Genomic DNA, 72,089 nt, shown 5'->3' on the forward strand with positions numbered 1-72,089 from the left:
TGCGAGCCGATTTGAGTTGCAGCTGCAGCGGGGCCGATCCCGGGCGCCGAAAATGTGCCTCAGAGACCTCTTCTCCCTCCTCCTCTCCTCCCTGGTGGCGATCTCCTGCAGTGTTACGGAGCTTTGCGCTGAATTGCCCAGGACTCCAGGAGGCCGCTTTATTAAAGCCCTGCCTCCTAGACCGGCAGCTCCTATGATAGATGTCACACTAATCCAATTTCCTGGCATTGGATAAGTGTGACATCTATCATAGGAGCGGCCGGTCTAGTAGGCGGGACTTTAATACAGCGGGAGTCCTGGGCAATTCATAGAAAAGTTCTCTGACACAGCAGGGGATCGCTGCTGTGTGTGATCCATGTGGGCAAAGGTAGGCTGCATTGGTGGGCACTGATAGGCTGCATTGGGGGCCCTGACAGGCTACACTAATGGGCACTGATGAGGCGGCACTTAATGGGCACTGGTATGCTGCATTGATGAGTACTGGTGGGCCGCATTGATGGGCACTGATGGGGCTGCATTTGATGGGCACTGGTGAGGCTGCATTGATCTTTTGTACTATGTCTGCAGGGTCTGACCGTCTACTGTATCATGTATGCAGGCTCTGACCGTCTCCTGTATCATGTCTGCAGTCTCTGATCATCTCTTGTACCATAGCCGCTGATCAGGCTGCATTGATGGGGACACTGGTGAGGCTGCATTGCTGGGCACTGGTAAAGCTGCATTTAATGAGCACTGAGGAGTTAGCAGCCCGGTGCCTGGGCTCCACTTTGCACAATCAACACAGGCGGCCTGATGACATATTTATTTTTATATATATTCATTTTATTATTATTATTATACATGATTTATATAGTGCCAACAGTTTACACAGCGCTTTACAATGTAGAGGGGGACAGCACAATTACAGAAGAGACAGGAGGGCCCTGCTCCTAGAGCTTACATTCTAAAGGGAGGGGGTGGTGGTACCAAAGGTAATAGATGTGGGGAATGATTTGATGGGAGTGGGTATAATATATATATACACACACACACACACACACACACACACACACACACACTTGTTTTTGAGGTGGGGCGTGAATCTTGGGTGAGTTCCCACACTTTTTTTCCCAGGACTCGACTCTTGAGGGAGCCCAATCCTTAAAGGCAAAGGGGCATGCTGGACACCCAGCACAAAGCACAAGGGCAGCAAAGGTGTCCAGTGTGTCCCCTCACCAATATTACATCAGTAACAAACAACTGGCCACTGCCCCCACCTATAACTGGCCTTCACAGCAAAGAACACATGGAAGTGCAACACATACAAGACAAAACCAGAGAAATTCCCAGCTCAACTCCTAACTAGTCTTCTTACCAACCAAATTAACCTGTCTAACAGTATGCGTTAAATAGCATACTGTTAGGTTAATTCCGTTGGTAAGCAGTCTGTATACTCAATGCATTTCATTTTTTTGTGCTCTTATTCTGTATGCATTTACTATGCACAATAGCATTTCTCTTTTTCTGCATGCTGAGATTGATTCTTAGCATTTCTTATATTGTGTACTTGTACTATGTACCAAACCATTTCTCATTTTCAATATCCTGGATGTAATTTTCAGCATTCATTCTTATACTATATGTATGTACTATGCCCAGTAACACGTCTTTTTTGTATGCTGTGTGCAGTGGCGGCTGGTGCTCATTATTTTGGGGGGGGGCTGCAGCAAACAAAACTCTCCCCCTCACACCGCACTGCTGCTGCCATCACCAACATCCCTCCGGGAGATGGGAGGCCGCTATACACTGCGCCCCGAGTCCACCCTTTTTTGAAGCCAATTAGAGCCTCCAGCTCTAATCACATGCTTCAAAAAAATAAAAGCCATTGAAATCCATGTGGCAGGCGCCCTGCATGTAGATTAGGAGCCGGATGCATGGATAGGGGGTGCAACGCCCATGCGACCCCCATGGATGGGCCGCCACTGGTTGTATGGAATTCTTAGTATTTGTTCTTATACTGTATGTATGTACAGTAGCATTTCTTTTGTTCTGTATGCAATTCTCAGCACTCTTTCCTTTACTGTATGTACTGTGCACAGTAGCACTTCTCTTTTTTTTATGCTGGGTGTAATTCTCAGTTCGTTCTTATACTGTATGATTAGACGATGCAGAGTCACACTTCTCTTATTAAAGCTGAATTCTGGATACAAAAACTTCAAATATTTTTGTCAATAATCACAAAGAATTTAAATCGATTATGTGTGCAGCAAATGTCTTTTCAAACCCAGATATAACCTTGTAAAAGCAGCAGTGACATCATCACCATGTTGAACATAGCACAGTATTTTAGATTTTTGTTATCTGTAGAACAAAAAATGATTTGAAACTCATATGAAAATAAATTGTAAACTCCGCTGCAACTTCATGTGAGACACACACAATACCATACAAAATTAAAATTCAAGTTGCGCTGATTGATAATTAATATTCGGCATACACCTTAGATTTATGACAGAATAAAAAATGTTAAGTGACATGAAAAAAATGGTAAATACTCCAAATGTTACAAAGTGATGCAATTGGTACAAGAGTCACTAATTATTCCTTGACGGATAAAGAACCAAAATAAAAAGACCATGTGTTGAGAGTAGTACATCAATGTGTTCCTCCACAGTGGCACATGAACAAAACACCACAGAAGTACCCCAGGACGACGTCAGGTATGACGAAACATATGTAGGGAGGAGCGACGTACTGACGTCACCGCGTGTACGCAGGTCCCGGAAGCAACGGGCTGCTATCGAGAGTCGGCCGGCTCGATCTATTCCAAATGCTGTTTTTACACAACTAAGTGCAATTTCGTTTTTTTTAATTGAATAAAATAAGGATTTACACTATGCAAGCCTTTATCTTTCCATGGGGACCTATTGAACACATTTGTGTATGAGGCTATCCAATGGTGAAGACACGGAAGTAATGGTGCACAGCACAGAGACCCGAGGCGGAGTAATAAGCCACAAGGACATCTGATCTCCCATAATAGGAGAGCATTTATAGCTGGTAAGCGGCAGTGCATGCAGAGGTGGAGGCACTATCACATTTTTCTTTTCACTTTTTCTGTGGCGTTTTGTCCGTGTGCCACTGTGGAAGAACACAATGATGTACTACTCTCAACACATGGACTTTTTATTTTGGTTCTTTATCCGTCAAGGAATATCAACCAGTGCAACCATGTTGAACATGCCTGTGCCAAGAGCAGAGCTGTGGGAGGTGCGATGTGGGTTTTCACTGGCAATTTGTTGGGGCAATTGCTGGTGTTGGTTCTTGAGTCATCACGGCACCATGGTTGTTATGGTGTCAGGAGGATTGAAGCGCATTATTTCTATTATTACATTGTAATATAGAATGAAATCGTTCAACTCACCATAATGTAGAATCAAAAGAAGCTCTGATCATGTTACAGCTTGTCACCTGCCACCAGATTCAGCTTGTCACATGCCACCACATTCAGCTTGTCACATGCCACGTCACCTGCCACCAGATGCAGCTTGTCACTGTTACCTGCCACCAAATGTGGATTGTCACTATCCTGCCACCAGATATGAATTGTCACTGTTACCTGCCACCAAATAGCAGCTTGTCACTAATTTATTTAAATGTAAAAATCACGTCATTGTCCCCCCAGGTGCTGACAGCCTCTCCTCAGCGCGGGTAAACTAGCTAGTGGTACTGTCCCAGACTGAGGGTGGGCAGTGAGAGATGATGGCATTCTCTGTGCTCGGCCGTGGCTACTCCTCTGTGTAGAGCAGCCTTCAGAGCCCTGTAAGTAAGGGCGGAACAGTGGTGCAGGCAATTAGAGATGTAATCATCTCTCTGCATGGCCACCGCACTGCTGAAAGATTCTCCTTTGCGGCGTAGCCTGGCAGCAGAGGCGCCATGGCCCGGTGTTGGGCTGCGGCCCAAGGGCTGGTGCTCTCTGCTGTACATTATGTGTACACAAGGAAAAGACAGGCGGAGTCTGCCAGTGGATCCACCTGCTCACTAAAGAATCTATCTGCTGATCCCCGCTGAGCAGGCGGATGACATGTCCATGTTCACTCGCTGATGCAGAGGTCTGACGAAGGAGCTCCAAAACGCATTACCTCCCCTTCTCCCCACCGACACCATCAGCCTTGTGTATCCCGCAGTGAACCCGGAACACAGGCTTCCCTGCTGCCTCCTCTCTCCAGCACGTAGGAGAACACTTTACAGCTTCTGGACGGCTCTACACTGCTCTCTACCACCGTGCCGAGGATGGACACATGCCACAGATGAGGACTCCTGATTTTATCAGGTTTTTTACCACTCAACGATCTTGTAAGTGCTTTTAACCCTTTGTGCACTCTATTAAATTTTGCATACTGCACTTAGAGGCGCCTTTTTTTCCCCGCTTTCCTCTATGGGTGGTCGGATGGAAACGGATCGCCTGTCTGACTGTCATCCGATCCACCAGATGGATGGGAAATCCCACCCGTCTGTTTTTAGTGAATGCGATCAGATCAGATATCGGCGGGTGTCAGCAGACACATGTTTGTCTACATCCACCGCTCCATAGAGGACAATGGATGGTCCGATCGATCCACCTGTGTAAAAGGGGCCTTAGGAGTTTTGTTTTGCTCCTGGCCGTGCTGACAGTGGATTTTGTTTTCTGCCTCTAAACTCCTATGTGTACATGGAGGAGTGTTTAGAGAAAGAAAAAATGCTTTTAAATTGTTGTATATGCATGAGCCCTTAGATATACGTAAATATCATCAATAAGGTTCTGGTTATAAGTCACATATCTATAATTAGGTGTGACTTTATGAATAAACTGCCTCCATAATTATGGAAGTTACAGGAAGACAATAAACCAGGAAGAGAAAAAACCGGTAAGACACAAGTTTTTCTGGGCAGAATTGGGCTGTGTGCATTCTTACATAACAAAATAATTTCCAGCATGAGCTGTCTCAACATATAAATGGGTGTGTGTACACCCAATAGTACAGGTGATTGTCTTCCCAGCAAAGGATCAGACGGTTCAGGACGCTCTCTAGTAAACAGGTAGGTGTCTGATTTAACATTGTTTTTGTTTGTACATTCAGCAGCAATGGTGATGATTTACTAAAGTGGTAAAGTGAATGTTGGCTTTGAAAACTGTATATTCAATGTGTAAAGTGTATTCCTATTCTTAAAGGGTAACGCTACTTTTGTGGGGAAAAAATAGCTAATAAAAAAAATTATATAATATAGCACATACATTTGCTACACAAGCCAAGTTGTAATTGAATGTTATTAAAAATGACCTTTCCTTTTCAATCTGCAGTGCTGCGATTTTCGATAAAATTCAATGAAATATGGCAACCTGCAGGCAGTCTATACAAAGTTGGTGTACAGAACTTCCTCAGATATTTAATTTCCTGCTTGTGACTTTTCCCAGAAGTCTGCACTTCAGCCTGTTTCACATGAGCTTCAGCTTCTACAAGAGCAGTGTGAACAGCAAGCTTTGATAATGTATTGGCAGAGCATTCAGCAAGGTTTATTGAAGCCATTCAGATATGGCTTGTAAATGTTGAACACAGATCTAATGGGAGTGCTGATTGCCACTTTAAGCAAGCTGCAAGGCTTCAGCAGGCTTTCAGCAAGCTTGAACAAATGCTAAAGCCTGCTAGCAGCTTGCATAAAGTGCCAATCAGCACTCCCATTAGGATCTGTTTTCAACGTTTACAAACTGCAGCTCTATGGAGCTTTAAATGCTTCAACAAAGCTTGCTGAAAGCTCTGCAAATGCTTTGTGAAAACTTGCTGTTCACACTGCTCTTATACAAGCTGAAGACTGTGTGAAACAGGCCAAAGATACAAGTCAGATTTTAGGCACCCCTGCAATAGAAATGCAAGTTTTGATGAGATGCTCCCCAAGGGTTAATCACTTCTAAAGGGATGCAGAAACTGTGGCTTTCCTCATTATAACACAGAAAAATCAACAGCTGATTAAAAATGAATCAGACCCTCTTAAAGAGGAATTCCGGCCTCCCTCCAAAAAAATTAAAAGTCAGCAGCTACAAATACTGTAGCTGCTGACTTTTACTATTAGGGCACTTACCTGTCCAGGCATCCAGCTGTGTCCTCATCCGCGTCTCCATCTTGACTAACGGAAGCCGGCAGTGAAGCCTTGTGTCTTCACTGCTGGTTTCCTACTGCGTATGCGCAAATCACGCTCCGCTTTGTGCATGGGCCGAACCTCTGGCTCACTTCGCGCGGCGGTCAAAAACAGGTACCCTCTTCCCCCCTCCCCCCCAAAAGGTGCTAAATGTGACAGCAGAGGGGGGAGGAGGCAGACAAGCGGAGCTTCCCCTTTTGGGTGGAGCTCCGCTTTAAGTGAACCAAAAAGCTATTTTTTCACAGCAACAAAAAGTATGACTCTTCTAAAAACCTTGTTAAAATCCTTGCAATGTACATTGATTACCCAGAGGGGTTTGTATGTTAACAACAAAAGCAATACAAACAAACACTATAAAATCATTTACCTTGAATAGGAGTGATTTCTAAAGCAGGCTAGGTTCTATGACAGATATTCCATGATTAATTTAAACCATATTATGTCACTATATTACATTCAATCCATATTTTTAACTAAATCTTTATTACTTATAAATTGCAAGCCAAGCTCCCACTGTTAGCTTAAAAGCTGAAGTTTAGTAAAAATGTTTTTCACATATTTAACCGCTTAACTCAAATCCTATGAGATTTCATAAGACAGTCATAACTGTGATCACACAATCATTTCTATGTATCCTTATTTCATATGCACATGATACATATTCTCAACTTGTGGTCAGAATGTATCTCCATATTCATAAACCTATACAGTGTTTTCCCCAAAGTTTGAATGCCTTTGTCTCGCCTTACAATCCCTATAGAACAGGGGTAGGCAATCTTTCAGAGGTTGAGGAGATCTACCTGGGCAACATGTGGGAAATCAAAGATCCCCAGTATTTCCCCAGTATTTAGAAGTCCGTAAAACATTGTTACGGACTTCTAAATACTGCATTTCAATATATAAGCTGAGTTCACTGTTAAAAATAACTGTGAAAAGCAAGACTCCGGTGGGTGTATAAAAATGTCCGTTTGCCGACTTCTAACTCTAGGCTTACTGCAGACAAGTGCGGGTGTACCAAGATGGCCACGAGGTAATGTCACTTCGGCTGTGCATGCGCAGTAGGCCAGGTAACAGCTGATAGAACAGGAGCAAGCAGACATCTTGTTACACCCACCAGAGTTTTTCATTTCACACTTATTTTTAACAGTAAATGGAGCTTATAAGGTGAAATACAATATTTAAAAATCCGACTGACTTTTTACATGTTCAATTTTAAAAGCAGCAGCAAATCTGTAGATCTCACAGATTTGCTAATCTGACAGAACACCTCTGATTTTATAATTCAACATGTAAACAGTCTGTCGGATTTTTAAATATTGTATTTCACCTTATAAGCTCAGTTTACTGTTAAAAATAAGTGTAAAATGCAAAACTCTGGCGGGTGTAACAAGATGTCCGCTTGCCCCCTTCTCAGTGTATCCTTACTGTGGAGGAGTGTGGGGTGTAGCAAGATGGCGGCGACGGAACGTCACTACCGTTACAAATTCTGACAGGTCGCCAAATCTGATGAAGCACAGGCGGAAACAGGGAGAAGCATTGGCACAGCCCTGATAGAGATCTACCCGTCAGCTTTCTGCGATCTGCTGGTTGCCGACCCCAGCTAGAAGGACCATCATTTAGGCTCCCAAAAGCCACCACTAACCAGTTGATCTTGGTTAGGGTTTTGTACGATATGTAATGTGAATGGTATTAAATAATGTAAACTTTATTCACTTTGAATAAATCATGCGCATGGGAAATTAAAAAAACAAACAATCATGTGTATGATTGGATTGACTGAAATTAATACAGCTTCGTCCAATTTACTAAGATCAGTGGGGACTCACTTTGCTAAGTGAGCATTCTCTATTCCTTTAAGAAATCAACCTTTTTATTCTTTAAGTTTCACTCACACAGGTGTGTCTGATCAGTATACCCATAATATGGCCAAGTTTACCAGCCCAGTCTGTCTGCGTTTGAGCCATGTTTCTGTCCGGCACAATGTTCACTCAGGGATGCATGTTAAGACCCACGAAGATCTGTGCGGTTGTCTGCTTGTCATTGATTTAAACAGGCTGACTACACGCATCACCTGTGCATCCTGGGTGGGTAAATGCGGCACTCTGCATCGGTGTACTGACCAATATGCCTATGTAAATGAGGCCTTACATAGGGTTTTTGGAAGACAAGTCTTATTTTAAAAAGCTAAAAACATTTTCATTTTTCCCTTTTCCCTTTAAAGCTTTTTTTAGCAATAGAAATATGTCTTCCGTTCAGCCACAGCTCGATTATTTGATGGCCTACTGGAATATGCCTCGTGTAATCACATACCCAACTCCTCCATACATAACACTTCGGATGAACATAGGTCTTCATCAGGATCCTCCGTTCCCAAGACCTAGATTGTTGTTGGATATGATCAGGAAGTTTTCGTCAGCAAACGGTAAAATAATGACTTATACCATATATACACACACACAATATTCTTGAAAATATTACCACAAAAAAAATGCTATGCTTTTTAGTGTTATTGTGGATTTTAAATTAAATTCCATCCAATGACATTCTTTTGTCCTACGGTGTAAAGTATGCGCCACATGAAAAACTTAAACTACCACTACTATTAACCTGCAGCTGCAGTCACTCAAAAACAATAGTGCTAAAATCTAACCAAAAATATGTGTGACGGTGCTATAATTTAAAAATACCCTAGTGAATTCATAAATAATACAAATAAAAATACTCAATGGGCAATGAAAAATGTAAAATAATAATAAAACTTATCAATGGTGTCCACTGTCATACAATCCATTTAGTGTAAGTCTCCAAGCACTTTTTGGAAAAACATGGGATAGATTGTACTAATCACAATTGGAGAGGAGGTGATAGAGTGAAAGAGATCTCAAAGAAAGACTAAGTGGATTTATGAATTAGAAACACTTCAACCTGGAGGTATGAACAGTGACATTGATCCTAATTGTTTTTTAAGTAATTTTTAGAGACCATTTAGCGTTTCAATATTTAATACTCAGTTTAGTAATATATTGGGGTAGATCAGAGCATACTTTTTTATAGTATTTAGGTTCATATTTACTCTTCAGACATTTTTTAGATAGGTAGAGTTCCCCTTAGGAGGGTATGTATCTTTAAAGGATCGTGATTTTTGCTAGCAAGAGATTTAGGTAGGATATGCTTTGTGTAGATAGGCTGTTGTTATATTGAATAATTATATTAAGCTGCAGTTGTAATATATGTAAAATGAATAAAAATATGAGACACAAGATGAGCCACCCCCATTCAGTCCCTGATGACGACATCACGTCAAAACGCGTAGGGTGAGGCTTGTCTGGAGTGATGTCATTCCATTTGTGCTTGTCTGCTCGCAGCCTGAAGTTTGTGGATACTGGAGAGGAATTTTTTTTTATATTAAGTAAAGCCTGATGCATTATTAATCTGGTGAGTGGTAAGTGTGACAATTAAAGAAGGCTGGGTGTGGTGAATAAGCAGTAAGGAGGATTTCCTTTATGGACACGTCATTTTGGACGCACTGTTGCACTTTATGTGTGTGTTTGACACAGGATATATTGCACAAATTTTGCATAGGACACTTGGTGCATTTGAATTATGAGATGTGGAAGGACGCTGATGGATGAACTTTATTGCACAATATGCATTTTATTGCACTAAATAGATTGCATGACAGTGGACACCTTGATTCACTTTTATTATTAGTTTACATTTTTCATTGCACATTGAGTATCTTTATTTGTATTATAGGTGCTCTGTATTTCCATCCTTGTCATTATGCGCCATAGTTTTTATCAACAAGTTTATTTAGAATGTCTTCTTCAATATATTTTTTACCTCTTAAATTTATTAAAAGGACTAGCGTCAAATGTTGAGCTTTAAAGACACCGCTACTCACTGTTTCTTCTTTTTTAAAGGGCTTTGTTTGCCCATTTTTATGAAAAGCAAGTTCAGCAAACAAACACAGGTTTCCCTCGTAGGTGTTTCAGCATTCCTTTTTCCATCAACAAAACGACATTCAGCCTAGTTGGCTCTCACTTGCAGCACTGCTGCTCTGGCCTTACACTCCAGGCCCTTGTCTGTCTCGTACAGATTGTTTCACCGGCCACCTTGGTGCATATAGCTATCAGCCTCTTGCTGCACTGGCTCCCCCGTGGAGCCCTCCTGACTCCTGGTACTCAGACTTCCTATCTGCCGGGGTGGTGCCCAGAACTATGGTCAGGTTACTACTAAAAGCTCAGCACACACCTGACCAATCAGTATGGCTGTTTTCAAAATCAGGACCAAAGACTGGGGATTTCATCCCACCCAGATCTCTCAGAAATCCCCGGGCTCCAGGTCCCAAAGTGGACCTTTCTAAGAAAAGGAGGAAACTGAAAAGCCAGTTTCCTCTTCATGTTACAAGCTCTCTGGAGCCCCTCAACCCGTTCAGTCGAGAATTCTGGGTCACAACCTCCTTCTAGACCTTGGCAGGAAAACGCTCTGCCACAATATATATATCCTTTTCCTACTGTATAAAACATTTTGGGGGGGCCCCACTCCTTTTTTTTGTGTAAATTTTGGCTTGAGGTTCCCCTTAACCACTTCAGCCCCGGAAGGATTTACCCCCTTCCTGACCAGAGCACTTTTTACAATTTGGCACTGCGTCGCTTTAACTGCTAATTGCGCGGTCATGCAATGCTGTACCCAAACGAAATTTGCATCCTTTTCTTCCCACATATAGAGCTTTCTTTTGATGGTATTTGATCACCTCTGCGGTTTTTATTTTTTGCGCTATAAACGGAAGAAGACCGAAAATGTTGAAAAAAAAATGATATTTTCAACTTTTTGTTATAAAAAAAATCCAATAAACTCAATTTTAGTCATACATTTAGGCCAAAATGTATTCGACCACATGTCCTTGGTAAAAAAAATGTCAATACGCGTATATTTATTGGTTTGCGCAAAAGTTATAGCGTTTACAAACTAGGGTACATTTTCTGGAATTTACACAGCTTTTAGTTTATGACTGCCTATCTCATTTCTTGAGGTGCTAAAATGGCAGGGCAGTACAAACCCCCCCCAAATTAACCCATTTTGGAAAGTAGACACCCCAGGAAAATTGCTGAGAGGCATGTTAAGCCCATTGAATATTACATTTTTTTGTCCCAAGTGATTGAATAATGATAAAAAAATAAAAATAAATTTTTTTTTCAAAAAGTTGTCACTAAATGATATATTGCTCACACATGCCATGGTTATATGTGGAATTGTGCCCCAAAATACATTTAGCTGCTTCTCCTGAGTATGGGGATACCACATGTGTGGGACTTTTTGGGAGCCTAGCCGCATACGAGGCCCCGAAAACCAAGCACCGCCTTCAGGATTTCGAAGGGTGTAAATTTTTTATTTCACTCCTCACTACCTATCACAGTTTTGAAGGCCATACAATGCCAAGATGGCACAAAACATCCCCAAATGACCCCATTTTGGAAAGTAGACACCCCAAGCTATTTGCTGAGAGGCATGTTGAGTCCATGGAATATTTTATATTTTAACATAAGTTGCGGGAAAATGACAAACTTTTTTTTTTCTTTTCTTGCACAAAATTGTCACTAAATGATATATTGCTCAAACATGCCATGAGCATATGTGGAATTACACCCCAAAATACATTCTGCTGCTTCTCCTGAGTATGGGGATACCACATGTGTGGGACTTTTTGGGGGCCTAGCTGCATACGGGGCCCCGAAAACCAATCACTGCCTGCAGGATTTTTAAGGGCGTAAATTTTTGAATTCACTCCTCACTACCTATCACAGTTTCGTAGGCCATAAAATGCCAAGATAGCACAAAACCCCCCCAAATGACCCCATTTTGGAAAGTAGACACCCCAAGCTATTTGCTGAGAGGCATGGTGAGTATTGTGCAGCTCTCATTTGTTTTCGAAAATTAAGAAAGACAAGAAAAATGTTTTTTTTTTTTTCTTTTTTCAATTTTCAAAACTTTGTGACAAAAAGTGAGGTCTGCAAAATACTCGCCATACCTCTCAGCAAATAGCTTGGGGTGTCTACTTTCCAAAATGGGGTCATTTGGGGGGGGGGGGGGGTTGTGCCATCTGGGCATTCCATGGCCTCCGAAACTGTGATAGGCAGTGAAGAGAGAAATCAAAAATTTACACCCTTAGAAAGCCTGAAGGCGGTGCTTGGTTTTCGGGGTCCCGTACGCGGCTAGGCTCCCAAAAAGTCTCACACATGTGGTATCCCCGAACTCAGGAGAAGCAACAGAATGTATTTTGGGGTGTAATTTCACATATTCCCATGGTATGTTTGAGCAATATATCATTTAGTGACAACTTTGTGCAAAAAAAAAAAAATTTTGTCTTTTTCCTGCAACTTGTGTCACATAATAAATATTCCATGGACTCGACATGCCTCTCAGCAAATAGCTTGGGGTGTCTACTTTCCAAAATGGGGGGGTTTTGAACTGTACTGGCATTTTATGCACAACATTTAGAAGCTTATGTCACACATCACCCACTCTTCTAACCACTTGAAGACAAAGCCCTTTCTGACACTTTTTGTTTACATGAAAAAATTTTTTTTTTTTTTTGCAAGAAAATTACTTTGAACCCCCAAACATTATATATTTTTTTTTAAAGCAAAGGCCCTACAGATTAAAATGGTGGGTGTTTCATTTTTTTTCACACAGTATTTGCGCAGCGGTTTTTCAAACGCATTTTTTTGGGAAAAAACACACTTTTTTAAATTTTAATGCACTAAAACACACTATATTTCCCAAATGTTTGATGAAATAAAAAAGATGATCTTAGGCCGAGTACATGGATACCAAACACGACATGCTTTAAAATTGCGCACAAACGTGCAGTGGCGACAAACTAAATACATTTTTAAAAGCCTTTAAAAGCCTTTACAGGTTACCACTTTAGATTTACAGAGGAGGTCTACTGCTAAAATTACTGCCCTCGATCTGACCTTCGCGGTGATGCCTCACACGCATGGTGCAATTGCTGTTTACATTTGACGCCAGACCGACGCTTGCTTTCGCCTTTGTGCGAGAGCGGGGGGGAAAGGGGTTTTGTTTTTTTTTCTTTCTTTTTTTTTTGCTTTTTTATGTTATTTTTAAACTGTTCCTTTCATTTTTATTTTTTTTTAAACATTTTTATTGTTATCTCAGGGAATGTAAATATCCCCTATGGTAGTAATAGGTATTGACAGGTACTCTTTTTTGAAAAAATTGGGGTCTATTAGACCCTAGATCTCTCCTCTTCCCTCAAAGCATCTGAACACACCAAGATTGGTGTGATAAAATGCTTTCCCAATTTCCCAATGGCGCTGTTTACATCCGGCGAAATCTAAGTCATAAAATGCTCGTAACTTCAGGTTTCTTAGGCCATAGAGATGATTGGAGCCATTCTGGTCTCTGATCAGTTCTATGGTCAGCTGGCCGAATCAACGGCTGCATTCTCAGGTTCCCTGTTGGGACAGGAGAGCCAGAGAAAAACATGGAAGACGGTGGGAGGGGGGGCATTCCCTCCTACTGCTTGTAAAAGCAGTCTAGAGGCTAATTAGCTGCTAGGATTGCTTTTACATGAAAACCGACCGCTGGCTGAAAAGAATGATACCAAGATGATACCTAAACCTGCAGGCATCATTCTGGTATAACCACTTAAAGTCCAGCAACATACCAGTACCTTGCTGGTCCTTGTTGGGCATATATTGTAAACTTTTTTTTCATGCAGCCTGTGAGCTGAACGAAAAAAAGAGATTGATCGGTGGGTATGCCCACCATTAGAATACCTCCCTTCATCCACCCACTTCTAATGATGGGCATATATGCACCGTTTATATATGCTGAAGCATGGGGGCATCCTCCCGCAAAAGGTAGGAGCAAATCGCTACTCTGCCCACTGCTGCCCCCACGCTTCGGCATATATGCTGAAGTATGTAACTGTGGTGGTGAAATCACCTCCGACAGCGCTGGAGTCACTGCTTTATGTATCGTGGGAGCAAACGCTGTTACTGTCAAGATAAATAAATCCGTGCTGCAACTGAATGGCGTACCTGCTAAGCAAATGATGGTTAACAATAAAACAAAATAACATTACAGTATAACAGTAAGACTTACCATACCTGCAAAGCAAATACAAAAAAAAATTGCAAAAAATAAAACATTTAACGCAACCTGTGCCTAAAATATATATATGCCGAAGCATGGGGGCATCCTCCCGCAAAAGGCAGGAGCAAATCGCTCCTCCACCCACTGCTGCCCCCACGCTTCGGCATATATGCTGAAGTATGTAACTGTGGTGGTGAAATCACCTCCGACAGCGCTGGAGTCACAGCTTTATGTATCGTGGGAGCAAACGCTGTTGCTGTCAAGATAAATAAATCCGCACTGCAGCTGAATGGCGTATCTGAAAACAAAAAAATGGTTAAAGTACAGTAAACTATAAAAAAATTACATACCTGAAAAGCAAACATGATAAAACATAACAACAATAAAACATTGCAGAATAGAATACAGTAAAAAAGAGCAGAACAATAGAGAGAGAATAGAGAGAAAGAGAACAATAAAACGACAACTATTTTTGTTTTTTTTATTTTATATTTTTTTGTGTATTTTTTTTTTTTTTACTTTTTTTTTATAACTGTAGCTTTTAAAACTGTAACGGTTCCAGGTTTGGGTCTCTCAAAATGCGATGGCATCTTGGGAGACCCTGTGAAAGTGTGTCCTAGTCTGTGCAATGCTGTACCCTATGCTAAAACTCAGCTAGTGAATGGTAGCGCTCAAAACATTCACCAATGCAAAGACCAGGATTGCCAGGACAGGAGGGACAATAATACCGGGTGTCACGCCTATATCCGCGCTTTCTGCAGACACAACATTTTCTTTGGGGGGCTCGTTGGGTAGGGGTACTCGGGAGGACATAAGGAAAATGCCTCCCATGCAGCCGGCTTACTGCATCTGGTTGGGGAAGGTGAGGTGGAGCACCGTCTGGATACAGAAGGGCTCTGACGATCTCTTCCTGGAATTTAAGGAAGGATCCAGTCTGTCCTGAAGCTCTGTATAGCACATGAGCGTTCAGCAAAGCCAATTGAAATAAGTATACAGACACTTTTTTGTACCAGCGTCTGGCCTTACAGGCAACTAGGTACGGCGCCAACAAATGGTCGTTGAGGTCCACCCCTCCCATATTTTGGTTATATTCGTGGACACAGAGGGGTTTCTCCACAACACCAGTCGCCGTAGTAATTTGGACCGTCGTGTCTGCATGAAGGGAGGTAAGAAGGAAAACATTCTTATTGTCCCTCCACTTCATAGCGAGCAAATTATTGCACCTCAAGCAGGCTCTCTCCCAGTGTTTTTGTCCTTCTTCAGGGATGTAGCAGAAAAGAGCATGAATTGCTCTTTTCTGCTACATCCCTAAAGAAGGACAAAAACACTGTTTATTCAGAAATGCGTTAGATGTGAAAAAGAGCCCTCGTATAATTTACTGTTTGGTAACAACACTAAACTTATTGATTCTGTAATATGTTCCATTGAATTTATGATACACTATGTTTTTAATCTATGTTATGTCTAAATAAAAAATCTTTTTACTCTTCATACTTTGCTACATATACTTATTATCTAAATATTCTTAGGGGAATTTCCTTTTTCTATATACAATAGATCTATAGAGATCTTCGGTGAAAAACAGTGAATACAAATCCAGTGGCGTAAAATCAACTGTTTCCACCTGAATTCCGGGTTGGCCAGTGAATGGGGGAAGTACGGGTGCTGCAGAAGTGGTGGGTTCCCAATTCGGATTGGCAAATGCAGCAGGAAGGGCACTATGGGCACGACGGGCCTGTGTTCGTCTTCTTGGTGGCAGCGGGACACTACTTGTGCTTGCAAACAAAGCCTGGGGAATGCCCAGGAAAAAACCAAAGCCTACTTACCACCAACTCGCAGACAACCAAATTGACCTGTCTAACAGTACGCGTTAAAAACAGGGGTTTAGTCCGCATGCATTTGCAAATGCATGCGTAAGCCACAGAGCCTCGTCACGGCACCCTGATATCTGTGGTCCTAACACTAAAATATGAGTGTCCCCACAGTGGAGGCACATGCATTCTGATGGATAAATGCTGGCAGGTGGACTGAAGGGCAGCCCATCCCTTCTTAAAGGTACAGAAGCACACCAGACACCCAGCAAATAGCACTACTTGTGCTTGCCACCTCGCCAGCTTGAACTGCACTTATGGGACTCGCCACGTCACCACGTGATACTGCAGTGCTGGATGTAAGACCAGGGTGTACTAGGCCGCTGGTGCTTGCCAGTTCACCAGAAGGAATAGCAGCGCTAGTACTTCTCTGCTCCATACGAGAGCCCTGCGGTTCTTGCACTTCAAGGACAGAAGAAGAAGTTCGGGGTCTGGTACGCCTGACCTTGGTAGGGACCACAACTCCATCGTCAGAGCTATCTGTCATGGAGCCGCTGTCGTCTACAGGATCGTATTCTAAGCCTGAATCTGACAGATGAGTGACTTCCTCTTCACTATCTGTCATTCTCAGAAACATGTAGGCCTCTTCACTAGCGTACCTTTGATTTGCCATTTTGGGCTCTAAATTTAGGGGTACACTAGTGAGACTCACAGGCAAAAAAGCTCCTGACTGTCAGCGACTGTATCAAAACGCTACCAAAAAACTGTTAGCGATCGCAGGGATCAGGCCTGATTCTGCGAACGCTGCAGTTATGTGTGCTTAGTGTTTTGTAAGTGTCAGTGATCGATCGATACTGCACTTGGGTGGGCTGGGCTGGGCTGGGCTGGGCCGGGGGGCAAAACATAGGTGCTAGCAGGTATCTGGGCTGATCCCGCTAACACTGCATTTTTGGGGACCCTAAACTGCTGGGGATGCTAGTGTAGATCTGATCAGATCAGATATTGATCCGTTCAGATACTATAGCACTAAGGGAGGTGTATGCTGCGTGCGTGGGTTTTAGCGGTACTGGGGCTAACCTGACGCTGCCTGGGGCGACGCAGACCTTATCTGACCCTAAAAACTTAACTTATATCACCGCCGGGCGATCAGGGGGTTAAACCTTTATAGGGTAATAAACGGCGGGTGCCCTAAAACTATAATAAACTATAAAAAACAAACTAACCAGCGTCACCCATAACAATTATATGGTGATCACTGGTGAAAGGGTTAACTAGGGGGCAATCAGGGGGTTAAACCTTTATTAGGTAGTATATGGGGGTCCCTGTCGCTATAAAACACTGACGGCGAACCTATATACTTGCCTCCCTAACTAGCGTCACCTGTGTCACTAATACAGCGATCAGAAAAACAGTTTAGTGACACTGGCGACGGGGGGTGATCACGGGGTTAAAACTTTATTAGGGGGGTTAGGGGGGGTACCCTAGACCTAAAGGGGGGTACCCCAGGCCTAAAGGGGGCTAATCTTAACTGCCCTAACACTTATAACTGTCACAAACTGACACCAATGCAATAATCAGAAAAAAACAAAACTGCTTTTGGTGTCAGTGTGACAGGGGGTACAGGGGGGTGATCAGGGGGTGACCGGGGGGTGAAAAGTGTTCCTGCGTGTTCTACTGGAAGTGTAGTGTTGTGCAAGGACGTACCTGTAAGTCCTTTTGCCTGCCTGTGCCATTCTGCCGATGTACATCGTCGTGCGGCGGTCGGCAAGTGGTTAAAATCCATATGAGACCGGAAGGGCCTGGTATGGATGAGGGGGACCCCACACCGTTTTCTTTTAAACATTATTGTATTGCTGGCATTCTTTTCTTTACATTCATCTGTCAGTGGGGAAGCTCTCTGACAGATTATGACTCATCGGTTGTTAAGGACTCGGGCGGCCAGCTTCCCGGCCCGCTGCTTAACAACCAGCTATTCTTCACACAGAATTCAAATTGTTCTGAAAAGGTGGAATGCATTAGAAAATGAATAAACAAAATAATTTTTAATGGATTTCAACTAAATTTGTTACTATTCTTTCCTATTGCATTCAGAGATTCGGATACATCTGAATCTCTGAATGACCAAAAATTTGTCTGAATTTGTATTTGGACCGAAACGAATTGCACATGTCTAATTTCTAACACACAGCATGTACAAACAAAAAATGACACCCCAACATACATTTTGCTACTCCTCCTGGTTATGGCGATACCACATGTGTGAGACTTTTACAAAGCCTGGCCACATAGAGGCCCAACGTGGACGGAGCATCGTCAGGTGTTCTAGGGACATTAATTACATATCTAATTTCCTGACTACCTATTACACTTTTGAAGGCCCTGGAGCACCAGGACAGTAGAATTACCAACAAAATGATCCCATTTTGGAAAGAAAACATCCCAATGTATATTCTATAATAAATCTTCTGAACATGACATTTTTTTTACTTATGTTTTTTGAAAATGTGGAAAGAAAATTAAAACGTTTTTTTTTTTACGCATTTTTTACACATTTTTACGGCACTGATGAAGATCCACTGATAGGGTGGTACTGATGAGCACTCCTTGATGGGCACTGTAGTGGCACTTATGAGCACTGTAGTGCACTGATCAGAACTCACTGATGGCACTGTAGGGGACTGATGGCACTGTAGGGGACTGATGGCACTGTAGGGGACTGATGGCACTGATAAATACTCACAGATGTGCACTGTAGGACACTGAAGTGCACTGATGCACTGATAAGCACCCACTGATGGGCACTGTAGGGCACTGAAGAGCGCTGTAGGGCACTGATGAGCACTGTAGTGGCACTGATGAGCAGTGTAGTGGCACTGATGAGTACTGTAGTGGCAGTGATGAGCAATGTAGTGGCACTAATGGGCACTGTAGTGGCACTGATGGGTATTGTAGTGGCACAGATGAGAATTGTAGTGGCACCATAGGCCCCTGATGAGCACTGTAGTGGCACATTTGAGCACTGTAGTGGCACTGAGGAGCACTGTAGTGGCACCGATGGGTACTGTAGTGGCACAGATGAGAATTGTAGTGGCACCATAGGCCCCTGATGAGCACTGTAGTGGCACATTTGAGCACTGTAGTGGCACTGATGGACACTGTAGTGGCACCGATGGCACTGTGGTGGCACTGATGGACACTGTAATGTCACTGATGGGCACTGTGATGGCACACGGGATCATGCCAACTCACGCTGCTGCAGTGTTTCTCTCTCCTCTCCTCATACCGATACGGCATATAACGGTGTCCCAGAACTAGCCGGCCACGCTGTAGGCATCATAGTGTAGTTGGGAAGTGGTTAAATAAAATATATTACAGAGCTGTGTTAAATTGTGTCGATTATATCTAACCTACTGTTCAGCTTTAAAGCGTCATGATTATTACTGTTGTTTTTTTTTTTTAAATGATGGGTATCATCATCATATTATTTGCAAGGGCTCCGTTTGAAGCAAATTCCTGTTGGATTTTGAAAAACGTTTAAAAAATTGTTAAGATTTATAAATGTGTTACTAAAAATAGGTCATCATAATGTGGAATTATTAAACTGAGTACTATAACTATTGTATGTACACTATGTATTAAGAGAATATTTACCTAAATGACCACTATTTCTTGCTCATTTCATTTTAGATAGAAGATATTATAGGCCCGATCAAGAAGAAGGAAAATTTCTAGTACCTAAAGGGGAAGTCTATACAATAGGAACCAGTCAAACATCTCCAATTCATGATGAGGGAAACAAATGGATACTTTATAACCCCTCATCTGGACTAATGGCCTTGCCACAAAGGAATTCAGAAAAAGGAGGTCAGTTTCTTTTTTCTTTTAATTCCTTTAAATATGAAATGAAAGTGGTTCTAAAGATATAAAATGGTTGTAATGTCTCCACCATAAACTCCCATGATAGTTTCTCTTATGGGGCAATGTGTGTTTGTTTTTAGCAATATAATCTCTAAATACCTTTTCCCAGCAGTCAGGGTCGCTGATAAGGCAGTGCAGCCAGCCCTCCTGTCCCAGGCCCTATCAGTTTAACCACTTCAAAACCGAGCATTTTCACCTCCTTCCGGCCCAGGCCAATTTTCAGTTTTCAGCGCTGTCGCACTTTGAATGACAATTGTGCGGTCATGCAACACTGTACTTTTTTCCCCACAAATAGAGCTTTCTTTTGGTGGTATTTGATCACCTCTTTGTTTTTTATTTCTTGCGCTAGAAACAAAAGAAGAGTGACAAGTTTGAGAAAAAACACAATATTTTTTACTTTTTGCTATAATAAATATCCCAATTTTTTTCCTCAGTTTAGGCCGATATGTATTCTTCTACATATTTTTGGTAAAAAAAAAAAAAATCGCAAAAGGCGTATATTGATTGGTTGCGCAAAAGTTATAGCATCTACACAATAGGGGATAGATTTATGGCATTTTTATTATTATTATTTATTTATTTTTTTACTAGTAATGGTGGCGATCTGTGATTTTTATCGTGACTGCGACATTGCGGCGGACATATCGGACACTTTTGACACTATTTTGGGACCATTCACATTTATACAGCGATCAGTGCTATAAATATGCACTGATTACTGTATAAATGTCACTGGCAGGGAAGGGGTTAACGCTAGGGGGCAATCAAGGGGTTAAATTTGTTACCTAGGGAGTGATTCTAACTGTAGGGGGAGGGGACTCACAAGGGGAGGAGACGATCGGTGTTCCTCTGTACTGGGAACATACCATCGGTCTCCTCTCCTCTGACAGGACGTGGATCTGTGTGTTGATCATTTACCATGTTTAATGCATTTTCTGCATTAAGGTAAAAAACCTTCTGTGCCAAGGATCAAGCTGTGCTGTGTCTATGGACACAGGCAGCATGGCTTGGGATGGAGCCTGCATAAGTGCCCCTATAGGAAGAGGTTTCATATGGGGGCACTCACTAAAGTGTTGGAGCCAGGAGCACCAGCAGGGAACCCCAGGAGAGGAGGATTTGGGCAAAACCATTACAGAGAGCAGGTAATTGTGACATGTTTATTATTTTGTGGGGAAAAAAGGTTTACAATCACTTTAAACTTTTTGTTTTGGATTAAGTAGGGAATGGTTAAATCCCATTTTTGTTTTTGCTTTTTTTTTTCTATCTGTTTTCCAAAGGGGAGATTTACTTTAGCTTTCTGTCCTGTAGACTCAACAGTAAGAAAAAGAAAATCTCTCCAATGATAGTTAGTAGGGTTGTCCCAATACCACTTTTTTAGGACCAAGTACAAGTACCGATACTTTTTGTCAAGCACTCGCCGATACCGATTACCGATACTTTTTTTTTAATGTCACATGACAGTGTTTTTGTTTTTTTTTTTAACAGTGTTTTTTTTTTTTTTTTTTTTTTTATGGGAGGGGGTGAACGGTGTATGTATGTGTGTTTTTTTTTTTTTTTTTTACAATTTTTATTTTTTACAATAATATTTTTTTTATTCTGTATATGTTTTTTTTTTTTTTTTAATCAGCCCTGTTGGGGGGCTTTGGTGAGATATCAGGGGTCTTAACAGACCTCTGATATCTCCCCCTTGAGACAGAGAAAGAGACAGAGGATAGAGATTCCCCAGTCCCTTTCTCTGCAGCCTCAGCTGCACTGAGAATGAATGGAGAGAAGACAGCGGCTCCTCTCCATTCATAAACTGACACATAGTAATTATTAGATTGTAAGCTCTTCTGAGCAGGGCCCTCTTAATCCTATTGTATTGTATTGTATTATATTATAACTGTATTGTCTCCCTTTTATATTGTAAAGCGCTGCGTAAACTGTTGGCGCTATATAAATCCTGAATAATAATAATAATAATAAAATAATAGTAATCACAGGAGATTACAATATTTCAGTTATGTGAATGGACAGAGTCAGCTGACTCTGTCCATTCACACAGCGGAGAGAGACAGCAGAACGGAGGGGACAGAGAAGGAGAGGGGAACGGAGGGGACAGCGGAGAGACACAGGGAAGGAAAGAGGAACGGAGGGGACAGCGGAGAGACACAGGGAAGGAAAGAGGAACGGAGGGGACAGCGGAGAGACACAGGGAAGGAAAGAGGAATGGAGGGGACAGCGGAGAGACACAGGGAAGGAAAGAGGAACGGAGGAGACAGCGGAGAGACACAGGGAAGGAAAGAGGAATGGAGGGGACATCGGAGAGACACAGGGAAGGAAAGAGGAACGGAGGGGACATCGGAGAGACACAGGGAAGGAAAGAGGAACGGAGGGGACATCGGAGAGACACAGGGAAGGAAAGAGGAATGGAGGGGACATCGGAGAGACACAGGGAAGGAAAGAGGAACGGAGGGGACAGCGGAGAGACACAGGGAAGGAAAGAGGAATGGAGGGGACAGCGAAGAGACACAGGGAAGAAAAGATGAACGGAGGGGACATCGGAGAGACACAGGGTAGGAAAGAGGAACGGAGGGGACAGCGGAGGGGGACAGAAAAGGAGAAAGGAACGGAGGGGGACAGCGGAGAGACACAGGGAAGGAGAGAGGAACGGAGGGGACAGCGGAGGGGGACAGAAAAGGAGAGAGGAACGGAGGGGGACAGCGGAGAGACACAGGGAAGGAGAGAGGAACGGAGGGGACATCGGAGAGACACAGGGTAGGAAAGAGGAACGGAGGGGACAGCGGAGGGGGACAAAAAAGGAGAGAGGAACGGAGGGGGCAGCGGAGAGACACAGGGAAGGAGAGAGGAACGGAGGGGGACAGCGGAGAGGGACAGAGAAGGAGAGAGGAACGGAGGGGGACAGTGGAGGGGGACAGAGGAACGGAGGGGGTATGGAGGAGGATGCAGTGACAGTCAGCGGTGACCGATCACCACTGTATGTCACTAAAGCTGCTGAAAGCCGCTGGCGGAGAATCTTGTAACTCCCCCACGCGCCGATCACAGCTGTCTTCCAGGTATCGGGTGAAGCATGGGGAGCATTTGCCCGAGTACAAGTACTTGGGCAAATGCTCGGTATCGGTGCCGATACCAATACTAGTATCGGTATCGGGACAACCCTAATAGTTAGTTACAACTGGATTTGTTCTGTAGTATTGAAGATGAATCGTAGCTTCTCCAAACCAGTTCTAATGAGTGTCAGGAACAAATCCCAACTTTTATATCCACACAGGTAGCACCAGCACCTTGATCCTGACACCATGGAAAGGCTTTTCCCATCTCCTAGAGCAGGGGTCTCCAAACTACGGCCCTCCAGATGTTCAGGAACTACAATTCCAATCATGCCTAGTCATGTCTGTGAATGTCAGAGTTTTACAATGTCTCATGGGATGTGTAGTTCCACAACAGCTGGAGGGCCGTAATTTGGAGATCCTTGTCCTAGAGTGAGGAGAAATTAAAGTATATGTAAACCCTCACTTTGTAAAACGACCCATTCAGGTTAAAACAGAAATGAAAGGCAAAACATTTGTGTAAATAAATACACTATATTACCAAAAGTATTGGGACACCTGCCTTTACACGCACAGGAACTGTAATGGCATCCCAGTCTTAGTCCGTAGGGTTCAATATTGAGTTGGCCCACCCTTTGCAGCTATAAAAGCTTCAACTCTTCTGGGAAGGCTGTCCACAAGGTTTAGGAGTGTGTCTCCGGGAATGTTTGACCATTCTTCCAGAAGCGTGTTTGTGAGGTCAGGCACTGATGTGGAAGAGAAGTCCTGACTTGTAGTCTCCGCTCTAATTCATCCCAAAGGTGTTCTGTTGGGTTGAGATCAGGACTCTGTGCAGGCCAGTCAAGTTCCTCCATCCCAAACTTGCTCATCCATGTCTTTATGGTCCTTGCTTTGTGCACTGGTCCAAAGACATTTTGGATAATTTCATGCTCCCCAACTTTGTGGGAACAGTTTGGGGATGGCCCCTTCCTGTTCCAGCATGACTGCACACCAATGTACAAAGTAAGGTCCATAAAGACATACAGAGGAGGAGAGGGAGAGGAAATTAGGGGTAAAGAGCTGCTGTTTGAGCAGAAAACTATGGGGCCAAAATTGCTTGTAATCTGCCAAAAAGAAGCTCATGTACTTTTTTTTGAGCTTCAGGCATTTTGTTTCAGGTGACAGAACACTCATATGTGAACAGGGGCCATTGAAGTGAATGGGATTTGGCTTGTTGAGAGTTTTAGAGCTACAAGCTTCAAGCAGAAAATCGCTCAGGTGTGAAGGGGGTTTAAACGTTAAGTTGCAGTGAATTCATAACCATAGGTTATGGCTTGGATGAAAAAAAGTATACAACCTTTTTTAAAAACACAGAGCCTCAAAACACATGGTGTATGCGTTGTGGGGGACTCTAGTGTACAATGGGTGGGGTGACTAGAATGACACCGCACATAGAGCAGGTGCTTTGCAGTAACGCACATTGTCACAAAGAACAAGTGTGAACAGGCCCTCATACTTTAGTATTCTGGTGCATTGCAATGAAGTGGACGCTCCGGCTCTAAACTAAGCCTAAAATGGCTCCTATTCTAACTACCCTGTAGAAGAAAGATGTGTATACTTACCTATTCTTAGAGCACTCCAGTCCACTCATATGATCTCCCTAGCGGCCAGCTTCAGGGGAGAGGAGAGATCACCAACAATGGCTGGAATACCTGGGCGGTGATGTCACCCAAAGGCTTACTATGGGACCTTTATTTTCTGTCCCTCCTCTCCCCTGAAGCCACCACTGGGAGCTGATCGTGTGATCGGACCAGAATTCCCTGAGAATAGGTAAGTATAAGCATCTTATTTCTACAGGGTAGTTAGAATAGGAGTAAGGAAGGAGGGTTGGGGTTTTTTTTACTCTTAGTTAGTTAGAGCCTGGACTTGTACTTTAAGGCTATATTCACACAAGAGTTTGTGAGCAGCCAGGGGTAGCTGCCGGCAAGGATCAATACATCTTGCTGGTGATTGCAAATGGCAATGCAATGTATCAGAGAAGTGTAAACGGGTCCTTAGTGTTCAGTGCTATAGCAGCTAAAGAGATATTTGTGGTCTAGACCAGTGTTTCTCAACCTTTTTTCAGTCAAGACACCCTTTAAAATTCTGCACAATATTGAGGGACATAGCAACATCCACACATATAGGACACCCAGGTAAGAGTATTCCAAAGTTCCTCTTCTCCCTCTGTTTCCCTCCCTCAGGCTGGGTTCACATATGCTGCAGACGCGGCTCACAGCTGGGGGTCTGATGCGTCCCTTTTCACCGATTCAGGTGAGAATCAGGTCCGCATTTTTGCATAAATCCGCACCTGAATCAGAACCAAAGACGCACAGGACCCTTTTCCAAATGCTGACCATAGCCGCCCCGGAGATGTATAATCTGGCTCCACTGGGAGCCAGGCATTCTCTCCTGTCATGCAAATTGGATGCGGGGAAAGCCACATCCAATTCGTATGTATGAGAACCCGGCCTAACTCACCTCATGTGACCCCAGTGCTGGCAGGAGCAGGGGAGGGGCAAACAAGGGTGCTGTGCAGGGGCCCAATGTCCTCCTTACCAACCAATGATGTCATTGATTGTTAAGATGCTGACAGCTGGAAGCTTATAATGGTGCACAAAGAAAACCTGTGGCTTTGGGGTGTATTTACTTTTAGTACATTACAAATAGACTGCGTGTTCTTTGCAAGTGCAGTTACACTTATCTTCCTTAGTATATGTAAATGTGGTAAAGCTTCACTTTGTAGAGAATACCCAATCAGGTGCAAAGAACAAATGACATTTTTGTTTGCACATGATTGGATGATGGAAATCATCAGAGCTTTATTACCACATTTACTAAGCTCAGAGAAAAATAAGTGTAACTGCACTTGCAAAGGGCACAGTCTATTTGCTGTTAGTAAATCCACCAGACTAAATCGCAGGCCTGGTCCACCCACTGGTTTGTATACAATTTTGGGGAAAATTTTAGGCATTTTGCCAAGGCACCCCTGAAAAAAAGCTGAAGGCAGCCTGGTTGAAAAAAGCTGATCTAGATTATGTACAAAACACAAGGATGTGGATCCAAAATCTTGAGAAAATGCGCCCCTGAACACATATATGGAGGGAATGTTATCATTAGTAAAGTAAGACTAATAAATTTGTTTTATATTTAGTCCATTTACTTTACTAATGGGTGTTTTTTCTTATATATTGTTGTAACTGTTTTTTTGTTTTTTTTTAAGTTTTAGCTGGATTTGGGATTTAATTATACTGCAGAAAGAACAGCACTGTCACCCTGTTATGGGACATTGAAAATCAACAGATATCTAATGCACTTTGCCAGTGATTTCACATTTTTAATTTCCGGTGCTCACAGTAGCATTGACTATGTTCCAAATGCTCCAAAGTAATTGTAAATACTAATATAGAGTTAATAAAGAATTTAACATTTTTGTGCATTTGTTTTTTACATATTTAGCAAGGTTTGTAATTACAAAGTATCGTCAAGAATCCGATACAGACAAAGTGCCAGTTACTTTGAAACTAGATGGAACAAACCTTTACCTCTCCTGCAGTAATGGAGAACTGAAACTAGAGGTGAGTCTTAACAGCCTTTTCTATCCATGGATACAGATGATTGCATGTTCCAACTGCCAAACAATCTGCTTTTCTTAAAGTGGAACTGAACTCAAAAAGTGAAAATTGTTATAAAGAACATATTGAAATAGTAATTGTGCCTAAACACCATCCTAAAAAAAATTTACTTAAAATTCCCAATGAAAAATAACAGTGCACTTTCTAGTATGTGAGTGTGCCTAGGCACACCTGTTCAAACAGCCTCATAGCTGTATAACTTCATTATGAGATCTAAGGCACTGCTGGTTCTGACTGCTAGTCTCAGAAGCTTTGGGGTGGTATTTGGTTAAAGCAGAACTCCGGCCAAATTTTTTGTTCCATGTCCTTGTTGCTGATCTCCTACCTTCAACAACTTTGCCATCCATGTTCTTCTGAGCTCTGTAGTCCCTCTGTAATAGGCTGCTGAACTTGCTGAAAAAATTTTATTGCTTGCTGACATCCCTCTCCTGAACTCAGCCAGCGGTCTGACATGCCCCCTTGTAGTCATCTGAAAAAGCAGGGAGGAAGCAGACATGTTGTGGGCGGAGGGGGGCTCACAGCCCCCGGTTGGTGCCGCTCATGGAGGGGGTGTACTCCTTCTCCTTTCTCCTCTCTCCTCCTCCTCCCCCTCCCTGCCAGTAATCCGCCCCCCACTGCCCCCCCCCCCGCCTGCTATCTCCGTGAAGAGTGGGGATTATTATTAGAAATCAGTTGTATGACTGTTTTGCTTGTGTCTATCTAGAAAGGTTACTTTGTAGTATAAGCAAGGAAGCTGAGACTTCTTCTTCTTGGTAGTAGGGGCGCCAGCGCCTGGATAGTTTTCACAACTGTCTCTGGAATTTTCCTCTGTTGCCCAGTCCACATCCTTCCTAGGAATTTCACCTCTGTGGTAGGTCCTTGGACTTTGTCTCTGTTGACAGCCCACCCTCTGTTCTCCAAGTGCTCTATCAGCAGGTGCAGGGCTTCAGTTACATCTTCTTTTGTCCCAGAGATCATGATGTCATCAATGTAGTGAAACACAGCAACTTTCAAATTCAGGGTACTTAAATCTTGGGCAATCAGTCCATGACAAATCATTGGAGAATGAAGATAGCCTTGCGAAACGACAATAAAAGTGTACTGGTGGCCGTCCCACACCATAGCAAACTGGTCTTGACACTCTGGGTCTATTAAAATCGAAAAGAAAGCATTAGCCAAGTCTATGACAGCATGATATTCTCCTGCATCTTTAGCAATTTTCTCAACAATTGAGATCATATCTGGTACACCTGACTGTAATGGAGGTGTCACTTTATTTAGACCTCTGTAATCCATGGTCATTCTATATGTTCCATCAGGTTTCTTTACTGTGAACACCGGAGACGAGAAAGGACTTACTGCAGGTCTAAGGATCCCTACTCTCAACAGTTTTTGAATAGTCTCCCCAATTTCTTTGTGGCCTAAAGGAAGTCTGTACTGCTTGAGACAGACTGGCTTCTCTGGTGGAGGAATGTAGACAGGGATCCATTTCACATGACCTCTGACCACAGCCTTCACCGCCCTTACCAGATACGCCTTATCAGGATACCCGAATGTGAATGTACCTCTTTCAGTCTGAATTGACTGACCTTGAAGTATAGCCATCCCAAGAATATTTTTGGGTAACTATGATACCAAAACATTTGTCATAAATCCTGATCCCTTGCCAATAGCCAATTTCACCCGTATCCTAACTGCTGGTGTAGTTTGCTCTCCCAAATCTTCTATATAAATCAATTCTCCTTTGTGATGGGAAGGATTTCCTTGCAAACGTGTAACTTCAGCTCCGCTATCAACTAAAACCATTACATGTGTAGGAGAAGATGACTTCCCCCACCATACTGTGACAGGTGCATATGGGCATCGGTCTCCTGCTGTCACTGCCCTCACTGCTATTACAGGAGACTCACCTTCCCTTCATAAAGGATAAGGAACCTCCCAATCCCCTTTTCTGATTCTCTCTAACTCCTCCCCAGGATAAAGGGATTTGGGTTTGGGTTCATGTTCAGTTTTGGGAACTGGTTTGTGGCTAACAGGAGGGGTCTGTTCTGTTTTCTCTAAGTCTAGGTTAATGTTATCTTTACTAGGAGTAGTGTTTCTATCCCTGACAGTTTTCCCTACTAAATATTTCCACCGCTTTAGCATTTCTGCAGTAGAAATGCCATCTATCTCATCTTTAGGTACTCCTGCCTTTAATAGGTCCACCCACATTTCTTTCCTAGAAATAACTAGCCTGGTTTTCTCTTCACCTACTGTCTTCTCTACCCCATTCCCTTTCTTCTCTGCTCTTTTCTGCTTGTATTCTTCCTGTCTGTCCTTGACCTTATCTACTGCCCTGACAGGTTTTGTTTTAGTCTCCTCTAGCTCCCCCAACTGGCTTAAAAGGGTTGTGGCTTCATGAATCTTGCTGTTTAATCCCAGGCCTCCCAACAAGGACAATAATGGAGCCCTGAGATTAAATGGCGCAGATTTTATCAGCTTAGAGTGCAGAGCAGATGTAAAGGGTTCCATATCTGGACCCATCCATTCTGTAAACGTATTTAATCTGGTTATACAACCCATCTCACGTAACCTGGAAATACCCTATCCTATTGATCTCCAGGAGTAGGTATTTTCCAGGTCAGTAGGACTAGCGTATACTCAGACTATTCTCTCACAAAGTCTAACAGTGAAAAATTCACGCTAAACTCTCGGGCTTTTCGCATTGCCTGACGCAATTGTGGATCATGGGTTAACACTCCTATAGTCACTGCTTCCTTACCTGACAAAACAACACTGTCCACCCCTTCATCCCATAGGCGTAGGAGCCAACTCAATAGGGGCTACCCAGACCTTTGTTTGTATTGTTTTGCCAGCTTATGGAGTTCAGTTTGCGTAAACTCCCGTACTTCTTCAAATTCAACATCTCTGGGGTTGCGATAATGCACCTCCCCATCTGCCATATCCTCTCTATCATGTTGCCGTTTCCTATGCTTAGTAATGAGAGGTCTGGCATACTTTTTCTTTCCCACTAGCAGATCATCATGCAAAATATCAAACTCTATCTCCTCATCCTCACTATCATTTGAGGAGAGCACATCCTCACAATCCCAATTTTGGGATGTGACAATGGCACATACCCTGGCTTTACTAACAGGTTTACAGCCCTTCCTTTTCCTTAAGGCATTAATTGATTTGATCATGAGGGATTGTCTCTGGCCCAGATAGGTAAGCTGCACACTTCCTTCTGGCCACCAGAACCCTCTGCAGCCTTGTTTTTCCTAAACAGCTTATGCAGCATTTTACCTAGCACAAGCTACACAACACACTACAGAAAAACAGGTCTGCTTCAATTGAATTATAGCACAGATCACAGCACGAGCCCCCAAATGTTTTGCTTGTGTCTATCTAGCAAGGTTACTTTGTAGTATAAGCAAGGAAGCTGAGACTTTTACAGTGTGTAAATGTGCTTTTACTATACAAGGATGCTGTACATACAAAACTATTACAATATTAGGAATACAATACAAGACTGACAGATATCTATAACAAGCAAAATGCCTAGCAAATGAACAACCTATGGTCTATAACAGTACAAATACACTTAAAAGTTACTTATCTTCTGTTACTCTATGTTCGTGATCTCCATTGGCAACGATTCTTCTGGAGACCAGGCACTTTTCTTCTATCATGAGTGGCTTCTGATCTTAAAGCATGATGATGTGTGTGCCTAGCTTATGCCTGAATCCTCCTTTTATATGTCAGGCTGTTTACCATAGTTACCAAACAACAGAAAACATACCTGTTTACTGTAGCTGTAGAAACAATGGACTGTTGAAACTGTCATTTGAATACAACAATGGTATCTACGTACCCATTGTATGCAGCAGCATTTGTTTGAGAAATATCTACTCATGAGCATTCACTATTGTCTCATGTAATGTTATGTGTGATTAATATAAAAAATCATATTTTAACAAACGCAACACAATGACACAACAGGGATGTCCGCGGTGTCAGGTATAGTATATCAGAACACCAAGCACTGATGTCCCGCCTGCCTCCGGTATTGGCACAGTGCGCTGTCAATCATAATACCGGAGGGAGGCGGGACATCAGCGCTCTGTGTTCTGATATACTATACCTGACACAGCGGGACATCCCCACTGTGTCAAACAAGCGATTTCTAATAATAATCCCACTCTGCACTGGTGGTCCCTGACAAGCTGCACTGGTGGGACAGACATGCTGCACTTGTGGTCCCTGACATTCGGCACTGGTTGTGGTCCCTGGCATTCAGCACTGGTGGTGGTCCCTGACATTCGGCTCTGGTGGTCCCTGACATTTGGCTCTGGTGGTCCCTGACATTCGGGTCTGGTGGTGGTCCCTGACATTTGGCTCTGGTGGTGCCTGACATTCGGCTCTGGTGGTAGTCCCTGACATTCAGCTCTGGTGGTCCCTGACATTTGGCTTTGGTGGTCCCTGACATTTGGCTCTGGTGGTCCCTGACATTTGACTCTGGTGGTCCCTGACATTTGACTCTGGTGGACACTGACAGGTTGCACTGGTTTGCATTTATACCATGTGTTATATATGGTTTGCTGGCTGCAGAATGAGGGGTGTAATTTGTGTTGAAGTGGGCGAGTTCGCATTTACATGTACAAGCCTAGTGTACCTCCCACATTCACTCCCATCCCAAGTATTCATGGTAAATGTAGGCTGATTACAGTTTAGAGAGAGAGAAGAGGATATGATGCAATCAATGTTCTAACACCTCCTCCCTGGCAGAATACAGGCTTCATTTTTTGAGCTGACTTCCTAAAAATTTAATCAGACATATCACTTAAATGGTAAGAAATTTCACAAATGTAATAAATGTTTAGTGTTTTGTATGGGGGGGGGGGGGGGTAGTAATGGCGGATGTTTTGAAAATCCCAGAGTTCTGCTTTAAGTCAATAATCTGCTGCTCATTGTTCTCCTTGCTGGAGGCTCTGACATGAGGAAGCAAACCCCTGCTTCTTCTCTTTTCAACTGATTTTTATTTACTTTTTCCAAAGTAAGAAATACAAGGGTATGCACAAATGGTAGGTTGAACGCAGCTCAAACCATCATATAAGGGAAAGGGAAGTAAAACATAAAATTATTCATATATCTTATGGAGACCAATCTTATTCAGACAGGCTCAAAGATAGGGTAACTCTCAGGTATACCATCAGGTGGTCTACTTTTGACCAAATGCCCCCATTATAGGAGCATATAAAGAAACTCAGTTAAGGAGAGTACTAAAGCAATCAAGGAAGAACCTTCAACAGAAATAATCAGTAGTCTGTTTATATACATCCGACACATTGCTGCCTTAGTCTCGAGTTCCCTTCAGAATGTTTCAACACAACCTGATAGAAAACAACAGAACCCCCCCCCCCCCCTTCTTGGGGAATAATGAGATATGCTAAATGTTCCTACTCAGGGAGTTAGTAGGAAAAGGTAAAAGCAGAAAAAAGGGTAAAGAAGGCAGGAAAAGAAAACAAACGGGTAAGATTAATTAGACAGAAGTCACAACGAAAGTTGTAAATATTGTATCCACAATGTCCAGGTGCTCTGAAAACATCACTGTTTGTCATGAAGCACACAATTTTTTCTCGTGCACCATTAACCAATTAAGTTTGCTTTTAAATATATTATTATCTACTATGGGGCTTTTTCAGGATAGCTCAGTTTTTTGCTGCCAGAAACATACGGAAACTGTTTACAGGTTTAAAAGAAAAAAAAACAGTTTATTTTGGGAAAGATTCCTCTTTAGGGCTACTTGCACTTGAAATAAAAATGGCAAATAAGCTAGGGGGTAAAGAGGATGGATTGCTCAGTTCAATACAGGACAATACTGATGGAATTCCCTGCTGTAATTTAGGTCTCCAGTTCTACCATTAGGGATTCATACTTGAGAGTTGGACTTCTGTAATAAAGGGTTAAACATTATTACTTATCTTATTATTTGTTTGTTAATAGGTTCCTATGTTTAACCTCTCATATATCTGGGTGTGGTGCAATAAGTCAAACAACTAAAAAGTCATATAACAATAAATGGAATTTACATAGTTTGGTTTATAGATGTATTACAAATGATAATAAAGATAAACACGGCATTGTTCAAGTCCAGGGGAGCCCATCATTTCATTAGAAGAAAACAGAAAAGTGCCTCTAAGTGCAATAGTTTAATAATAGTTTAATAAAAGCTAGATCACACAGACAAGGGGTTGCTCACATGGGCAGTAAGGCTCATCTAATAGTGGTCAACATCCCAATGAAACAACAAGCTCACAGGGTCTGCACATGAAGGAGCCACAATATGGAAACAGAAGACCAACGTTCTTCCGTGTCGCTCCGGGCAGACCTCATGGTGAAGCGCATCTTCAACTCCCAAGGAAGATAACTTGAGAAAGGAGCGTGTATGCTGGTTATCCACATTGCACATGCTCCGAAACACGTTGTTTACTTCCACTTCTGGTGATGTCACACACCGGCGCTGCGGTCCACGCTGCAATTCACTGAGAGGTCTGCCCGGAGCGACACAGAAGAATGCTGGCCTTCTGCTTCCACATAGCGGCTCTTTCATATGCAGACCCTGGGCGCTTGTTGTTTCATCGGGATGTTGACTATTATCAGATAAGCCTGATCTTTTACTCCCCATGTGAGTGGCCCCTCGTCTGTGTGATCTAACGTTTATTAAGCTATTGCACTTAGAGGTGATTTTGCATTTTCTTCTATTCTTTGGATATACAGAGTTGGCTTCACTCCTAGAAGAGCTTTGCCCTGAGTGTTTGCTCCCCACTGTGTGGCTGTCATTCGGGCAGGGCACAGATTTCTATTAGAATGTATATTATGGACTTTTAATGGACTGTTTATGGACTATTTAACATCCCAATTCTATGCTCTCGTATTTTCTTTTGCATAATTTCATTAGGAATGTAAAGGACAGTCCTCTTTTCCCAGGCACTCTGTCAAAGTCCTAGATGAGTTCTGTACTGTATACCTGTCATATTGCAAGGCCCCCTTCTAGGAAACTAGTTAAAACCATTTTCAGCAAATAACAGTAAAAACAAAGAGAGAGGTCATGCATTTAGTATGCTCAGAGGTCATAGCTAACAGGAGTAAAATCAACAGTAAGCATTCCTGCTGTGTAGGGTTAGTTGAGTGTAAAATCCTACCGCTCCAAGCCCCTCAGTCCCCATTCACATTGAATTGTGCAACCTAATCTAGAATCACACAATTTCAAAGCTGCATGTCGGTGCGACTCCAGGTATGACTTTGAAGACATCTGTGTCTATTCAAGTTGCACCTGAAATCGCCAAAAGTAGTGCATGTATTACTTTCTCAAATTGAGGCGGTGCATCAAAATCGTTGTTGCATCGATTTGAACAGTGCGATTGCCGGCAATAGGATGCAACCTGTCAAATCGCATGATAAGTCGCTCCAATGTGAACAGGGGCTCAATCAGGCTTAAATACATTCTTCCATATTAGTGAGCCATGACAAGGAAATATTTTAATTTTACCATCAACGTCCAAATGATTTGTTTATTACAGATGATAGCCAATCCCAGAGAAGCACAACTTAATTTCTTGGCTTTGTTATAACCACAGTAGTTCGGTGTAACTAAGAGTTCTTAGGGGTGCAGCATTTTTGGTAGTGGTACTTAATAAAAAATGACTTTCAGCTTACCAGAAGCCACGCTGACCAGTGGAAGTAGTGGCCACAACAGATCTAAGACCACAAAATGACAGAAGGGAGCACCATACCAAAATTGAATGAGTGCAAGATCATTTTAAATGTTGGTAAAAAAAAAGTGACGTATAGTCACCAATACATATGATTGGTTGTTTGTGGCTTCCTGGGTGCCAAAAATGCCAGAGATTTTACATCTCAGCACACAGGAGCCACTAAGCAACTGTGTGCATGAAGCCTAAAGACAGGATTTCTACACTAACTTTCATGAAAATAACAGCTGGTGATCAGGGCTGGTGCTACCACTAGGCAAACTAGGCAGCCGCCTAGGGCACACTGCTGCCTAGGGCACCCAACCACTGGTGTTCCTACTCTCTTTTCTCTGCAGCAAGCAACTAAGTCTCAGCATCAGCAGGCAGCCGCCGCTCTGTGTCCCGACTCCCGAATTAATGGAAGCAAGCAAACATTCGTTGATGGGAACTGGTAGGCTGCACTTGATGGATGCTGGTGAGGCTGCATTAATGGGTGCTGGTGAAGCTGCATTGATGGGCGCTGGTGAGGCTGCATTTGATGGGCGCTGGTGAGGCTGCATTTGATGGGCGCTGGTGAGGCTGCATTTGATGGGTGCTGGTGGGCTGCATTTGATGGGCACTGCATTAAAAATAATACATGGGCAGGGCAAAGGGGGTGGGATCAGGGGGGAGCAAGGGGTGGGTGCGGCGAAATGAGGTTTCGCCTAGGGTGTCAAAAATCCTTGCACCAGCCCTGCTGGTGATGCAGATATAAAGGTTCATTGTTTGGGTGCATTGTGTTATGGGGTGACAATGCTCTTCCTCCTGTCTCCCAGTCCCACAATATCCTGCCAGTAAATCACCATCAAAGGAATCTTAACGCTGATGCCCAGGCATTTTCCACTGTTGTCACTATTAAAAAATAAAAGACCTGCAAAAAACAATTGCAGCCAGCAAAAATTAGGAAATATGCCCTATGAAAAAACATATGCAGCCTGTTATTACTGTTGTGATTTTGGACTGAGCTTGTAAAGAAGCTGCAAGATATCAGCAGCATTAAAATGTAACAAAGAATGAAAAAAGGGTAAAAAGACAAAAATATATCTCTTAAACTGAGCCTGTGTTGTGGGTGTACCTGGAACTCCATCTGTGGCAGGCAGGTTCTACATACCTCTCAACTTTTTGAGATAGGAACGAGGGACACCTTTCAGCAAAAGTATGTAGGCATAGGACACATCCCCTGCCACACCCCCTTAAATCAGAATTAAAAAAAAAAAAATTATTTTTATTTTTTACCACAGCCAGTATTCCTTTATACTGGCTTTTGAAATTTACAAATGCAGCAATTTAGAAATTAGATGAAAGGTTTAGCACTGGGAAACACGTTTTGAAAGTTAAATAGTGCATTTTATATATAATTGCATAGATCAGACCAAAATGAGTGACAAATGAGGAGGAAAGAGGGACAGAGGGGGACCATCCCTCAAAATCAGGGACAGTTGGGAGCTATGGTTTTGTACTATTCTGGGTGAACCTTTGTATTTCAAGGGGCCCCTCCAGCGGTGAGCACTACATATTCAATCATATGAAAAGCTAATTCCAGTTTACTTATTTCATCAGCACATGACTGGGTTTCCAACGTGAACAGGAATGTGCTAGTCATGCAATTGGATAACTGAAGTTAATACTCACACAATTGTTTAGGTGAAAATTCTCTAACCCATTAGCAAATCTGCCTCCCGGCCTCCAACTCCAGGAAGATAATAAAGGCACAAGTTAATGCAGCTCTTAATTCATTAATACAATATCAATGTATTCAATTTATTGCAGGCAGTGTAAGTACCTGAATTTGACTTGGTTCCCATTTCTTGCAGTCTACTGCACAGTCCGTCCAGCAGAGTTCAGAGAGGAGGCGATAAAAGCAGCAGAAGGAGACAGTTATGTGTGCTACAATCAGCAGGAACACAGGGCAACGCAGTGCCAGCACCTCCAGCACTGAATGTAAATGCCAAGGGTGCTGGGATGTACTGAGGGATCTATTGATGTTGGCTGCTGGAGACTCTATTGTCGCTAGGGGGATCTATTGTTGCTGGGGAGCTCTATTGCTGCTGCTGGGAGATCTATTGTTTCTGGGGAGTTAATTTTGATTGGAGGTAGGGTTCAATTGTTGCTGGCTGCTGGAGTGTCTGTTTATGCTGGTTACTGCGAGATCTATTGTTGCTGGGGTGGATCTATTTTTGCTGAGGGATCTATTGTTGATGGGGATCTAATGTAGCTTTGAGAGTTCTATTGTTGCTGGCTGCAGGCGACCTATTTTACTGCCTCTGATTAGCAAATTCAACACAAGCTACTTTGCACGAAAAAAGAATACATTTCTGCGGTGGCCGCTGGTGGATTTTTTCTTTTGGGGGGCAGCAAACAAACACTCCCCCACGGTGGCATGGCACTGAGACAGCACCCAACACCCGCCCTTCTCCCCGCGCGGGCAGTCCGGCACTTACTCATGTGGCGGGGCTGTGGTGTCCTCTCCTCATCTCCTGGATTGCGGGCAGCAGCGGCTCCGGTGTCCACTCCTCATGCTTCCTCCGCTGTGTGTCTCCTTTTCCGCCAAAGCACTAGGCATCCAATAGGATCACCTAATGCTTTGGCCAATCGAGAAACAGGTTTCACAACTTGCCTCCTGATTGGGGGAGAGGAACTTTAGTGTGAAAATAGCATAAATTAATTCTCTAGCGTCACACAACTGGGTAGGCTCAGAGCGCAATGCTCTGCACCCCGAGATCACCCATTTTTGAAGCCTATTAGAGCCTCTGGCTCATACAGGTGCTTCAAAAAAACACCCACCCCACCTGCATGGGAATCCATGGTCTGGTGCTCTGAGCCCTGTAGATCAGGGGGCCGGAAGCATGGATAGGGGAGGCGGCACCCATGCGCCCTCTATGGACGGGTTACCACTGCAAATCACAATCGCCCTAGAGGCTACTGTTATTATAAACTTAGAATTCTGACTTTCATTCTGGATTTGATTGTAGCCGTATTAGTGCAACTGTGACAGAGAAAATTGAGTACTGTCCGTGATACTTTTTTTATTTGCACTAACATACAATTTTTCAGGACAAGCTTTCAGGGTATGTCCCCTTCTTCAAGGTCCAAGATCAGTACTGCTTGGACCTTGAAGAAGGGGACATACCCTGAAAGCTTGTCCTGAAAAATTGTATGTTAGTGCAAATAAAAAAAGTATCACGGACGGTACTCAATTTTCTCTGTCGACTTTCATTCTGAGAATTCTGACTTTGAAACACAGAATTCTGACATTCATCCTGAGAATTCTGAGTTTTATTCTGATTTTGAAACTCAGACTCCTGACTATTAATCTCAGAATTTCGACTTTGAAACTCAGAATTCTGACTTTGAAACTTTGAGACTTTAGTTTAAAAATGTTAGGATGTCCCCAGGGTGCTTCTGTACACACCAGAATAATGAAGAATTGTCAAGTGTTGAAACTGGCATTCAATGAATGAAGCAACTTGCTTAGGGCTTGTTTACACTTGAGGTTGGGGTTGGTAAAAACCAGTGGTGGCTGGTGCTCAAAATTTTTGGGGGGGGGCGCAAACAAACTGAAAAATACTGAACCCCCCCATCAATTGCAGCCTCACTGTGCCCATCAAATGCAGCCATTGTGCTCGTCAAGTGCAGCCACTGTGCCCATCAATTGCAGCCATTGTGCCCATCATATGCAGCCACGTGTGCCCATCATATGCAGCCACGTGTGCCAATCATTTGCAGCCACTTGTGCCCATCATATGCAGACACTGTGCCCCATCATATGCAGCCACTTGTGCCCATCATATGCAACCATTGTGCCCATCAAACACAGCCACTGTGCCCATAATGTGCAGCCACTTGTGTCCATCATATGCAGCCACTTGTGCCCATCATATGCAGCCACTTGTGCCCATCATATGCAGCCACGGTGTCCCATCACATGCAGCCATGGTGCCCGTCATATGCAGCCACTTGTGTCCATCATATGTAGCCACTTGTGCTCATCATATGCAGCCACTTGTGCCCATCATATGCAGCCACTTGTGCCCAGTATATGCAGCCACTTTTGCCCACCAAATGCAGCCACTTGTGTCCATCATATGCAGCCACTTGTGCCAACAAAATGCAGCCCCTATGCACATCATATGCAGCCATTTGTGCCTGTCAAATGCAGCCACTTGTGCCCAGTATATGCAGCCACTTGTGCCCATCAAATGCAGCCAAGCGCATCCCCAGACTCGGCTGTCACTTCACTAACCCCCCCGTGCGGCCGGTCTGGAGGCACTTACCGAGTGATGGGGCCTCCTCCTCCTCTTCTGTAGTGGCGGGAAGCGGCGGCTCCTGTGTCCACTCGGCTCCTCCAGCTTCCTCTGCCGTGTCTCCTCTTCCGCCAAACCATTAGGCATTCAACATGATCGCCTAATGCTTTGGCCAATCGGGAGACAGGTCTCACTGACCTGCCTGCTGATTGGCAAGGAGGAATGTTAGTGTGACAATAGCGAAAATTCATTTGCTATGCCACATGACAGGGTGGGATCGGGACACAGTGCTCTGTGCCCGGAGACCACCCTATTTTGTAGCCTATTAGAGCCTCTGGCTCTAATCACGTGCTTCAAAATACACCCCCCCACCTGCAGCAGATAAAAAAGGATCGGATCCACTCTTCTGCTAAACAAGACTGTGCAGTGGGGTAGAGTTCTGTAATGCATTGTATTTCATCTGTGTATTTAGCTGTTTGCCTGGATTTCAGCTTTAAGTGTTTGAAAACTGGTCTGAGCTGTTTGCAACATCTTCCTAGGCAGGAAAGCTGAAAATCTATAGTAGTCTTGTGACAAATCAGAATATGCCATGATTTCCAGTTGCCACTTTTAACATTTTCTGAAAAATGGAACATCTCCTATAACTTTGAGACTCAAACCTCATTATTACTTTTTACAAAGCTGTGTTAAAGTGGTAGTAAACTCAGTTACACTACTTGTACCTACAGGTAAGCCTATAATTAAGCTTACCTGTAGGTACTGTGTATATCACCTAAACTTGCACAGTTTAGGAGAAATTCAGAGTGCATTCAGCCGGTGACACTGCCAGACCTTCTGAGCCCATGCCGTAAACAGCGGCTCCAGCACACATGCCCGGGGGTGATATCATCAGGCCCCCCGCCACTCATGTAGCCAAAGGCCATGAACCCAGAAGGAGGACCAGGGGAAGATGTCAGCCCTCTCAGCTATGACAGCATGGCGCTGGAGGGTTTTGTTCTAAGGTAAGTTTCTCATATTGTGCTAGTATGCGATGCATACTAGCACATTATGACATTGCCTTGCAGGGAATTTTTTTTATTTACTTTTTTTTTTTTTAACCAACTGCAGTTTACTACCTTTTTAACCTTTTAAGGATCGCCCACCGTATATATAGGGCGGCCCTATTGCGCGAAATGACATACCTGTATGTCACTTCGTGCACGAGACACTGCGGCCTGGTCATTAAGGGGCTAAATCCTTCAGGGGCTGAAGTGGTTAAGGTAGAATTCCAGAAAAAAACTAACTAGTCTTAAAATGCTCCCCCCCCTCCTCAACACTTATTCTGACTACCCTCTGTAAGAAAGATCTGTATACTTACCTATTTTAAAGCTGCTCTGGTCTGGTTAATGATCCAGCTTCCCTCTGTCAGCCAGTGGCAGTTGCAGAGGAAAGGAGAGAGTGCTGACAACGGATGGGCCATATGAGCCTATGGGTGACGCCACCACACCCAGGCATAACCAGCCATTTACAGGCATTCTCTCCTCTCCCCTGCAGCCGCAGCTGGCTGACAAGGGGAAATCATGTGACCGGAATGGAGTGGCCTAAAAATAGATAAGTATACAGATCTTTCTTACACAAGTTAGTCAGAATAGATGTTAGGCGGAGGGAGGGAGCATTTTAAAACTAGTTAGGTTTTGCCTAAAAATTCTAAGTTGCCTGAAATTCTAAGTTGTGTTTATTATGTTAACTTGGCGGAAATTTTTTTTTTGTGTGCCGATGACAACCAAACAATTTTGATTTTCCAGCCTGTGTTTTTTTTTTTCTGGCCACTATTACTGTTCATTTAATTTCATTATTATTACCTGTATAAAATAATTTTGTCATATAGAGTGGACGTCAGATATGCTATGTATGTCTCATTCCTAATCCTTTTGTTTATTATCATATCTCAATTTACTTTTTAATGTAACTTAAAGCGGATGTAAATCCTCACATTTACCCAATGAAGTGATACACAGAGATGAAACAAATCTCCCTACATACATTTTACATGTATATCTGCTGCCTTCAGCTTTATATATCCTTTAGAAAGTGCACATCATGTTACAGATTTTCTCTTCCTGTTCAGCACTGAGTGTGAAGTCTGGGCATACAGCCAAGACAGCTGATTGGAGGAAAGGCACACACCCCCTCTCCACACTGGCAAAGGAAGAAAGTAATGTGCGGAGTTCTGCTGTGAGAAGGCAAGCTGTCTGCTAATCTATTTATAGCACCATCCCACAACACAAATTTCAGGCTTTTATCTCCTGTGTCTGAGTATTTGTCAGAAGTTATCAGGCTAATAACAGAGCTATGGGGCAGGAGAAAGCCACGGGACTCAGTACTTGGGAGAGAGATAAGAAAACACTACAGATATATGTGCTCAGCTCAAATTTCATGAATCGGGTTTACATCCACTTTAAGCTGTAATTATAGTGTTTAGCAGAGGTTCCCTGAGACCAACAAGTTATTTGAAGGACTCCTTGGCTTTAAAAGGGTTAGGAAAGGCTGCACTAGAGAAATGACAGGGAGGGGAGCAACACATGCAAGAGCATAGAAGATTATATATATATATAAGTGCAGCGCTACGCCCAATTTGTTATATACCTGTATATCACAAACACACAATTCAACTATGAATGTGAAGTGACAAGTCTAATCTCTTGTGCAACATTACACAGAACAGTATAATGTGAATTCAAAAAATAAAATCAGTCCCACGTGCTGCTATATATATATATATAGATATATATCTATATATATATATAGAACACTTCTGCTTATAACTTGGGGAAGTATCTCCAGTGGTACACTCCGCTCCTCTGCAACAGGGAAGGGAGTAACACATGCAAGAGAAAAGAGAGTACAGGGCCCAGAGCCATAGAGTAGTGGAAAGGGCAGCAGTTGGCTGGAATGGGGACAGGAACAGGGACCATTCAGGTGGATCATTGATCATTGGGAGAGCAATAACTGAAAGTACAGACCCAGAGCAAGGGCCACGAAGTAGGAGAAGTGGATGGAGATTTGGGGGTTTCAGGCACATAGAAGAACGTATACAAGGTAAGATGGCATGTAGGTACTAGAGCAGATATAGGTGATCGGACTGCAGTGTTTCACAGACAGTGAATTTTTTGGAAGAGGTGAGATTAGGTACTTGATATGTGTCCTTGAGATGTAGTTAATGCTAGTAGAATAATTCTCCCTTGTCTTAACACATATTGCCTTCTCTCTTTATGCATACCACGACCAGAACAATGATGGAACCCTTGACAAAATACAAGGCTCAACACAAAGATTTCTGTTTTTACGAACAAGACTCATAAAAAGTGTTACGTTTGAGTCATTTTTGGCCAAGGAAATGTTCATCTGCACCAACAACATCAGTGGACCATCTCCAGTGAAGATGTCAAAATATTCAGATCCCGAAAAGATCGTCAGTTTTGCAATTGATGCAGAAGTAGGTGGCAGTTTTGTTATGGTTGGAAATAATCGATTTTCTCTGCCAGTACCAAAGGAGACACTGGAACGCTTACAAGAATATAACCAACTGATGGCAAATACTTATGAAAGGTTTACATACAGACCCCTATGGAATTCTGTTTGTTGGTAGACTGGACATTTAAACATAAACGCACTGCTTTATTAAATCTGTGAGGAAAGCAGCTAAACCAACAAACCATGAACCATCAAATTTAGACGATTTCTCATCTTTATGGACAGATCTGTGAAGAATAAAGTTTTTCTTAATTCTGTTTTTATATTCTATATTCTACTATATATTATATTTTATATAAGTACTTTTTTTTATTCAAGAAACAATAAGGTTATGCTATAACTAAATCAAATAGCTAATTTTCCTTGTCAAAATATTTTATTTTAGAGTTCAGTAAGGAAGTAACATTGCACAAGTAACATATTATAGTAATAATACAGTCTTGGAGAAGATGTTCAATTACATTTACATAAATATTCTAATAGCATATTCTTAAAGATAATAAAATAATGTCAAGAACAAATAAAGATATTGTTGATAATACTTAAGGCGATTCAAGGTATTGTGTATTAATATAAAAGTAATAGTCATTATTATAATCTTGACAATATCAAAGAGACTGTTGAGTGGAAAACACAAAAAAAATAAACAAAATGAGTGCTATAAAATCATAATGTAAACCACAAAAAATAAAGGGAAGGAGAAAGGAGAGAGAGGAAGTAGAGAAGGAAGAGTGGAAAAGTCTGCGAGGCGAGGCCATGAGCCATTACTACTATAAGGAAACATAAGGTATAAAACGCTTCATTCAAGCTACCATGGCAGTAGTACTTGATTGTCAAAGGTTTGTGGTATAGTATAGTCAATCCAGGGTTGCCACGTTCTTTCAAACTTAGGGATCGTGTCCATATCAACAGCTATCATTTTGGCATGAGTCATAGTATTATTCATTTTAACTAATGCTTCCTTTACGATTAAATTAGAAGATTTCCATGCCCTTGCTAATGTTTGTTTAGCCGCTGTAAAGAGTTGCACTAGCAATTTAAATTGAGCATGTGTTATATTTTCAGGTTTCAAGTTAATTAATGCTATTGCAGGATCAAAAGGAATTATCTTATCCAATAATTTAGATGCAATATTAAAAATGTCCTTCCAAAATATTTGAGCTTTTGGACACAACCACCAAATATGAAACAACGTTCCCAATTCAGAGCATCCCCTAAAACACTGTGCAGAATAATTTGGTACATATTTTGCCACCCTAGCTGGTACGAGGTACCATCTTGTTAACACCTTATAACTCGCTTCAAGCGCCAATATATTAGGGGATGCTGCTTTAGTTATAGACCATATTTGATTCCATTCATAGCTATCTAATTTTTGTTTCAAGTCTTTTTCCCATTTCTAGACATATTGTGGTTCATTTTGATTGGTTTGAACCAGTGAATTTGAATATAGAACGGAAAAAGTACCTCTAGAATGTGGGTTATTCTTACAAATAGCTTCCAAAGTGGACAAATGGGTTAGAGAGGTTACAGTATTTAATAAAGGTGTGAAAAAGTTTTTGATTTGGAGGTATCTAAACAACGCCGATTGTGGTATATTGTACATTTCACTTAAAGTCGGAAAATGGATAAATGATGATGAATTTACAAATTTGTGCATGTATATTACATCTCGAGATTTCCATTCTTTGAAGGATTTGGGAAATACCCATGCAGGGTAAAAAGCAGGATTTTTTGTAAAATTAGAGTAAAGGGTTATGCAAGGATTGTAATTGACTTTTAAATTTAAATCTATCCCTGAGGGAAATGAAGTGTTTGGTAACTGGGTTTCGTATCCTTTTACGGTCTTTTGAGGACATCCAAAGTAAGTTGGAGATTGAAATAGGATCGCATTCAGCCCCTTCAATAGATACCCAAAGTAGGACTTCATGTTGTGCATGATACTTAGTAATACTTGCTATATGAGCTGCCCTATAATAGTATGCAAAATTAGGACATCCTAAACCCCCATTTGTTTTAGGAAGATAATGTGTATTTTGCTGAATCCGTGGTTTGGAAGATCCCCAGATGAATGACATTGCTTTCCTTTGTATAATTCTCAGGTAATATGCTGGAATCGGAATTGGTAAAACTCTAAACAAATATAGTAGTTTAGGTAATAATGTCATTTTAATGGCATTTATTCTTCCAAACCATGAAATTGGGAGGTGGGACCAGGAATCCATCATATTTGATATGTATTTCATTACCTGAGGATAGTTGGCTGAAAATAAATCTGATAACGATGATGTAAGTTGTATCCCAAGGTATGGGATTGATCTGTCAGTCCATGTAAAAGGGAGACCAATTTTTGCAGAAGATAATTCCAAATTTGAAAGGGATATATTTAGAGCTAGACATTTTTCAGGGTTAATGTGGAGGCCTGAAATTGCAGCAAAATTATTAAGAGTTAGCACAAGATTAGGGCCAGACACTTGTGGTGATGAAAGAAATAGGAGAATATCATCTGCGAATAGACAAAGTTTGTGTTGATATCCTCCTATTTCAATTCCAGTTATGGTAGGGTCAGATCTAATTTTTTATGCAGGTGGTTCTATAAGAAGGGAAAATAGCAAAGGAGAGAGTGGACATCCCTGTTTTGTGCCTCTTTTGATACTAAAAGAGTCAGATTTATAGCCAGCATATTTGACGTATGCTTTTGGTTTATTGTAAAGTGCAAAAATCCAATTTGTGAAGTTTGGACCGAATCCCCATTTTTGTAATGTATAGTGCAGGTATTGCCAGGAAATAGAGTCAAAGGCTCTCTTGATATCAAGAGAGAGAAAACAAGCAGGAATATTGCGCGTTTTAGCAATGTGGGCCAACAGGACTGCTCTGCGTACATTGTCACCTGCCTGACACGAAGGCATAAAGCCAACCTGATCACAATGGACAAGAGTACCAATAATCTTTTTTAGCCGAGCAGCCAAGATTTTCGCTAATATCTTGATATCAATGTTTATCATAGATATAGGGCGATAGTTTGTGCTGAGGGGGTCATCTGATTGTGGCTTCGGGATTATACAGATAATAGCCATTAATGATTCTTGTCTGAATGATTTATTATTTAAAAGATCATTAAATGCTTCTGCAAGTATAGGAGAAATAATATCACTATATGTTCGATAATACAATGCTGAATATCCATCTGGACCCGGTCTCTTATTTAATTTTAATTCTTTGATGGCTTCCGGAACATCATTGACAGTAATGTGGTTTTCTAGTTGTGCTTTTTGAGCTTCAGTCACTTGTGGTATATTTATTTGTGAGAAAAGGGAATCTGCTTCATTAGTATCGAATGTATTTGTTTCAGTATATAGATCTTTTAAATGAGATTTGAATTTTTGGACAATTTTTTGTGGATTACTAGTATAGATATTATTGGCCAATTTAGGTTTTATAGGTTTGAAAGATTTATTAATGGATATTAATGCCTTGCATTAAAAATGCTTGTTAGACTTCACATAGAAAGTATGTTTAGTTCTATGATTTGATTTATCAGCGGAATTAGTGACGTAAGTATTTCTGGTACCATACCTATTGTTATGAATATATGATCTATACGGCTAAATGTTTGATGCGGGTTTGAGAAATAAGTATAGTTTCTTTTTGTTGGATTAAATTCTCTCCAAGAATCGACCAAATTGTGTCTGGAAAGAAGCTGAGAAAGAGACCATTTGGTTTTGTATCTTGGTGAGGTATATGGGGTTTTATCCAGAAATGGGAGGAGTTCCTGATTGGAATCACCGCACACAAAGATTGAACCCATTCTATGTGTATTTATAACTTGAAAAAGATGTGATAAGGATGGTAAAGGTTGACGGTTGGGGGCATAATAAGAGATCACTCTTACAGGTGTATCCATCACATATCCTGTTAGTAATAGGTAACGTCCTTCTGGATCTTTGATTTCAGAATGTAATGTGAATGGTGTAGTATGATGAAATACTATGAGAGTGCCACGCTTTTTGATGTTAGCCGAAGCTGTATATACTTGTGAGTAGGAGCTACTGAAAAATTTGGGAGTTGTAGTCGGTGTAAAGTGTGTTTCTTGAAGGCAGACAATGTGTGCCTTCTTAGCTTGAAATGACCTAAATGCTTTCGTACGTTTGTGTGGCACATTAAACCCCTGGACATTTAGTGATAATATGTTTAAAGGAGCCATGTCAAATGATTCCACTTGCTAAATATAGCCTTTGAATTAAACTTAGTACAATGATTTTTGGACTTACCTTCGCGGACAAAAGAAAAAGAAAAGGATAAGAAGATTCAGTATAATCTATCTTAGAGAAGAAAAAGGAAAAATAAATTATTATATAGCATGTAAATACAGTGAAAAAATATAGGGATTCAAAAATTACCCGTGATGAGGAGTAAAACCCTCCATCAGGGGGCAAAGGGCCTTCGTCGAGTCTCCACATAGTAATGTGGAGATCCGAGGAAAGCAGGTTGAGCCGCCTAAAAAAGAATAATGTAAAGAATATAATCACAAGGATGTAGTAGTACTAGCCCTAACTATGTATTTTAGTGTCAAATATATATTAAAGTCTAAAATGACAGAATAAAAATGGAATGAGAGGGGACATTCCTAAGAATTGTATCTTATGGAATTAAGGTTATGAAAACAAGATAATCCTCTATGGTGATGCAACCAGAGTGAGCTCAAAACAGTGGAAACAAAGTATCCACAAACTATGTTATTTAGTTTCAAAACTTAAGATAAATATATAGTTACAAAGTAACTCACAACACGTTTTGCTAGATAACAATAGGATGTGGAAGACCTGTAAGTATAGAGTCCATAAGTAATAGTGGACCCTGGACTGAGAAAGAAAAAAGAAAAAAAATCCAATAAAGGATTATGAAAATATATGATCTTAACAACAATTTTAATACGTTTCTATATTGAACTTAAAGAAAAAAGAACCAATTAGAATAATCAATTGTTTCTGTAAAACTTAGAAATAACTCATAAAGTTATATTAATTTATAGTGCGTTTTTGCATCCCAACTTATGAGTCATAAATCAGGGAGCTATAGAGGATAATAAGCAAAATTAAAGCAGTACTTAAAAAAATTTCCTAAACCCCAAAAGATACTATTTTAGCAAAAACAATGAATTTTGTGACAAAAAGGAATTTCTTCAGTCCATGGAGTCATCTTGGCCTTGGGGTGAGGTTGCAAATCGACCTCTTTTATGCGAATGATAATTTCCATTTCTCGCCTCAGATTGAGGTGCGTTTTGCAGGGAGGAGGCCGAAGCCGATCTTCATGTATCAGTGGTGGGAGAATTCCCATCTGTCAAATTGAGATCTTGGAGAGCTTGTTGGAGTTCATCAGCTGTTCTGCAGGAGATTCTTGTGCCGTGATGGGTGTAGCGTAAATAAAATGGGAAGCCCCATTGGTATTTTATGTTATGACGTTGTAGTTCCATTAATTGGGGCTTCATTGATCTCCTTTTAGATATTGTTAATTGAGGGAGAGATCAGCAAAGAGTTGGTAATTATACCCTTGGAACATGAGATTGTTCTTTTCTGTAGCTGCATTTAAGAGCTGCTCCTTTGTTTGACAAAAATGGAATTTTGCTATTACGTCTTTTGGGGGGCCATCCACTTTTTTGGGCATAAGAGCCCTATGCACTCTGTCCATTTCCAGCCTTTCCAACGGTATTCCTGGCTGTAGTTCTTGGCACAGTGCTGAAATAGTTGCTTGTAGATCTATGACCGATTCAGGTATTCCTCTGAATCGCAGATTTGACCTTCTGGCACGATTCTCATAATCCTCCAGTCTATTCTGCAATGTGACATTTTCTTCCTTCAGGTTTTCAATTTCAGATATACAGTCTTGGGTAATGCTTTCAATTTCCTCCACTTTAAGTTCCAGTGAGGCTGTGCGTAGTCCCAGTTCTCTTATTTCCTTAGTTAAGCTATTAGTTATTTGCTCTGAGGTTTGCTTTAAAGCTTTATTAAGCATTTTTTCAAATTGTTTTAAAATGCTTGAGGGAACTACAGGCTCTTGAAGTGTTGTATGTGACAATGTTAAGTCAGTCTCTGAGTCAGAGTCCCCAGAGGAGATATGTTGTGGCATTTTAGGCTTATTTCTCTTCTCTGAGGTAAATTTGACTGAGGAGACTGGCGCTTTTTTTATGGTATTCCGCGCCTGTGTGACGCTATTAAGGGTCTGTTTAATCTTATTTCTGGCACCCCCCAGCACCATTTTAGACTCAAAATGTTCCCCTCACCTCTCAGGAGTAGTTGCCTAGAGTTTTTGTTAATTCTATGCCGGCGGTCTATCTTTATGTTACGGATTTCTTCCACTCACGGAACGGAGCTCTAGCCTGACATGTCCGTCCTGCTAGCCTCCGTCGGGCAATCCAATCATGTGTGGGCTTCAGGGGACTTTTTCTGTCGAAAATCAGAAGGACTTTAGATTTAGAACATGTTTAGAACTTGAGTCCAATCGAAAAATCCATTAGTCTGTATGCTAGTCCGACGGACAAAAAATGACACTAGGGCAGCTATTGGCTACTGGCTATGAACTTCCTTATTCTAGTCCGGTCGTACGTCATCAGGTTTAAACGACCGGACTTTCGAACGGACATTAGTCCGTTCGTGTGTGCGCAAGTCCAGTCGTTCGCAAGTCCGTCGTAACTCTGTCGCAAAACCGTCGGATGTTTGATGTTGAAAAGTCCACCTGTGTGTACACGGCATTAGGCTATGTTTCCACTAGTGCAACTTGTCATGCCCCTTTGGACACATAAAGTCGCATGACAAGTCACAGCCCATTGATTTTTTTGGTACCCATTCCCATCTATGCAACTTTGAAAATCAGCGACTTTGAAAAGGTACCAGTAATGCTTTGATGTGACTTTGATCCATAGAGTGTAAAGTTGGATCAAAGCTGCACTCAAAATCGCATCAAAGTCACACTCTAAATCGTGCAACTTTGGGGTTGCAATAGTGGAAACATAGACTTAGGCTCTGTTTCCACTAGAATGACTTGTCAAGCAACTTTGGACACAAAGTCGCATGACAAGTCACAGCCCATTGATTTCAATGGCACTCGTTCCCATCTACGTGACTTTGAAAATCAGCGACTTTGAAAAGGTACCTGTAATGCTTTGATGCGACTTTTGATGCAACTCTGATCCAGAGAGTGTAAAGTTGGATCAAGGCTGCACTCAAAATTGCATCAAAGTCACACTCCAAAGTCACACTCTAGCCTTAGGCTACGTTTCCACTAGTGCAACTCCAAAGCTGTGTGATTTAGAGTGCGACTTTGAGTGCAGCTTTGATCCAACGTTACACTCAATGGGCTTTCATGCAACTTTATGTGTCCAAAGTCACATGACAAGTCGCCCTAGCGGAAATGGAGCTTTAAACTCATTACTCACATGTAGCTCCCTCAGCTGGGCATGCACCACACCATGCAAACAGTGCCCATCATACCATGCACACAGTGCCCATCACAGTACCCATCACACCATGCACACAGTGCCCATCACAGTACCCATTGTACCATGCACATAGTGCCCAGCCATCACAATACCCATCATACCATGCAAACAGTGCCCATCACAATACCCATCACACCATGCACACAGTGCCCATCACAGTACCCATCATACCATGCACACAGTGCCCATAACAGTGCCACACCATGCACACAGTGCCCATCACAGTACCTATCATACCATTCACACAGTACCATGCAGAAACAACCACGTGATTGTACACTGTAGAAAATCTGCAGCATGTTGCATTGTAATCTATATTACAGTTTCTAACAAACAGAACATACTTCCAAAGAATGCCCTCCCCTCCCCCTCAGTCTCTCAGGAGAAACTGCTATCCAAAACGAGGCTATGAAGACAGGAGGAGATCTAAGAAGGAGGGATGGGGGCAGGGCTGGGCAGGTCTAGGCATGTATGTCTAAAAAGGAGAGGAGGGGTGGTGGCGGAGCATGTGGTAGAGAAGGACAATGTTTTCAGGAAGTGAGAGGCCCCCGTGCAGAATTCAGAAATAAGGAAGTAAGGTTGTCCCTGAAGATCAGGAAGAAGCTGATTGTCTGGCTTTGATGAGACTTTCTAAGCTTGTCAATTTAGCTATACAGTAAATTATAATGTCAAAGATAAAAATATTTTACATAGAACTAATAGAAAAATTTTCATTTTTGACTTCCACTTTAATGTTGGAATTCTCTACAAGGCAGGACTCTAAAGGGATTTCCTTGAGGACTGAAAGTAGACAATCAGGGGCCCTTTAATGGTCTTACTAAGGTGCCCCATCATGCACAGTTACACCACCAGTTGTATTCGTTGTAATTTAACTTTTACATTGATTTTGTTTATTAAACCAGTTGTTGGAATTACACTGACTGAGAGGAGATTAAATAAAGAGAGCTATTGTGAACAGAGCCTTTAGAGATCTGATGTATGCAAAGTTCGTTGTCAAGAAAACCATGTCCCAAAAAGAGTAGAGCAGCATTATGATCTGAGCCCATATAGTTGCACACTGAACAGTTCTATGTTATGTATATTGAGATGTTTTCTAAGTTGCTTGGGCCACCGAATGCTGCTGTGTTGAAGAGATATCACCATCTCAAGTCTTCTACAGAAACAACAGCTTCTTGGAGAGTCAATCATCTGGTCCCCCACCACACTTAAAGTGGTTGTAAACCCTCCAATACAACTTTATCTCTCTGTAATCTAGATAGCACAAGCAGCTGATCGCTGCCTGTGAAAGTGTACTTACTGTGTTATAGAAATTGTCCTGCAAGTTTGAGTGACGTTAGGCGCGATTGCGCACTAGGTATTTTCATTAACTGCACACAATGTGTGCCTTTTCTATCTCCCCTGCATGTGGGGACATTAGTATTGACGAGCTTTCTCTCTGAACGGCACAGAGGGAAGTCTCGCGATGCTGCTCTGATCATCTCCTGCTTCTCCCCCTTGTGACGGCGCTACGGCGCATGCACGAGATTTCTAAAGAGTAAGGGCGGAAGTAACGTCCAGAATAGATTCACTAAACAGTACAAGTAATGGCACGGCCGATACCTGGAAGTGGAGACATAATAAAGACGATAAATAAGGTATTTCCCAACCTTGTTTTATGCCGATTTAAATGTATTAACATTTGTAATTAGAGATAGTATTTATATGTTGAATAAATAAGAAAAATCGCCCGGGGTTTACTTCCTCTTTAATGGTTCTTCCCACTGCATGCTGCGCGTTTTTAGGAGATTGGCACTCCCCAAAATGTCACATATGGATCAGGGACGTGCAGTCAGGGGAGGCAGATGAGGCGGAAAAAAAAATAACAAAAAAAGCGATCGAGCTTCGAGGGTCGTAGCTCGGCGACCTGGGGTCACAGGTCACTGGTCAAAATGTGGGGCTCCTGCAACCTATGGTTCCCAGAGATACGGGGCTCCTTGTGCAGCCTGTCAGTAGCTACATACAGAGCAACCAGTTTAAATACAAGCTGACACACTCTGTTTGCAGCAGACTGAGAGGATGAGCTCACAGTGCCTCTCCTCACTTCTTGTCAGAGGCACTGAGCTCAATGGACAGCTTTGAGTCTTGCACCAATGGTAAAGTACCATTGGCAAAGCTGTCCAACAAAAATGCTGCAGTGGAGGCACGCCTCTCACTGCAGTGTCATAGAAGGGGGAATGTGTCTAAAAGACAAATGCTTCCTTCCAGCCCAACCCTCTTAACTAGAGAAAAGAAACATTGGTTTATGGGTATAAGATTTTACCCACAATCCCATGTTTTTCTCACACAAGAGGGAGAATGAGAATCTGCTGATGAAAAGGTACAAGCTAAATCATATATTATTATGCTATATGTTATAACATAATAATGTATTATTTATCTATTTACTGTGAAATTACTGGTTGGAAGTTATAACTTCAATATTCAATAATTTGTCCGTTAAGCCACCTGCTGGAAAACAGTTTTTGAAAATATAGCAAATTACCTTTAAAAACAATATATAGTAGTTATTTGTATATTACTTACTTATGGTAATTAACCCCTTGCCACCCAGGCCAATTCTGACACTTCTTTCCTATATATATATATATATATATATATATATATATATATATATATATATATATATATATATATATATATATATTTTTTTTTTTATTTTTTTTTTTTTATTTATTTATTTTTTTTTTTTTTAAGCAGACACCCTAGAGAATAAAATGGTTATTGTTGCAACTTTTTATGTCACATTTCATATTTATTGTGCAGCATTTTTTCAGACGTTTTTTTTTTTGGAAAGAAACAGTTTCATGAAAAAAAAAAAAGGAAAGTTAGCCCGATTTTTTTATGTATAATGTGAAAGATGATGTTACGCCGAGTAAATAGATACCTATCCTGTCACGCTTTAAAATTGTGCACACTTGTGGAATGGCGCCAAACTTCAGTACTTAAAAATCTCCATAGGCGACGCTGTAAACATTTTTACAGGTAACAGGTCTAGAGTTACAGAGGAGGTCTAGTGCTAGAATTATTGCTCTTGTTCTAACGATCGCAGTGTATGTAACCTGTGTGTATCTGGCTCTGATACCAGCCAGTGCCTCACCAGCCACTGACCTCACCGCACATCCCTGATATGGATATCATATTATATGTGGTTAAAAATGTTGTTAAATAATGAAAGTTATATTAAAGACCCTGCAAAAACATTTCCTACTGCGTGTGAAAAACTATGTGCCTTTTTTTTTTTTTTTTTGTGTTTTGTTTTTGGACACATTATTTAGAATAACATTAGTGCACAAGAAATGGAAATGAAACTATCTCAGACCCTGACGTACAGTATTGCATTCTAAAAACAGAAGGTATTTACATCCAACACAAATCCAAAGATTAAAGGTGCATTCACACCTGCCAAAGTACCTGCACTCTGGTTAGATGTAATCGCTCATGCAGCAATTAAATGCAAGTGGTCAGCCCTGGATCCAGGTAGTCTGTGTACAGGGCCAATCACAGGCTTGTGATCGCTGCATGAGAGTTTACATGTGAGTGGCCGCGATTAACTGTGGAAATCTGCAGTCTCCCGTTGCTTTACTTAGGGCTGCCTCAAGTTCATGCATCTAATCCGAGTGTGAGTGCATTCCCAGGTGTGAATGCACCCAAAGTGTGCTCTCACACTGCCCCGCTGCGTTTCCAGTGCGATTTCTGGGTGTCTGACTCCCAGCATGCACCTGTGAAACATGGACACATAACTCAAAAAACACAGCAAAAACTCAACCGTGATGCAATTTTGATGTGTTTTCTATTCATTGCAATAGGGAGTTGTGTTTTTGGTGCAGTTTTAAAAAGTGCACCAAAGATGCAGCATACAGGACTTTTCAAAATGAACCGCACCTGCTGCGCAGTGGTGTGAAGAGTCCCATAGGATTTAAAGAGATATATTTTTTTTGCGTTTCTAGCAAGGTAAAAATGCTGCAAAAACGCATCAGTGTGTAAGTAGTTTAGGAGGTTTCTTCTTATTTGCAGCAGTTGGAACCTTGCAAATCATTCCTGATGACAGCTATGCTGCTGTTGATGTATGGCAACCTATTTTGTTGATTTCTATTGACATGCAATTATCTTCTTGTTTAAAGCTTTTGTAAACCACCGATGTTCAAAAAAAAAATGCAAGGCAATGGCATAATGTGCTAGTATGCATCGCATACTAGCACTTTATGAAATACTCACCTTGGAACAAAGCCCTCCAGCGCTGTAAAGTCACCGCTGAGAGGGCTGACATGTTCCCCATGTCTGTCTCCCGGGTTCGTAAGCTCCAGCTATGTGAATGGCTGGAGCCGCAATGATGTCACTCCTGCGTATGTGCGTGGGAGCCACAGTTTCCGGCTCCAGCTCTGAAGTAGATGTAATCGGCTGCATGCACTCTGAATATCTCCTTAACAGTGCAAGTTTAGGAGATATTCACAGTACCTACAGGTAAGCCTTATTATAGGGTTACCTGTAGATACAAGTGGTAGCAGAGAGAGTTACTACCTCTTTAAGAAGGCAATGTAGATAGTGTTGCGTCAACCCTTGCGCACTATGGCTCAAAACCTAAAAGGTGCATATTGGTAAAATATTAATGAATAAATATGTAGCCATGCCCCCTTGGGGGTTGCTGAATGATGTGGTTCACCTGTCACCCTGCCCAGCCCGATATCCATCTCTCAGACACTCAGAGACATAGAACAGTTCATAAGCTTTGTTTTTATTGAGGGGATTGAACTTGGATGGGAATGGGAAATTATGGGATGGTCAGGAATATTCAGCACAACTTGCTCGAGACTTCTATATACACTCTAGTATATACACTCCAGTATATACACTCCAGTCTTCTCTCCAGCACAAACTCTTACTTAAGACCTCTTATGCTTCATTCCTTCAGACTTCTTGCTGCATACCGTTACTCCTCCAGCACTTCACTTGCTGCAGACTGTTACTCCTCCAGACTAGCTAGCACCGCATGGTTAGCAGACATCTAAACCTGCAAAAACTAATTTCAGGGAGGTGGCAAGCTCATTTCAGGGAGGTGGCGCTTCACGCCGGCGCTGACCCCGTCGACTGGGCACACATTAGGGCACGGGGCACACAGCGGGTCATGGGGCACACATCAGGGCACATCATGGGGCACACAGCAGGGCATGGGGCACACATCAGGACATGGAGCACACAGCAAGGCATGGGGCACACAGTAGAGCACACATCATGGGGCACACAACAGGCCACAGATCAGGGCATGGGGCACACAGCAGGGCATGAGGCATACAGGAGGGCACACAGCAGGGCACACAGGGGCACTGGGCACACATCAGGACATGGGGCACACAGTAGGGCACACATCATGGGGCACACAACAGGGCACACAGCGGGCATGGGTTACACATCAGGACATAGGGCACACATCTGGGCACAGGGCACAGAATGGGGCATACATCAGGACACAGGGCACACAGCAAGACATGGACACACAGCAGGGCATACAGCGGGGCATGGGGCACACAGCGGGAGACTGGGCACACCGCAGGGCACACAGCGGGACACTGGGCACACAGCAGGGCACACAGCGGGACACTGGGCACACAGCGGGGCATGGGGCACACAGTAGGGCATGGGGCATACAGGAGGGCACACAGCAGAGCACATCATGGGGCACACATCAGGACATGGGGCACACAGCAGGACATGGGGCACACAGCAGGGCACAAGGCACACAGGGGCACTGGGCACACATCAGGACATGGGGCACACAGTAGGGCACACAACAGGGCACACAGCCAGACATGGGACACACAGCAGGGAATGGGGCACACAACAGGGCACTATGCACACAGCAGGGCATGGGGCACATAATGGGGCACACATCACAGCAAGATCCAAGCAGCTGCTGTTACATTACTTGCAGAGTAGCATGGGAAGTGGCTGTCCTTACCTCTTGTGACATGCTCCTCCCCACTGGCCCCTCCTCTCTTCTAGTCTGTCTGAGGTGATGACAGATCTGGCCCCTGCAAAGCAGCGGTCACTTCACCTCTCTTGGCATGCTCTCCCTGCCGGCCCCACCTTCCCTCCCGTCCACCCCAGAAGCACCTACCTCCAGATCTCCTGGCTCTGTCCCGCCCCCTCCCCTGGCCACAGACAGAAGACAGAGCAGCTTGAGCGGCCACCGCGGCCCTACCCTATTCGGCCACTCCGGTTGCTCTGTCTGTGGCAGTCCCAGCCAGGAGATTGCCCGGCACCCGCGGGTGTCCGAGAGCCCGCAGTCAAATGCGGGAGACTCGAGAAGTCTGGGTTAGGCCCAACAATAACTCAGCTAGGCCTCAGTGAACTGCCTTTTGCGGGCAAGGACCCCAGGTCCCTGTGGTGTAGAAATAGTTCAGGTGCTAACTGTCCTCTGCACAGCTACCAATCTCAGATAGCTCTCTTCATGTCTTGTCAGCCAGCCTAGCTTCAATGGCCTCCCTCCACTGCCCTTCCTACAGTCCTCTCTTTTGCTTCTGCACCCATCTCAAACTGCAATCTCCCAGTTCTCTCAGGCGTGCCTCCCCAGTCCTCTCGACTGTGCTCCACTCACCAGCCCTCCCGGCTCCGAACAGTTGTCTAGTTGTCCACCCTGGAGTCTCTTAGCAGTGTTCTCTCCTGCTGTCCTCTCCTTGCTCTCCCATGTGCCACTCCTTCCAGGATCTTTTCACTCCTCCTGGATGCACCCGAGCCCTGGCCCAGGGTCACCCCGCACCCCAGACTGGGGAGCTCCCTGTGGGCCCCGACAGCGTCCACACTCTCTTACTCCAGCTCTTCCACCTGACAACTCCTCCCCAGCTGGGCTGACCCTGGGTATTTAAGGAGGCCTGCCCCCTACCAATCCAAGGGGATTGGTCAAGGCTGCTTAGAATACCCCAGGAAGCTCCACCTCTCTTTCTAGCACCTTCTAGAAAGAAGAGGGAGGTGGCAGTGATGCTACCTGTGACTCACCCAACCCTGCCCTGAGCCACTCCCAGCCCAGAATAAAAACAAACAGGCTTGCTAGGCCTGCCTAAATTTTCCTACTCTGCTAAAAAAATCCTCACTCTAGCACCTACCTAACTAGAGGGTGCTACACTCACCCCCCCCTCCCCCACCAAAATCCAGCCAGTCCCTAGGCTGCGGAATGTAGAAAATAGCAAGGGCATCCCATAAAATAAATTGGAAGGGGAAAAAGGGAACAAACTTTGATAATGGACATACAGTATCTCAAAAAATTGAGTACACCCCTCACATTTTTGTAAATATTATATTATGTCTTTTAATGTGACAACACTAAAGAAATTACACTTTGCTACAATGTAAAGTAGTGAGTGTACAGCGTGTATAACAGTGTAAATTTGCTGTCCCCTCAAAATAACTCAACACACAGCCATTAATGTCTAAACCGCTGGCAACAAAAGTGAGTACACACCTAAGTGAAAATGTCCACATTGGGCCTAAAGTGTCAATATTTTGTGTGGCCACCATTATTTTCCAGCACTGCCTTAACCCTCTTGGGCATGGAGTTCACCAGAGCTTCACAGGTTTCCACTGGAGTCCTCTTCCACTCCTCCCTGACAACATCACAGAGGCGGTGGATGTTAGAGACCTTGCGCTCCTCCACCTTCCGTTTAAGGATGCCCCACAGATGTTTAATAGGGTTTAGGTCTGGAGACATGCTTAGCCAGTCCTTCACCTTTACCCTCAGTTTCTTTAGCAAGGCAGTGGTCGTCTTGGAGGTATGTTTGGGGTCGTTATCATATTGGAATACTGCCATGTGGCCCAGTCTCCAAAGGGAGGGGATCATGCTCTGCTTCAGTATGTCACAGTAAATGTTTGCATTCATGGTTCCCTCAATGAACTGTAGCTCCCCAGTACCGGCAGCACTCATGCAGCCCCAGACCATGACACTCCCACCACCATGCTTGACTGTAGGCAAGACACGCTTGTCTTTGTACTCCTCACCTGGTTGCCGCCACACACGCTTGACACCATCTGAACCTAATATGTTTTTCTTGGTCTCATCAGACCACAGGACATGGTTCCAGTAATCCATGTCCTTAGTCTGCTTGTCTTTATCAAACTGTTTGCGGGCTTTCTTGTGCATTATCTTTAGAAGAGGCTTCCTTCTGGGACAATAGCCATGGAGACCAATTTGATGCAGTATGCGGCATATGGTCTGAGCACTGACAGGCTGACCCCCCCACCCCTTCAACCGCTGCAGCACGTCTATTTCCCAAAGACAACCTCTGGATATGATGCTGAGCATGTGCACTCAACTTCTTTGGTCAACCATGGCGTGGCCTGTTCTGAGTGGAACAAAATATGAACATATGGGAATCCTGCCTATAATGACAAAAAATAGTAGTACTCACCGCATAAATTGCGAGGGGGAGGGGGGGGGTGTAATCAAAATAACTTGGCAGAGAACAAGAAAAACTAAAAAACAAAATGATATAAACACACACCCTGAAGAGTTATTCTACAAATGTTTTATTTGCTGAAAAAAGAGCAAAGATACAAAAGATACCAACATAAATATTCAAACTCCCTGATAAAATACCAAACGAGAATCCCCACAAAATTCTCACAAAATAAAAAATACATGACTCATCCCTTCCTCATTATTTTGTGAGAATTTTTGAATCACCGACCTAACTTTTGGGGAATTTTGTTTTTGTTTATATCATTCTGTTTTTTATTTTTTCTTGGTCTCTGTTCTGAGTGGAACCTGTCCTGTTAATCTGCTGTATTGTCTTGGCCACCATGCTGCAGCTCAGTTTCAGGGTATTGGCAATCTTCTTATAGCCTAGGCCATCTTTATGTGGAGCAACAATTCTTTTTTTCAGATCTTCAGAGAGTTCTTTGCCATGAGGTGCCATGTTGAACTTCCAGTGACCAGTACGAGAGAGCGAGAGTGATAACACCAAATTTAACACACCTGCTCCCCATTCACACTTGAAACCTTGTAACACGAACGAGTCACATGACACCGGGGAGGGGAAATGGCTAATTGGACCCAAGTTGGACATTTTCACTTAGGAGTGTACTCACTTTTGTTGCCAGCAAGTTTAGATATTAAGGGCTGTGTGTTGAGTTATTTTGAGGGGAAAGCAAATTTACACTGTTATACAAGCTGTACACTCACTACATTGTAGCAAAGTGTAATTTCTTCAGTGTTGTTACATGAAAAGGTATAATAAAATATTTACAAAAATGTGAGGGGTGTACTCACTTTTGTGAGATACTGTATATGTATCTATAAAAGACTCCATAACAAAATGCATATATTAGTATAACATTAATAAAATGTACACAAACCAACAAAACAAATTGCACCCCCCCCCCCACCCCAAAAAAAGTTAGTACATACCGGTAAGTAGAATATAGTAATAAAAGGGCAATAATGGAAAGCTCACTAAACTAAGTTAAGGATTCTATATATTTAGTGTTAGTTTTTTCTGTTTTGCATCAGGTCTGAAAACAAGGAACATGCACAGTTGCACTGTGTGCAACAGTTGGTCCTCTTGGATGAGGACCCTTGTCCCTCAACATGGGGACAAGGTGCTTTGAAATGAGGGGAGGCTTTGCCAGAACATAAAGTCAAAAGTCAAAAAATGGAGGTAAAGAAAGGAAATGACATAGAGCAGCAAAATGAAGGATGTATGGCACATGTGGAAAATGTTACATGAACCAAAAATTCACTAAAAATCAGAATGCTTTTTTATCTATACACTTGTTTTGTGATCTTGCCTAAAATTGCCTCCCAGAAAGGAAAATGATCTCGTTGGGTGCAAAAACATTTTGGAAACATTTTGGAGACTAACCAGGTTGTCTTCTGGGTGATTCATCATACTTTAAAATAATTGTATACTGTGTAGGGATGGGCTGAACACCTCCCGGTTCGGTTCGCACCAGAACATGCAAACAGGCAAACATGTGTGAACATGCGAACCCAATTAGAGTCGATGGGACACGAACATGAAAAATCATAAGTGCTAATTTTAAAGGCTTATATGCAAGTTATTGCCATAAAAAGTGTATGGGGACCCGGGTACTGCCCTAGGAGACATGTACCAATGCAAAAAAAGTTTTTAAAACAACCGTTTTTTAGGGAGCAGTGATTTTAATAATGCTTAAAGTGAAACAATAAAAATGAAATATTCATTTAAATATCGAGCTTGGGGGGTCCCCTCAGTCTGCCTGTAAAGTGGCGCATCTGTAAAATATATAGAACAGTGCTGCAGCAAAATGACATTTCTAAAAGGAAAAAATGTAATTTAAACTTACTTGCAGCTTACTTGCAGCTGTAATGTATTGCCAATACTCGGCAATACAGATGAAAAATCAAGGACACAATCGGCGTGGGATTCCCCCCTCCAGTCCATACCAGGCCCTTTGTGTCTGGTATGGATTTTAAGGGGAACTCCACGCCAAAATGTAAAAAAAAAAAAGGGTGGGGTCTCCCCCAAAATCCATACCAGGGAGTGAGCGAGTGCCCCCCTCTTGAACCATACCAGGCCGCTTGCCCTCTACATGGGGAGGGTACCCCCCAAAGCAACTTGTCCCCATGTTGATGGGGACAAGGGCCTCATCCCCACAACCCTTGCCCGGTGGTTGTGGGGGTCTGCGGGTGGGGGCCTTTTTTTCAATGTTTTCGTGTTCGTTGGGCAGCGTGATTGAAGATGGATGGACATCGCAGGACACTTTTTTTTTCTTATTTAATAAAGGAATTATCAAAAACTGTCTATTGTTGATTTTACTTTTGGCCCTTTTTTTGGTGAATGGGTGGGGGTACAATGCACCCGATACCCATTTACATAGGGGGTGGGATCTGGGGGCCCCCTTGTTAAAGGGAGCTTCCAGATTTCGATAAGCCCCCGGCCCACAGACCTCCACAGCTACTGGGCCAGGGTTCTGGGGACTGGGCCCTTGTCCCCATCAACATGGGGACAAGGTGCTTTGGGGATGACCCCAAAGCACCCTCCCCATGTTAAGGGCAAGTGGCCTGGTATGGTTCAGGGGGGGCACTCGCTTGTCATCGCCCCCTCTTTCCTGGCCTGCCAGGCTGCTTGCTCGGATAAGGGTCTGGTATGGATAAGGGTATGGATAAGGGTCTTATATGGATTTTTTAAAAAAATGGCGTGGAGTTCCCCTTAAAATCTATGCCAGACCCAAAGAGCCTGTTATGGATTTTGGGGGGGACCCCACGCATGGCGTTCCCCTTAAAATCTTTACCAGAACCAAATGGATTTTGGGGGGACACCATGCTGTTTTTTTCTTAATTCTGTTTTTTATTTTTTCTTGGTCTCTGTTCTGAGTGGAACCTGTCCTGTTAATCTGCTGTATTGTCTTGGCCACCATGCTGCAGCTCAGTTTCAGGGTCTTGGCAAACTTCTTATAGCCTAGGCCATCTTTATGTAGAGCAACAATTCTTTTTTTCAGATCCTCAGAGAGTTCTTTGCCATGAGGTGCCATGTTGAACTTCCAGTGACCAGTAACAGAGTGATAACACCAAATTTAACACACCTGCTCCCCATTCACACTTGAAACCTTGTAACACGAACGAGTCACATGACACCGGGGAGGGGAAATGGCTAATTGGGCCCAAGTTGGACATTTTCACTTAGGGGTGTACTCACTTTTGTTGCCAGCAAGTTTAGATATTAAGGGCTGTGTGTTGAGTTATTTTGAGGGGAAAGCAAATTTACACTGTTATACAAGCTGTACACTCACTACATTGTAGCAAAGTGTAATTTCTTCAGTGTTGTTACATGAAAAGGTATAATAAAATATTTACAAAAATGTGAGGGGTGTACTCACTTTTGTGAGATACTGTATATGTATCTATAAAAGACTCCATAACAAAATGCATATATTAGTATAACATTAATAAAATGTACACAAACAAAACAAGTTGCACCCCCCCACCCAAAACACCCAAAAAAAAAGTTAGTACATAAGTAGAATATAGTAATAAAAGGGCAATAATGGAAAGCTCACTAAACTAAGCAGACCGGGAAAAGACAATGTTGTGTACTTTATTACCACTGTGGATAAAGAAGGGAAATTGTTGACCTTGCCAGATCCATGGTTTTACTGGTAATTATGGACAATAGAACTTTGAAATTACCTAGTTAGATAGTGTCAGGGTAAAGAGATCTGCGTGATCAAGTTCTACAGATTCTGTTGAGTGTTTAAATCCAAGGACTTCTTTTGCTAGCCGGATTTCTTTTATAGAAAAAGAAAAAGTTCTTATGCAGGGATGGACTCCTAAAGTATATATTTTTTCTAGTATAAGTTGTGGGAAGAGAGTTTCATTTTTAATGAGGCTTTGCTCCTACTGTTGTATAGGATGTATATGTGTTTGTGTCTAACTATGTTTCCTTTTCAGGGATTATCGGATCATACATAGAGCTGGGAGGCTTTTCAGCTAGTTAGTTAGTGAGGTTGTGTATCATTATACTGTGGTTTTGTTTGCGGCTGTGAACATAATGTTTTATAGATGTAAGTCTCATAGTGTCTTTAAACTGTCCTTTCTCTCCCTTTGCCTATCAAAAGTTATAAGAACCTAAAATGCTTGCTCTCAGGCTTGAGAGTTATTGTTACTGTGTCGGGACAGACGTTGGGGACAACGTCTATTGTAGTGGGGGGAGTATGTAGCGCTGGTAGATTTGCAATCTACCGCATGTTAAGTAAATTTAGTAAATTGTGCATTAGGAAGGTTAAAGTTTGCCTCTGTTCCAGCTTGGCTGACGTTGTGTGTGCTTCCGTGCTGACCGGTGGGTGTCGCTGTTGCCACTGGTCAGGGTTGGAAAGACAACGTGTTGAAGCGTATGGATGCTCCTCTGTCCCGGAGGCACGCTCGGTGGAGGTGGTCCTCCGAGTTGCATTCTGGGCGAGGGTATTTATGGGACAGACGCCATATTTTGGGGTTCATTTACAGCCACCTGCTGGCCCTCCTGGCCGACAGATATGCGTTAAGGAGCTACCTCGTGGTCCTCTGTTCGGGAGGCCTACGATACAGTGGCGCAGGGGTGGGTCCCAAGGCTTGTCTGGAGCCTACCACCGCGGCCGAGGAATGGTCCTGAGCTGTCAGACCTGTGTGACGAAGCTGGATGACCGAGGAGATCCCAGGGAAGGACCAGTCCTGGAGGGATCACGCAGCGTGCTGGTCTATAGAGGGGCCTGGTGACTCGGTCCAAAAGTAACTATACAGCATAGTGTTGCCGGCTCAAAGGTTCAAGCACTGTGACTGACTTTCACTACAGAAAAACCTATACATCCTGTGGCAGAGGATCGCATGGATTTTATTCCCAAACAAGTCTGTGGCAGAGACTTTGATTCGTGCTGCGTGCTGGCTGCTAGACCGGTGAGAGAGGCCTATCCAGACGAGCAAGGAGTGTGTCCCACGAGGGGAGCGCATTTCAAATAGTATTTGAATTCTATCAGGACATTCTTGTCAAGAGAACCCTACCAGAGAATATTTGAGTTTCTTCTGCAAGTTTCCTTTCTACCTCTTTCCTGCTACTTCCTAAGTCGTTTGTTGAATAAAGCATTAAAAACGTATTCCAGTGTTGGTGCGTGTGTTGTCCAGGAGTAAACTCAACGGAACCCTAGACCCGGTGCCGGTGAAACAGAGGGAAGCAGAGTGAAGGTAACAGACCCGCTTTAACCAGCAGCTCCACCGTGAGTTAGTGCTACAGTTACATGAACCAAAAATTCACTAAAAATCACAATGCTTTTTTATCTATACACTTGTTTTGTGATCTTGCCTAAAATTGCCTCCCAGAAAGGAAAATGATCTCATTGGGTGCAAAAACATTTTGGAAACATTTTGGAGACTAACTAGGTTGTCTTCTGGGTGATTCATCATACTTTAAAATAATTGTATACTGTGTAGGGATGGGCTGAACACCTCCCGGTTCGGTTCGCACCAGAACATGCAAACAGGCAAACGTGCGAACATGCAAACCCTATTAGAGTCGAAGGGACATGAACATGAAAAATCATAAGTGATAATTTTAAAGGCTTATATGCAAGTTATTGCCATAAAAAGTGTATGGGGACCCGGGTACTGCCCTAGGAGACATGTACCAATGCAAAAAAAAAGTTTTTAAAACAACCATTTTTTAGGGAGCAGTGATTTTAATAATGCTTAAATTGAAACAATAAAAATGAAATATTCATTTAAATATCGAGCTTGGGGGGTCCCCTCAGTCTGCCTGTAAAGTGGCGCATCTGTAAAAAATATAGAACAGTGCCGCAGCAAAATGACATTTCTAAAGGAAAAAATGTAATTTAAACTTACTTGCAGCTGTAATGTATTGCGGATACCCAGCAATACAGATGAAAAATCAAGCACACAATCGGCGTGGGTTTCCCCCCTCCAGTCCATACCAGGCCCTTTGTGTCTGGTATGGATTTAAAGGGGAACTCCACGCCAAAATGTAAAAAAAAAAAAAAAAAAAAAAAAAAAGCGTGGGGTCTCCCCCAAAATCCATACCAGGGAGTGAGCGAGTGCCCCCCCTCTTGAACCATACCAGGCTGCTTGCCCTCTACATGGGGAGGGTACCCCCCCATGGGGAGGTTACCCCCCAAAGCAACTTATCCCCATGTTGATGGGGACAAGGGCCTCATCCCCACAACCCTGGCCCGGTGGTTGTGGGGGTCTGCGGATGGGGGCCTTTTTTTCAATTTTTTTGTGTTCGTTGGGCGGCGTGATTGAAGATGGATGGACATCGCAGGACACTTTTTTTTCTTATTTAATAAAGGAATTATCAAAAACTGTCTATTGTTGATTTTACTTTTTGACACTTTTTTTGGTGAATGGGTGGGGGTACAATGTACCCGATACCCATTCACATAGGGGGCGGGATCTGGGGGCCCCCCTTGTTAAAGGGAGCTTCCAGATTTCCAGATTCTGATAAGCCCCCGGCCCGCAGACCCCCACAGCCACTGGGCCAGAGTTCTGGGGACTAGGCCCTTGTCCCCATCAACATGGGGACAAGGTGCTTTGGGGGGTGACCCCAAAGCACCCTCCCCATGTTAAGGGCAAGTGGCCTGGTGTGGTTCAGGGGGGGACACTCGCTCGTCATCGCCCCCTCTTTCCTGGCCTGCCAGGCTGCTTGCTCGGATAAGGGTCTGATATGGATAAGGGTATGGATAAGGGTCTGATATGGATTTTTAATAAAAAAAATGGCGTGGAGTTCCCCTTAAAATCTATGCCAGACCCAAAGAGCCTGTTATGGATTTTGGGGGGGACCCTACGCATGGCGTTCCCCTTAAAATCTTTACCAGACCCAAATGGATTTTGGGGGGACCCCATGCTGTTTTTTTCTTAATTCTGTCATAGTGTTCCCCTTAACCACTTCAATGCACTATTATATATTTTGGACTTACTGCATATATATATATATATATATATATATATGAAGCGCACTACTCCCCGTAGGAGCTGCTAATAGTTTGTTCCTTTCTCCCAGTTGGTTCCATTACCCCCCACTTCCCTGCATTGATGACACAGCAAACAGTCTTAAACAAAATGAACGATAACTTTATTCTTTCCCATAGCACGTTGCAGAAAGAATGTAAAACAAAGTCTTTTAGAAATATGAGCTGCCTTATTCACTTGGTTCTTGTAATGGACTGCACATCTTCTCCCTCCTGTTAACCACTACTTCCCAACCGACACAGAATCTTCAATTTAAGTCCCAAGAACAATACTCTGAATAGAGTTCCCGGACCGGCACCCTCAGCCTATGAAGATAACTGCTTCTATGGGTATGCACTCACGTGTATATTTGAGCGACCATCCATGTTTGCCAAATGAAGGTCCTCTCCCAATTCTTTTCCTCTGTTGGGGGTAGCAGCCTCTCCTTTTAGATGTTGCAGGTTCCCGCAGTTGTTTCTTCCATCCCTCCTCCTGTTAAGGCAGGTTCCTCTCCCCAAAAGGGGAGAGTTCTTTAGCTGTATCAGCGGCTACATTCTGTCCTTCTTTGCTGTCCTCTTCCCATCAGCAAGCCCCCCAGGAAGCATGTGACCCACAGTTATATAGGCCGGTTAGCCCCATGCAAATTAATGATAGGCTAAGGGTGATCTATACCACTAACTACATCCTGTATCAAATCAACCTGTCCTACAGCACCTCTCACTGGTTACTCTAGGCGTCACTTTAGCAGAATGCAGGTGGTCACACCCCCATCCTACACTATCATTCCTCCCCAATAAATCAAACCCAGCCAGGCCTTTACCAAAGAAGGTAATGCCAGAAATTTACACTTAACTCTAAACCTCTTTAGAGGTTAGAGGACTGGCCATTGAGCCACTCGGGCACTGCCCGAGGGCCCTGGGCCACTAGGGGACCCCATCAGGGTTGCCAGCCTCAGTAAAACCAGGGACAGTATGTATAAATCTGTGTTTTTTTTTACATCTGTCTGTGTATACATGTATACATATACTGTGTGATTGTATACTGTGTGTGTGTGTATACTATGTGGCCCCTATAATCTCCTATTGCCCGGGGGCCCCATGAGTTATCAGTCCGCCCCTGATTATATATATATATATATATATATATATATATATATATATATATATATATATATATATATATATATATATATATACATACATATACACACACACACACACACACACACACTAAACTACCCCCCCCCCCCCCCCAAACCTGCCTAATCTAGCTCAAGTTCTCTCCATGTTATTATCACACTATACACGGCCTGTAAGCAGCCTTATATAGTGCGGGGCGTGGACTTAGCACCTTGAGCCATGCTTGGCCAATGGCACCCAGCCTTTGGCCAATCATGGATCTCACAGCAGATCATGCTGTGATTAGCCAAAGCATGCAGGTCAGGTGCATGCTTTGGCCAATCAGCTGCTGTCATTGCACTATGATCTCGCAGTGCATTATGGGGTGCTCCGCGGCACTCAAATTTGCCACGAATGCCCCATATGTTCGGTTCGTTTGCGAGCAAACGAACACCCGATGTTCGAGTCGAACTTACGTACGAAACGAACATCGGGACCATCCCTAATACAGTGTCATAAGGAAGTTTTTGCCAGCAGTACTGATTTGATGATTCATATACTCCACTTGCATATAACATTACACCTTGTGTATGATATATGCTTTAAACAGGTTTTACCGCTTGAAAAGAAACACACCCATACCCATTAAACTGCAACTGCTCCCATGCTTGACTGCGGTAGGCGTGCCTGATATTACAGCAATATGAAGTGGTATTCTTATGTGTCCCTATATTTCTAAGTCTCATGATGTCTATGTCTGTCTGTGTATACGCTGGCCTGTTTGCAGAAGTTAGGTTTCTACACATAGGTGTAAAAGCAATACAGACAGTCCCCGGGTTACAAACAAAATAGGGTCTGTAGGTTTGTTCTTAAGTTGAATCTGTTTGTAAATCAGAACAGGTAGATTTTTTTAAGTGTAGCTCCAGCCAAAAAAAAATCAATTTTTAAGCTTTTTGGATAGCATAGGGAAGGGTTATCACCCCTGTAACGTTTGTTTGGCTGTCTGTGCCCCTGTTCAGAAGATTTCACCTCACTTTCTGTCCCAATGACAATTGGATTTTGAAAATTTTGGGTTATTAGGGAAACAAGGATTGGTGATAAAGCATCAGTAGAGACACCTTTTTCCCATATGAACTCTTTCAGGAGTGAACTTCCCTTCCTAGGGGTAGATTTCCTCTAATTTCCTGTTGTCTCCCTCCGTTTGTAAGTAGGAGTCGTTTGTAAGTCAGATGTTTGTAAGTAGGGGACCGCCTGTAAAGGTGTTTTTAGTTTTGTTGGTTTCTGTTTTTTTATTTCTGTTTTTAAATGGTTGACATTATGTACACGTAGGCACCAGCATAGTACTTATTCTTTTATTATATACATTGGATATTTTTTTTGTTTTTGTTCCCCTAATCCTGTAATCTCCACCCCCATCTTCTATTTCCTGGGTGCAGTTCTCAGTATCTGTTTTTAAATTGTATGTATGGACTGTGCATAGTAACACTTCTATTGTCGCATTGCTGAATTTAATTCTCAGTATTTATTCTTATTCTGTATGTGTGGATGCTGAATTCTCTGTTCTGTATACTGAATGCATTTCTTTTTTTTGTGTGTTCTTGTTCTGTGTGTATGTACTATGCACAGTAGCACTTCTCTTTTTGTGTACTCTGGGTGTAATTATCAGTATTTGTTCTTATTCTGTATGTATTTACTATGCACGATAGCATGACTAGGGTAGGTAAGAGCTCACTTGAGACTGACCCCTACCCCTGTCTACCCCAAAATACCTCCCCTTAATTGTAAGAATTAACCACACAAAGCACAAATTAAGTTAAAATGCCAAAAACTGCCTTTTATTAAACATACAATTTCTTTACATAACCCTACATAATTTAATCAAGATAGCAACCCCAGCCGCAAAACACTGTCTCGGAGCCTAACCCAGCTTACCTCAGACACTCACCGGCCTTAACACCAATATGCATTGTACCGTACACACTCGAGGACTCCATACCTCAGATGGATCTCCACCATTTTCACAAAAAATAGGAAAAAATTGGAAAACAGACCCCAACCGCCACAGAGACACATGTGTAAAGCCTTACACTTGTATGCCCCTTCGCACATGAAAAGTGTGTTGTATCCCATCCTCCAGACTCAAAAACCATAGGTTAGTACCTATGCCATTAAGATGAACACCATCACCTCTAAGGAACTGCTATGTCTCGGGCTCCAAATCCAAGTGTCGAACAATCAGACCCCCATTCCTGACAATGAACTTCCACACCTCCTTATTAACCTTGATACGAGCCTTATTATTTTTTTCGACCAATCTAGCCGTCCGCCAAGACATACGTGACACGGCGTCTGACCATAGTATGAGCATGTCAGGGAATGAAGTCCGAAGTATAAGAAAATCAAACTTAACATCCCTGATAAGCTCCCTACTGGAGAGGAGGCCCAAATCATTGCCCCCCACATGAAGAATCAAGATATCGGGGGCCCTGTCCAACCTGGCAAAGTGGGTGACTCTGGAACTACTCTGCCCCACAGCATACCTGGGACCCCGATCCATCTAACACTTCCCAAGTCGAGGCAGACCCAACTGATTGCCATTGGGCCTAACCTCTGCCCACCTGGCTCCCCAAAAAAACAAAAGAATGTCCCAGGGTCCAGATGAGGCATCGCGGGACACTAAGGGAACGTCTCACACTCCGCATGAGTGCTTCCGCCAGTATATCACTTCCTAAGTTCTGGAACACGAGATCAATGGATCTGGCTATAGTTAACCCAAAAACCAGACAACACCAGTCTTGGAGTGAACTAGAATAAGAACTGATTTATTTGAGATCACACACAAATATATACAGCAGGCTGACAATACAAACTGTAACCAGAAACCTAATTAACATGAGCTAGTTTACTAATCATTTACCCAGACTTGGCGACTTAGAGATATGACTTTTCAGGGTAGGCTTGCCGTCTCCTCACTCACAACTTACAATACACACAAGTATAGACACAATAAACTATTGGGTGAAAGACCCGGGCTTTCCAGATCTCATTAAAGCAGTGTTCCACCCCCTACAAAAAAAATTAAAAGCCAGCAGCTACAAATACTGCAGCTGCTGGCTTTTAACAATAAGACACTTACCTGTCCTGGAGTCCAGCGATGTCGGCATCGCAGCTTATGTATCCATCAGCGGTCCGGTGCTGCCGCTGCCATTGCGGGTAAGGGTACCCGGTAGTGTAGCCTTATGGCTTCACACCGGGAACCCTACTGCGCATGCGCGAGGCCCCACTCCTCTCTCCTACTGGCCCGGCGACAGGGAGGGGAGGAGGAGGGAGCCCCGCGGTGATGTCACAGGCCACGGCCCGGACTCCCAGAAGTGGGAACAGGATACCTGTCAAAGACACGAACAAAGACAAAGGCACAAACAACTTTAAACAGTAGGACAGTAGAAGGAAAAACCCACCCACATATGATAGTCTATAGTAAGTGTGGCCTGAAGTATAAGAAGAATGGGTAGTACTCCCACCTGCCAACGCACCTAACAATTCTCTTGTCCAATCCCCACCGGGATGCCTCAGTGGTGAACGAGTGAGAAGCGTACTCCAAGGGGTTAAACCCAGCAGCCACCAGGCATTTCCGAAAGACTGCAACAAATTGAAACTTAGACACGAGCCGTCTGAGTGCAGGAACAGGACACAACCATTCAGCGATCGTATTAGAAAGAACTGAACTGTTCCAAAGCAAGCACCAAACAAAAACAGGGACCATTACCCCGAAAAAGCTCCACCAACACAGCTTTGCCACTCTCCTCCATCTTGAATCGATTAATTCAAATCTTGACCGAAGCAGCAGAACATCCCCTACCATTAAACCCCCTGCAACCCGTTTGGAAGGACTGACCAGTTCGCTAATACGAAGAGCCTCGAAAAACGCCAAAAAAGCCGCCCTGAATAACATTCGTTCATAGGATGACGAGCAAACCATACATAATTGTTCTAAGATAGCACTTAGTACCAAAAAAGACATAGGGCGCCGGGAATCGCCTGATCAGTGACCCTTACCATACCCTTTCATAGCCTGCCAGACCGCAAAACCCTTAGTAAAATCCCGCACCCCAAGCAATTTGAACCAAAAGGCAAGGCCCGCCAATTTCCTATCCAGTGAGGAAGCAGAGACACCCCTCACGAAATTGAGACTCACAAAATAAAAGGGCCATCAAAGAAAATTCCACCCCAGATTCTCCACTGCCCACCTCCTCCACCAAAGAGATCCATTCCTTCCAGACCCTGGAGTATGCCTCCCAAATTGCAGCACTCAGCGAATCCCATATCAATCCAGCAGCGACTCCAAAGCGATCCTCCAAAGCCGCCAAGGACAAGGCATCCCATGCTGCTCCACTTCCGGTGCCAACACGCGAAACTCGTGCCACTAAAATTGAGACAAAGCATCTGCCACTTTGTTGCAAACTCCCAGAATATGTACAGCATAAATGAAGGCATTTAAGCAAAGACAAAGCAAAACCAAGTGGCGCAAGAGGCACACCGCTGGTGGGGAAGAGGCCGACATAGTATTAAATGTTGAACACAGATCCCAATGGGAGTGTTGATTGTTACTTTAAACAAGCTGCTAACAGGCTTCAGCAAGCTTGAACAAACACTAAAACCTGCTAGCAACTTGCTTAAAGTGGCAATCAGCACTCACATTAGGATCTTTTTTCAATGTTTACAAACTGCAGTTGTATGGAACTTTAAAAGCTTCAACAAAGCTTGCTGAAAGGTCTACAAATGCTTTGTCAAAACTTGCTGTTCACACTGCTCTTATACAAGCTGAAGCCCCTGTGAAACAGGCCGAAGATACAAGCCAGATCTTAGGCGCCCCTGCAATAGAAATGTAAGTTTTGATGAGAAAGGGTTAATCACTTCTAAAAGGTATGCGGAAACTGTGGCTCTCCTCATTACAAAACAGAAAAATCAACAGCTGATTAATAATCACCTGAGGGAGGAGGGGGAGATGACCTCCTATCACAATTTGGATTAGCAGCAAGAATGGGAAGTGTCATCATAATGGGGGATTTTAATTATCCAGACATAGACTGGGTGGAAGGAACCGTTCATTTGTCTAAGGCTCGCCAGTTCCTTAATGTCTTGCAGGACAATTTCATGGGTCAGATGGTAGACGCACCAACTAGAAACAAAGCGTTACTAGACCTACTGATTACCAACAATACAGACTTGATCACGGATGTGGAAACATGGGGCAATTTAGGAAACAGCGATCACAGGTCAATTAGCTTCAGTATAGATCACACAAATAGAAAACATAAGGGGAATACAAAGACATTGAATTTTAAAAGAGCCAACTTCTCCAAACTACGAACCCTGCTAGAAGATATTATTGGGATAAAATCTTAGAAACAAAGAACACGAAGGAGAGATGGGTTTGCTTTAAGAGCATATTAACCACTTGCCGACCGCCTCACGCAGATATACTGTGGCAGAATGGCACGGGCAGGCAAAATCACATACCTGGTACATGATCTGCCTCCCGCGGGCGGGGGGTCCTATCACTTTCCTGCAACTTTTGTCAAAATATAAAATATTCCATGGACTCAACATGCCTCTCAGCAAATAGCTTGGGGTGTCTACTTTCCAAAATGGGGTCATTTGGGGGGGTTCTGTGCCATCTGGGCATTTTATGGCCTTCAAAACTGTGGTAGTGAGGAGTGAAATCAAACATTTACGCCCTTAGAAATCCTGAAAGCGGTGATTGGT

The 72,089-nt window shown here is 42.9% G+C and overlaps 1 protein-coding gene across 2 annotated transcripts; it reads left to right on the top strand.

The window, feature by feature from the left end:
- Window positions 1-4,905: 4,905 nt before the first annotated feature.
- LOC141133035 (interleukin-1 beta-like) lies at window positions 4,906-42,763 on the top strand. 2 transcript variants are annotated; one of them, XM_073622110.1, is made up of 5 exons: window positions 4,906-5,058; window positions 8,375-8,575; window positions 19,776-19,952; window positions 26,534-26,652; window positions 41,973-42,763. In XM_073622110.1, the coding sequence occupies exons 2-5, from the start codon at window positions 8,395-8,397 to the stop codon at window positions 42,330-42,332; spliced, it is 837 nt and encodes a 278-aa protein (XP_073478211.1). In that variant the 5' UTR covers window positions 4,906-5,058; window positions 8,375-8,394; the 3' UTR covers window positions 42,333-42,763. The 2 variants fall into 2 exon arrangements, with proteins under 2 accessions (XP_073478211.1, XP_073478212.1); XM_073622111.1 differs by lacking the exon at window positions 8,375-8,575 and having other exon boundaries at window positions 4,925-5,058.
- Window positions 42,764-72,089: the final 29,326 nt, after the last annotated feature.

This window comes from Aquarana catesbeiana, linkage group LG03, assembly GCF_042186555.1.
Source record: "Aquarana catesbeiana isolate 2022-GZ linkage group LG03, ASM4218655v1, whole genome shotgun sequence".
NCBI lineage: Eukaryota > Metazoa > Chordata > Amphibia > Anura > Ranidae > Aquarana > Aquarana catesbeiana.

What these genes read in the sequence shown, in the direction of transcription:
- LOC141133035 (XM_073622110.1), top strand. Translation starts at nt 8,395, where the DNA reads ATGTCTTCCGTTCAGCCACAGCTCGATTATTTGATGGCCTACTGGAAT. An exon ending in AAGGAATTCAGAAAAAGGAG is followed by an intron (nt 19,953 to 26,533) that starts GTCAGTTTCTTT and finishes TTACATATTTAG; the next exon opens with CAAGGTTTGTAATTACAAAG. An exon ending in ATGGAGAACTGAAACTAGAG is followed by an intron (nt 26,653 to 41,972) that starts GTGAGTCTTAAC and finishes TACCACGACCAG; the next exon opens with AACAATGATGGAACCCTTGA.